Source organism: Colias philodice, chromosome 31 (genome assembly GCF_061535455.1).
Source record: "Colias philodice isolate Cphi_HAF_F1 chromosome 31, ilColPhil1 Martin Lab GWU primary, whole genome shotgun sequence".
NCBI classification, from domain to species: Eukaryota; Metazoa; Arthropoda; class Insecta; order Lepidoptera; family Pieridae; genus Colias; species Colias philodice.
In genome coordinates this window covers 1,924,016-1,987,990 of record NC_143116.1, presented here as the reverse complement: position 1 = coordinate 1,987,990, position 63,975 = coordinate 1,924,016, and the positions used below count along the sequence as shown (strand labels likewise).

The 63,975-nt window shown below is 34.2% G+C and overlaps 3 protein-coding genes across 5 annotated transcripts; 2 read left to right on the top strand and 1 right to left on the bottom strand.

Moving 5' to 3' along the window:
* Positions 1 to 10,756: 10,756 nt before the first annotated feature.
* On the bottom strand, positions 10,757 to 48,965 carry LOC149475082 (uncharacterized). 3 transcript variants are annotated; one of them, XM_089713826.1, is made up of 28 exons: positions 48,848 to 48,965; positions 43,394 to 43,485; positions 42,438 to 42,494; positions 37,628 to 37,774; positions 36,831 to 36,912; positions 36,267 to 36,388; positions 34,197 to 34,366; positions 33,660 to 33,766; positions 32,938 to 33,045; positions 32,458 to 32,530; positions 31,635 to 31,813; positions 30,775 to 30,854; positions 30,066 to 30,178; positions 27,700 to 27,848; positions 26,446 to 26,539; positions 25,818 to 25,924; positions 24,936 to 25,070; positions 23,883 to 23,986; positions 22,843 to 23,065; positions 21,507 to 21,592; positions 20,570 to 20,664; positions 19,100 to 19,238; positions 18,316 to 18,499; positions 17,709 to 17,835; positions 13,640 to 13,782; positions 13,045 to 13,131; positions 12,331 to 12,439; positions 10,757 to 11,666 (listed from the first exon to the last, which is right to left on the bottom strand). In XM_089713826.1, exons 2-28 carry the CDS (start codon positions 43,455 to 43,457, stop codon positions 11,526 to 11,528), a joined length of 3,225 nt encoding a protein of 1,074 aa, XP_089569952.1. In that variant the 5' UTR covers positions 43,458 to 43,485; positions 48,848 to 48,965; the 3' UTR covers positions 10,757 to 11,525. The 3 variants fall into 3 exon arrangements, with proteins under 3 accessions (XP_089569952.1, XP_089569953.1, XP_089569954.1); XM_089713827.1 differs by having other exon boundaries at positions 42,438 to 42,491; XM_089713828.1 differs by lacking the exons at positions 37,628 to 37,774; positions 42,438 to 42,494; positions 43,394 to 43,485; positions 48,848 to 48,965 and adding an exon at positions 37,385 to 37,437.
* Positions 48,966 to 51,543: 2,578 nt separating this feature from the next.
* On the top strand, positions 51,544 to 60,832 carry rept (RuvB-like helicase 2 rept). The gene is made up of 12 exons (XM_089713891.1): positions 51,544 to 51,667; positions 51,815 to 52,001; positions 52,632 to 52,748; positions 53,321 to 53,402; positions 53,985 to 54,147; positions 55,648 to 55,744; positions 56,007 to 56,138; positions 56,830 to 56,942; positions 58,138 to 58,358; positions 58,936 to 59,074; positions 59,860 to 59,971; positions 60,675 to 60,832. The coding sequence occupies exons 1-12, from the start codon at positions 51,662 to 51,664 to the stop codon at positions 60,704 to 60,706; spliced, it is 1,401 nt and encodes a 466-aa protein (XP_089570017.1). The 5' UTR covers positions 51,544 to 51,661; the 3' UTR covers positions 60,707 to 60,832.
* Positions 60,833 to 61,624: 792 nt separating this feature from the next.
* Positions 61,625 to 63,206, top strand: COX8 (Cytochrome c oxidase subunit 8). Its single transcript, XM_089713940.1, has 2 exons — positions 61,625 to 61,821; positions 63,058 to 63,206. The coding sequence occupies exons 1-2, from the start codon at positions 61,711 to 61,713 to the stop codon at positions 63,154 to 63,156; spliced, it is 210 nt and encodes a 69-aa protein (XP_089570066.1). The 5' UTR covers positions 61,625 to 61,710; the 3' UTR covers positions 63,157 to 63,206.
* Positions 63,207 to 63,975: the final 769 nt, after the last annotated feature.

Genomic DNA, 63,975 nt, shown 5'->3' with positions numbered 1-63,975 from the left:
AAGAACCTATTTTCAATCTAAATTTGAGATAATAGCAATGAGAGTAATACGAGAAGTAGAAAAAGTTGAGCAAATTAATAATTTCATTACGTATCTACCTATTGAAATGGAAAATTTAGTATGAAATGTCAAAATATACGAAATTATGAAAAACCCTTTTGATATTTATAATGATTTATTTATTTACGACATGCGCCAAACCATACATACATAAAACACTTATTTCTAAACTTATCACAATAATATAAACTTTCGTTGAAAATATAAATCTTCTAAGCTTGGAGTTGTATGTTTTGAGTACCAGTTATTTGGCAACTCTCTATCTCAAGGTGGGTTTATCTTCTGTTCTCCGGATATTGGATAGGGTTCTCTTTCATTTGCTTGCATATTTAACCTTTTGAACGCCAATGACATCTATAGATGTCATGCGCAATCGTGCCCTGTGCGCCAACGACACCTATACATGCCAAGAAACAGATCATAGATAAATACAAAATAAACATATTGTAGCGACGACAAGCCAATTTACGAGTTACCGAAATATTTCAAGTGTAGTACCTACTAAGAAAGTTCCCACCATAGGTTCACACGGTAACTCGTATATAAACAGTTCGTGCGCTATGCATGGACAGTTAAGGGCTTGTCGGGACGCGGGTTGGTCGCATTAGGTCGAATATTAATTACATACGAATATATATATGTAGTTAACGAAATATAACCTTTGCGTAGTTATTACATCTTTTATTACACCCGCACATAACAAGCCCCTACATTGGTGACTCCCGACGAAGAGTGAACATTATTATAGTGAATTGCATAGATATCGTTTGTTAACAATTAAAAATGAATCTGGCAGTTCCAGTTAGAGCAGTTTCGTCGGTACCGTTAAACCTCGAGCAGTTAGCACAACTAAAGCAGCGGGTAAACCAGCTGGAATGTGCAGGCTCGAGAGACAAATTGTTTAGCGGTCGAAGGTATGGAAATAGCAAGCATCGTTCCGCATCTCGAAATCGCGATCGTGCAGGGATATCAAAACAGAAAAATCCCAATTGGCTATGTTTTTTCCATTACCGCTATAAGCATAACGCCAGCAAGCGCATTCAACCTTGTGCGTGGCAGAAGCAGCAGGAGAGCCAATTAAAAAACTAGATACGGTACAGACAGAGGCGGATGTTTGTACCACCGTAAATAAACGCCTGTGTATAAAAGACAGGAAAAGTAATCTTAAGTTTTTAGTGGACACCGGCGCTAATGTTTCAGTTTTACCAGTGTCGAAAAATAACCGATCCGCGAGTGAGTGTACTGTGTAGTGATTATAAGCCATACGCGGCAAACGGTAGTGTAATTAAGACATTTGGTAGTAAGTTAATGACTTTATATATTAGTTTACGGCGACCGTATAAATGGTCATTATTTTTTATCGCCGAGGTAACTCAACTTATGTTTTTGTTTATAAAGTGCAGATTTTTTTAGCACCCTAGGGCCGATGCATCGCTCGCACTTATGACGGACGCATCGGATACTCATGTAGGTTATTTTTCTAAGAATCTATCTAAGATTGAACGCAAGTATAGTACGTATATAGGGAGTTATTAGCAATTTACTTGGCTATTCGTCATTTTCGGAATATGGTCGAAGGACGACAGTTAGCGGTGTATACGGATCACAAACCGTTAATTTATGCATTTTCTAAAGTAAATAGCGAGAAAGAGTTACCCAGACGTACACGACACTTGATATTCATTAGTGAGTTCACAACGGATTTGAAACACGTTAGTGGGCAAGATAATGTCGTTGCAGATTTGTTATCACGAGTCGCAACAATAAGTTGTCCCACTGTAATAGATTACGCGGAACTTGCTAAGGAACAACAACAAGATTCTTATATGTTACAATTATCTAATTCGAAAGACGCTAATAATAGGTCAAAGAAAATAATGTTACTTGAAAGCGGTACATTTATTTATTGTAATTTAGATAATGTTAAAATTAGACCCTATTTGACTGATAAATTTCGACGTATTGCCTTTGATAGTGTACATAATTTATGTCATCCCGGAATAAGGACTACACGCAAATTGATTCAAAATCGTTTTTATTGGCCAAATATGAATCGTCACGTTGGCCAATGGACTAAAACATGCATTGAATGTTAACGATCGAAAGTTAATCGACATACAGTGTAAGGTTTAGGATCGTTTCTGCAGTGCGATAGGTTTGAACACATTCATGTTGATTTAATTGGACCTTTACCCACTTCACCCGAAGGTTTTAGGACGTATTGCCTAACCATAGTGATAGGGGGACGCGATGGCCAGAATGTTTTCCTACGAGATATATAACTGCTGAAACGATTTCGCGTGTAATATATGAAGGATGGATCTCTCGTTTTGGTTGTCCGAAAAAGCTAACAAGCGATCAAGGACGCCAATTCGAAAGTCAATTATTTGCTACACTAATTAAGTTATTAGGTATTAATAAATTACGTACGGAACAACTTTACGATTACCAGGTGATTATTACGATAAACAATCGAGTTTAGAAATAGATAGCAGTCTTGAGTATTTAAGTAAATTACGAGACTCTATTAGGAAATATCAGTCAGTAGCTATTAGGCAGAATGAAAGACGGAACATATTTATTCACCCCGATTTGCAAAAGTGCGATTATGTTTTTGTAAGAAACGACGCAGTACGTAAGCCTTTACAACCAACATACGACGGTCCTTATCGTGTGTTGAGTCGAGAGGAAAAGGTATTTTACATTCAAATGACTGGCAGGAAAGTTAGAATATCTGTAGACCGTCTAAAACCTGCATATTATTTGAATGATGATAGTAATACGACATCTGGGGCAGATACTGAGGTTCCGTTACAAATTCCAAGTAGCGAATTGCCTAATACACATACCACGCGTAGTGGAAGAGCTATACGATTACCAGTACGATTTAGGTAATAGTATTGCATTTGTAATTGTTTCAGCTATTTTATATTTATTAGAATTACGATGATTATAAGTATTCATAAGACTGCATAGAAATGCATAATAAATACCTACTTAGTAATCAACACATCGTTCTTAATAAATAATAGCACTTATGAAATTTTGAAACGAGTTCATTATTAATTATCGTTTAACGTTTTAAGTATGGTAGGTACCTATTTCAAATTTATGTTTGTGTTGAGTTTTGATTGAAATGTTTACTACTTAGAAATTTAAGTACTTTTGATTTATGGCTTTTGAGTGTTTAGTAGTAGCCTTTGTAATATTAAACGATACAAGTGTAAAGAACGTATTGGGATTTGAAATGTTAATGTTACTAAGTGTTAGATGACGTGTAACAATTATCGCACGCCACTTAGAAGACCCAACCAAGTTTTTATAATAACATAAATAGTTTAACGAAATTAGGTGTTAACTTTTAACCACTTGTATACGTTATGATTGATTTATATTGTGAACATTTTTTATACTTTATATTGTAAACATTTTGTACCTAACCTTATATAGCGACACTTTATATACATCTGTTTATTGTTTAATTTTATTGTAAGATTTTTTTACTTGTATACCCTCTTTTTATTTTAAGGGGGGAATGATGTAGCGACGACAAGCCAATTTACGAGTTACCGAAATATTTCAAGTGTAGTACCTACTAAGAAAGTTCCCACCATAGGTTCACACGGTAACTCGTATATAAACAGTTCGTGCGCTATGCATGGACAGTTAAGGGCTTGTCGGGACGCGGGTTGGTCGCATTAGGTCGAATATTAATTACATACGAATATATATATGTAGTTAACGAAATATAACCTTTGCGTAGTTATTACATCTTTTATTACACCCGCACATAACAAGCCCCTACAATATTAAACCTTTACTTTTACGTGTTTTATTTATACAGTTTATGAACTGAATCCCCAGTTATTACATAATTGTACACAGTAAACAAAATTGCCAAGTAGTTATTCAAATATTTGATGACAAAAAATAACTTAATTAATGGCTAAAAAAGCATGTTCTCTCGCGCCAATGACATGTATACGTGCCTACTAGTGATGTAGTGTAATATTCAAGTAACTTCATTAAAATTTCAGCGAAATTACTCTAATTCGCTTAATTTTTGTAATAACTACAAAAAAAATATATAAGCTTAGTCACTGAGAAAAAAGGTAAATACTACATTCTTTGGTATAATACCATATTGTCTATATTGTGGATATTGTTGATTTGAATATTTTCCTTTTCGCCAATCATGCGCATCCCTAGCACAGTATCGATATGCAATCCCTTCTGCGCCATTGACATGAATAGATGTCGGACTGGTGACGTCGTAAGCGCGTACCGTGTTGTTAAGTGCGGAAAGTTGTAAAAATATTTTATCGAGTAGGTATCTACCAATATTATAATCGCAAAAATGGCAAGTGAAGAGTTTTATAGTACAGAAGAACTATTGCGCAGAAGAACTATCTAATCAGTGCCTTTATTAGAATATTCTTATGATACAAATTGTCGCTATGTCATATCAAAATATGGTAATTGACCTAAATAGGTACCTACATATAATTAGTATTTGTAATAACTCAAGTATTAAACTAAATGATTGGAAAATAAATATGTAGTTTTAATGCAATTCCCTTTATTTAAAGGTAATAGTTGTTTTGATATTTACAAATAAACACTCCACAATAATACCTATAGTTCATATAAACTTAATAAATAAACTCGATAAGTTATAATAATATCTATACAGCTACACATCCCTAATCAGAAGCGAGAGATTATAAAAAAAAGGATGGTTGCCCGCGCCATTGGCATGTATACATGCCAATGGGGCGTAACTGATAGAGAAAAGTGCTGTAACTTGCTGCAATTTTATATGTATTTTTGTATCTCAAAAGGTTGATTTTTTTTGTTGATAGTTGCTATAAATGTGGTCTTAAGTTTTTACAGTAGGAGATGAGGTTAAATAAATATTATTTTTGTGTTATAAGCTGTTTATTCAAATATTCAGACGTGAATTATTATGTTTATCGATAACATTTTGGACTCCCTACTATTTTCAAGGTTATCTCATTGAATTTGTGGCTTGGCGTGGAGGGCACGGCGATGCGTTTTTGCTCTGGCGGTCAAAAGGTTAATGATATTTTTAAATTATTTCAAATAAATATTTAAAAAATAAATAAACAGAACATCGTATGATGAAACTTCACAACAAATTCGACGAAGTCAAACGAGCGTCAAAATGACAGCACCAAGGTTTAACCGTAGACAATTTCAATGTTTTTCATAATTTTATGAATGAATTGCTACGTTGCCGCTCCGCGCCTATTGCATAGCGTGAGCATAGTTTTATCGACGTTATTCCAAAGGAGAATGGGCAAATTGGGCCTGAAACTTGGGCTAAGACCAATACACACGAAATATTGTTTTTGTGATAGATCATTACACATACCTTACGAAAAAAATAAAATAAAAAAATAAATCAACCGGGTTCTTGTACAGTCAAGGCAAAAAGTTTTATTTATTTGGCTATTATTTTGCGCACAATAACGGTGTTTTTAATTCGAGTGAAGTAAGTATAAATCTAAATGTCACTGGAGTGACTGAGTTTAACCACAAAAAACGTCTAACTACGTTAAATTATAATAAACACGGTATAGGTACCTGTTACAAAACATAATATTAGTGTATTTCGGTTATTAGAAGGCTTAAGATTAGTACGTATTTGTAAGTGAAAGTGAATTGGAGTAACATAAAGATATTGTCATTGTCTTATAACAGTTATTTATTGCAAAAAAATATTATACACAAAGAAATAAAACTTGATGTGACTGTACAAAAACCCGGTTGATTATTTTTTTATATTTATTTTTCCCGTTATGTATGTGTTATGATCTATTATAAAAACAATATCTCATGTGTATTGGTCCAACTCAAGGGTTCAGGCCCAACTTCCATAGTAAAATGCCCATTCTCCTTTATTTGTAAGAAATTATGACATCCTTATTCTTTATTTATTCTTATCATATCTATGCATTGCATAAGTTTTGAATAAGCAAGTTTTTATTTGTACGCTAGACAGGGTTTGTAAATAAACCAATTCTGATTGATCTGAATTTTTTACTATTCATTATATTGTATACTTGATGATAATCTACAAAATAATACCATACCGAGTTGTATGAATTTTCAGTTTCTTTTTTTCATACTTAAAATTAATTTACTTAATTTTACATAATTACTACGTGTGAAATGAAATATCTTCTTCCGAACTTGAAAGTAATTAAAAGCTTAAGAGGAGGCTCCCTAACATGATTTCTGGCACTGAGACCGGTTAGACCGCTACGGTGCTAGACGCTAACACAGCCTATACTTATTTAAGTTTCAAGTTAAGAGGAGGCTCCCTAAATTTTATGTGAATTTGCATTGATGTAAGGAAGGTATAAAATAAAACTCATATTGCTTTGAAAAACTTTATTATACAAAGGTAGATACAAAAACTTTTTACAGGTAGCAGTCTAAACAGGTAAGTACTGTTCTGTCTAGGTATTTTAACAAAAATCTTGATGATAATAAAAAAAACTGTAAAGCGATTTTACTAAAAATAGGAGAGTCAATTTCATGTAAAATGTCACTTCACGACATAGTATAGAACAAAGTCGCTTTCCGACAACGACGACATCTTTCCGCCGCCTGTGTGTCTTTGTGCTAGATCTGTAAAAATGCGCAACCGATTTTGATGCGGTTTTTTCAATAGATAGAGGGAAATATTTTAGTACATATATTTTTTAAGTTTTCTACAATGCGGGCGAAGGGGCGATGTCAGTGATAAGTAATAAAAGCCATAAAATGGCGCAAAATCAATCCTATTCTTAGTTGAATCGCTTTTTTAACATTATACTATAGATACTTAAACAGGGTGTAATCGTTAAGTGTGCACAGGCGATTATTCCGTAACTATTACAGATATCAAAAAACTTTATACTGATATCGAAAGTAGAGCGTTTAATGTAACATTTTTTTGGATATTTATCGTTTCAATTAAAAAAAAATATTATAGCCATTCTACTCATTAGGTTAAGTACTTTCGATATCAGTTTAAAGTTTTTTGATATCTGCAATAGTTACGGAATAATCGCCTGTGCACACTTAACGATTACTTACACCCTGTAGGTATATTAGTAGGTACATTCAAAATTTTCATTTTGTTAATACCTAGACAAGAAAAAGCTAGACTAAATAAAAAATGTAATGGACTGTCAAGATGAAAGTTTGATATGACACCTAAATCTACAATCAGTCCATTTCGCTTATTTTGATGAGATTTTTATATTGTGTAGATGTTATTTGTGTAAAAACAGAATATTTTTATTAAATACTGTATAGGTAATAATAAGATCGATATCGACTTGTTGAATTGAAGATTTTTCGAAACACCGAATTACTATATTTTGAAATAAATGACTTTTTAGGAGTAAAATAAGAGAAACTTTTTTTTAAATAAGTGTTATCTACTAGTAAAAAAAATCTTAAAGTTAGGGCAAAACAAATATTTAGAAATATTGGATTTTTATACATAAAAATTATTAACTTGAATTACCTATTAGAGTCATAAATTTCAAAACATATTACACACAACACCAAATTCCTAATTATATTTTTTATTCATATTTCTCAATTCAATATTTTTTACAAATTTTCCTACTGGCAATTACAAGTGGTCGGATTTAGAAAAAGGTACCTAGAAAATTCCTCTAAAAGTTTTCCCAATAAGTTCAATTTTATTATTAGAAAAATATATTTTTTCTACGAGATTTGGAAATCTTCAAGAGTTTAGGTATTTTAGATTTAATACCTAAATCATTTTTAGCTATATTTTCAACTTATTCTAAAATGGTGAAATACGAATGAACCGAAGAAACTATTTTTTGTAATACGATGTTATTTAAAATAAATAAAAATATGAACAATTTGACGGCATTATTGAAAATTAAAAACAACATGATAACAATTTCACATTTGTGTGTCAAATGTTAAATTGTTATATATTTTTATGTGAACTTTGCTTAATCGTATGTTGGTATTTATGAATGTTATCAAACATCTGTTTAATATGAACGGAATTTGGACTCCGAAACTTTTGTTTGACCATAAGTTGGACAATAACTAGGGTTAAAAATGAAGTCGGTTAAAAAGGTACGGTATATGATTTCATTGGACGAAATAAATGTCTACTAATAATATTATAGATTATACAGGAGCTTAAACTATGACTGAGATCTTTTATTGACCAAGTTCGTTTATTTTTAAAATTTTCCACGATTACTTAGAGCGTACAAATCGCCAACCAAATTTATCTTTTTTTTTTTTCATTATTTAAAGATTCATCCAATATTAAATATAGACAGAATCAAGTATATTAATTCCAAAAAATAAACTTACTTGGTCAATTTAAATTATATTCACATACATAATTTAAAGAATCGAAAGGAATACATGACTTAATAATAACTTATCAATAACTTATTAATAACTTAACGTATAAATATTTTCATGTGCGTCATTAAATCAGTGATATTTTACTTAGAAGCAGACTTCATATTTTTGGGGCATTTTTAAAGTAAAACATAGTACCTACTTTAAAAAAATGTGTGAGTGTACACACGTAAGAAGTGAAACTTCTTTATGACTGAACTTGAAAAAATGTTACACTAAATTTTTTTCCAACCTCGATAAAGAAGTTTCACTTCAATTATTTTAAGATTGCAACAAAATGTAATATAAAAATTTAAATTATTGACATGTGTATTAAGTCTGCATCAAGTAAATGTTATCTAACATAATATGGTTAGGGAGCCAGGTGCAAATTTGGTTAACTATTTCCTCTCAAGAGATAATTCGTCAGACGCATAAGAGTATAGTATTATAAAGCCTCGTGAACGTCAGCTGGCGCTCGGTTGGGGGGGTGAGCGGTTGTAGCCTCCCACGCACATAGGAAAAAAAATACATTCATTCATTCATTTCCTCTCAGCTAAAAAATTGTCAAATTGTAGCTAACCCAATATCTCAACGAAAAAAAATAGTCAGCTGGTTACAACATGGTGTATTATACGTCAGCTGGTGTCTCGAACATGAAAGTTAAATTTAAAGAAAAATTTATTTTCCGTTATTTCCTCTCAAACAAAAATTTACCTGATGATAGCTTATATGTAACTGTGGATAAATATATATGTCAGCTGGCTGTATCTTGGTGGAAAAACCGTCAGCTGATACGGGAGGCTACAACCGCTCTTCCCCCCAACCGAGCTCCAGCTGACGTTCACGAGGCTTCATAATACTATACTTTGATGCATTTTACTAATTACCGCTTGAGAGGAACTTGGTCATAAAATCTGCTGCTGGCTCCCGGACCAATATATTAAGTACATATTAATGGAGGAACCTATGATACTGAGTAATTTATTCCAATATAGGCATAATATATTTTCTTGTATTACACATTTGACATGATTTTCTGACAAGATTGACATATGTATAACTTATTTCATAGACTTTGTGGATGACATATTTTTTTTCTGTTATTTTTGACATAATATTTGTTTAATATTCGTTATGTTTGATGAATTTGTTAAGGCGCGGGTCAAACACGCGCGGCTTGGCGCGGGCGTGCCATAAGCGCACCTCTTGAATCTGTTTTGCACCACGTCCTTCTTATACATTTTGTATGAAAGAATTTTGGAAAGGCGACGAGACGGCACGCCACGGTTGTGCCAAGGTTGTGCCAAGGTTGCGCCTTTCCAAAATTATTTCATACAAAATGCCAATAGCGCACCCGATGCGCGCCGGCAGCGCGCCCGCCGCTTGTATATGTCCCGCGCCTTAGATGAAACAAAGGAATTGTTTTTTAATTTTTATTATCTTCTTCTTATATATAAAAATGAATCGCAAAATGTGTTGGTAAGCGCATAACTCGAGAACGGCTGAACCGATTTCGATAATTCTTTTTTTATTATATTCCTTGAAGTACGAGGATGGTTTTTATGTAGAGAAAATGTAAATATGTACCACGGGCGAAGCCGGGGCGGACCGCTAGTGAATGAATAAAAAATATCTTGTACCTACTGGTAATGTTCAAAATACTAATAATACTTGAAAATATCTGAAAAAAGATCTAATAATAGTAAATGCCAATATGACTTACAGATTTCCACTAAAAATTGATTACACCTTATATTTATTCTAAACATTTGCGCTACTACACACACACACGCACACATAATAAAAATTAAAATAATTTTGTACGTTCATTGGCTGGGTTTAAACTAATAAATTATGTTTAAAAAAACAATTACTGTCTTACCACAAAAAACTTTAGACAGGGTTTATCTTTAAGCGCGGGTTCTCTTTTATCTGGTTTTGTCGTATTTCACATAGACAACTGTTAAAGTGACAGATCCCTGGTTTAAAGTTAGACTGTGTTTTAATTGTTTTGTGGTAATACCAAATATACACTAAAACACACATTCTCTCTTCACACACACACAAGCAATAGACTAGATCTAAATCATAAGATTGAAGACGCAGATCCTTTAAATTAAGTAAAATATTAATATATGTAAATTTGATAATTTTAATTGTAAAAAATTGATTTGTTAATTTTAATTGTAAAAACAAAATTGTTATTTTAAAAAAAATATGTCAAATAATTACCTACAATAAATGACTAGTACCTAATTGTGTGAGTAAAAAAATTTTAATACTTTTTTTATTTTACATTGAATTCGTATCATTTTCACACACGAAAAATATTTAGGGTTGCCATCTGTGCTTTGTATTTTATTCAATAAAAACAACACCTTATAGTATAATAATTAGGAAAAATACATTCATTAATAACTTATAAATTAAATGTATGTTTTTCATTTTCCTAATTCACAATTCTTACCACTGAAAAAAAAACTGTTTAAAAAGAAGATGGCAACCCCATTCCACAGTTTGTACACACCAAAACATAATATATACCAAAATATTTATATGACTCGATTTTTCAATGCTTGGATAAAAGTTATCCGTCCAATAAAGTATTACACGATAATATTAAAATGTCACGTAAACTGTCAAAGACGGGCAATTAGAGTACGTTTTTAAAATGGTAGTTTTATACATTATTCGACGAATAAGTTTTAACCAAGCATTGAAAAATCAGCCCTTATTTTCAATCCCTGATTAAAACTTATCCGTTCAATAAAGTATTACACGATAATATTAAAATGTCACGTAAACTGTCAAAAACGGGCAGTATACGGAGGATAAGTTTTAATCAGGGATTGAAAAATCGGCCCTAAATTTAAAAAAACTTGATAGTTGTCAATGGACACTCGGATGGAACGAAGTTACTAAAATAACTTTCTTTGCAAAGAAATAAACTATAGCAAAGTGTCGTTACAACTTTTAATTCCGCCTAGACCCTTTTCGCAACGGATTATTTCGTTCCAAGCAACGGATTCCGAAATTCGTTCCAATTAATTGTTATTTTTTTCTTTCTTCATAGCTTGGAAATATCTTAACAAATCGGAATCGGCTTTTGCAACCCAAGCGGAGTTCAAAGCAATTGTATCCAATGCTATGTTTGCTCCTTTTTGATCGCCGAAGAGGTTTTTGAACTGAAATAAATAAACATAATAAGAAAAATAGTATTTTGAAAATAATAACTGAAAAAGAGCGTGTGTCAGAAATGAAACTTCTTTAGCAAGATTCAAAGATACCAAAATCATCCATAACGTATTGCTATTACGCGACCTTGAAATTTTACACTCAACTCGCATAAAGAAGTTTCATGTCAAAAATATATGGTTGACTGTATGATTTACTGTATGTCTATGAGTGAAATTATTTCATTTAAGCTGGTAAAATGCAAATTATAAATAAAGCAATTTTGCAGGGATATATTTTCTAAATCGGTCCATGAGTTTTTGAGTTAAAACGTAAAAAATAACAAAAAGCCTCCCCTCCTTTAATATTATTAAATATTATTTTAAAATCTTATCTAGCACTAAGCAAAGTTTTTTTATTCCATCACATATTTATTAACTTCTATACTGGTTAAAAATAATTATATATAAGTACATATCTTTATATATTTTGTAGACGGTCGGTTGACCAGTGACCACCCTTTTAATTGTTTTTTTTTTTCTTTTTTGGTTAAATCTTGTGTAGATACTCGTGCCTACCAGCTAGTTAGAGTCTCAAAAAGCACTTTTGCACTAGCGCCATCTGTTATTGTGTCTGTCTGTCTGTCTGTCTGTCTGTCTGTACCTACACACTTACCGTATAATAATCAGTGGGTTGGTACAAGCATCTCGCCGCAGCTGCTAGAGCTGAGGGTGGGAGTGGTTGGGAGTGTAACACTCGCCATACTCCTGCACTACCACGCCAACTGAAAGATATTTATAAGGATATTTATTTATATTTATATATTAATTTATTCATATTTATTTATTTTATAGTTATTAAAATTGATTTAAATTTGAGAAGGAAAGTATTAGAGCAAAAAAAATGATAAAAACGAGGTGGAAAGCATGAAAAACTATAATTTAAAACTATCCTCAAATATCATCATTAAATTCAAATTCAAACATTTATTGAATTCAAATCTATTGATCCATTAAAATGTAATAATCAAAATTGCAGCATTGAAAATTCCTAAAAATTATAATTGAAAACCAAACACGCGTTACGTTTAAACGAAAAATTTCTTTAAATATTTTATTTATGGTATAAGCACAGACTAATAATAATATACTACGGTACAAGGATTTTATTAAAAAAAAGCCGGGTTGCACTGGGGGAGTGCCGGCAGAAGTGAAAACTTGATTATTAACGTTGAGCATGTTTGATATTTTGGAATGGTATCCGTCTTACGCTTTTTCGATCAGGTCACGTGTCCTGACGCGAGTTTTACATTTTATACCCATTACAGAAAAAGTGCTCAACGCCGCTAAAGAAGTTTTCACTTCAACAAACAAACAAACAAAAACTCACCGACACAAGCCAGCACACAACGCAGTGACCCACTCGGGCCAATCGTGACCTTTTTGGGCTTCAGGCGACATCACCGTGTATGCGAACCTGAATATTATTTATATATATATTAATTTATTTTTATTTTAGATTAAAACACAAATAATAAAGACATAAAATATAAGCGATTTGATTTTGACTAATTATTCATTCAAAAAAACTTGCCACGCTTCACTTATTCATTCACTGCTTAAGAAACTATTAAATATTTAAACTATATTTTCTCCACACAGATTAAAAACTAACCCATCAAATTAATTATTTAATAGTCTGAACCTGATATTTTACCCATTTAAGCCCCAATACCTTATTACCCCTACTGGTATAATAATACCCAATTTTTGACCCGTCTCCCTTATATTTCGGCTATAAAACTAATCTAACCAATGAACATTGATATTTTACCACCCTTTACCCTATAATATAACATCCCCAACCCATTTTCCCTGTATCTTTAGCTATTTAACCGCCCTATTTTCTTTCCCTTTCTATCAAACCCCCTTAACGTTATCCCCCCTTCTTTTTTCCCCATTCCCCCCCCCCCCTTTCCCCTCACCTATATAACAGCCAATCATCTTCAGGAGCAGCCAAAGCAGCCAATAAGGCCCTTTTCCCATTTCCCCGTGTGTTCAACAAGGCCCGCCAACACGCGTTCCAAGCTGGTTCGCCGTGTTTACGAACGCCCGCTGTGAACGCGCCCTAAGGGAAATTTCAAATTCAGTGAAGGAAAATAATACAACAAATGATAAAAGAAAGAGGGAATTATCTTCATCACCGCGAGAAAATACACAAGCAAAAAAGCAAGTGTGGATACCATCACAAACTAACAGACGTAACGCCTTTGACGTCATGAGAGGAAGATCCAACTCTCTTTCTTCCTACACAACAGATAATAGGCAATAACAATTAGCTATCGGCAACCGGAAAACACAAAAACATAAAATTATTGATAACCGAATAATTAGAAACCACCAATCTCCTCCAAGCCGACTGGTCATCGTGGGGGAAAAAGACCGCGACCCTCTAAAAATAAAAAATATCAGTAAAAATAAATATAACGATATATACATAGCAACTTTAAACTGCCGATCATTAGGGACCACCGAGAAATTGAAAGAATTAGAACTAGCATTGGATGAAATAAAATGGGACATTATTGGTATTAGTGAAGTAAGAAGATTTGGAGAAAAAATAGAAGACCATGGAAATTACATACTACACCACATTGGGGAGACGCCCGGATTATATGGAGTCGGATTTATAGTTAAAAAGAGTTTTGCCAAAAACATTAAAGAACTAAGGGGTATTTCAGAACGAATAGCAATTCTCAACATTCTATTACCCGTAGATGGTGAGGAAGAACAAGAATGGACTATAATCCAGGCGTATTCGCCTATTGAATCAAATAAGAAAGAAGATATAGTAAAAATAGAAAAATTTTACGAAGACCTACAATTAACTACTTCATATGCATCAAAAAACATGATAATTATGGGTGACTTTAATGGACAGATTGGTAAACAAAAATGTGGAGAAGAATATAACATAGGATGTCATGCATTTGGCAATAGAAGTAAAAACGGCTCACGACTAGTTTCATTTGCCATTGAAAATAAGCTAAGCATCCTAAACAGTTTTTACAAAAAGAAACCATCAAAGAAATGGACATGGATCTCTCCCAATGGCCGATATAAAAACGAGATCGACTATATTATGTCTAACAATATAAAAGTTTTTGAAGATTTGTCTATTTTAAACAACTTCAATTTTAACTCAGACCATAGAATTGTTAGAGCAAAACTATCAGGAAAACGTGCTAAAAGAGCACGAAAATATCACTACAGCGTGAAAGGCATTGAATGCACCGGTAGCAAAGATTTACTTCTGAAAAACCTTGAAATATCCCTGCAAAATGGTGGTAAAGAAAGAATGTCGACTCAAGAAAAATACATCAGATTGATCAAACAACTAAAAACAGAAACTATGAAAGTAAACATAACTAGTAAGAAAGTGATATCATTTAAAACTAAGGAATTATTACAAGAACGGAAAGAACTGATACAACAAGGAAGAACTTACAAAAACAATGGCCATAAGATAGCAGAATTAAGTAAAAAGATTAGTGAACAACTTAGAAAAGAACGGAAAATGAAAAGGTCAACAACATTGAGAACATACATAGAAAAAACAGGAGGAATAAAGAAGGCGCTGCAAGAAATGAATCACAAAAAGGACTGGATTCCAAATATGAAAAATAAAAACAATGCAAAGACCACTAAAAGACTAGAAATACTAGGTATCGCTACGGAATATTATCAAAATTTATACAAAAGCAATATAAAGGAACAAAGAATAAAGGTATATAACTCAGAAAACCAAGAGGAGATTAAACCAATTCTGAAGGAAGAAACAATAAAATCTATCGAAACACAAAAAGTAGATAAGGCACCTGGATCAGACTTAATCACAAATGAAATACTAAAAACTACATTACCAGTGTTAGCACCAATACTTACAGATTTATTCAATGAAATCCTCGAAACGGAAATCATTCCGGAGGACTGGACCAAATCGACAATCATACTGTTACATAAGAAGGGAGACAAAGGTGATATAAAAAACTACAGACCGATCAGCTTAATGTCAAATATTTATAAAATATTTTCTAAAATAATATTAAACAGAATTACCAATACACTAGATGAAAACCAACCTAAGGAACAAGCTGGTTTCCGAAGTAAATTCTCAACCTTAGATCACATACATACTCTACGACAAGTTTTACAGAAATATAGAGAATATAACAAAACATATTACATTGGATTCGTTGATTTTAACAAAGCGTTCGATACCTTGGAACATGAATTTATATGGGACGCTCTAAAGAAACAAGGGATACAAGCAAAATACATAAGAATAATTAAAAACGTATACACAGCGAGCACAGCACAAATTAAACTTGAATCTACTGGCAACGAATTTCCTATTCAAAGAGGTGTACGCCAAGGAGATCCTATATCACCGAAGTTATTTTCAGCAGTGCTGGAGATGATTTTCAGAAATCTTGACTGGACCGAAAATGGCCTCAATATAAATGGAGAAAATCTCAACCACCTGCGCTTCGCGGACGATCTAGTTTTATTATCAGAAGATGCAGGAACTCTGGGTGTAATGATGCAGCAACTATCGGATGAAAGTGCTAAGGCAGGACTGACAATGAACTTAACTAAGACAAAAATTATGACGAATTCTCAACGAACAGTAACAAACGAACTAATAACAGTAAACAATGAACAAATAGAATTTGTAAATGAATATATATTATTTGGGCCAACTTATATCGACAGTGGATTGCATGAATAAAGAAATAGAACGAAGAATTAATAATACTTGGAAACGGTTTTGGTCTCTACGGGAAGTAATGAAGAATAAAGATATACCTATGAAAGGAAAAAAGAAAGTGTACGAAATATGCATTATGCCATGCTTACTATACGGGTGCCAGACATGGGCGTTAACAGATTTACAGGAAAATAAATTAAAAGTCTGCCAAAATTCAATGGAACGGAGTATTCTGGGTATAAAACTAAAAGATAGAGTGAAATTAGAAGAAATTAAAAATAAAACTAAATTTAAACATGCACTCACAACTTACAGACAGCTGAAATGGCGTTGGACAGGACATATGTTTAGAGAAAGTAGAGAGAAATGGACTAAGTTAGTAACGGAATGGTATCCAAGAGATAACAAAAGGAATAGAGGTAGACAAAGCAAAAGATGGGAAGATGAATTTAAGAAAATAGCCGGTCCTGTATGGACCCGCTTAGCAAAAGATAGAAATATATGGAAATCTTTAGAGGAGGCCTTTGTCGACAGACAAGCTGTTCCTTATAAACATCCTGTTGCCGATAATATAAATAAAAATTAGAATAAGTAGAATTAACTTAGTTTTTAAGAAATTGGCATGTAATAATTTTAAGAAAAGTAACAGCAATAAAGGCTATTTTATTTATTTATTTTATTTATCCCGGAAATCCCACGGGAACGGGATCTATGCGGGTTTTCCTTTGAAAACGCGGGCTAAGCCACGGGCGGAAATCTAGTCACAAATAAGTTACAAAGTACACAGAACAGAAATATATCAAAATTCAATAAAAATCACGAATGTCATAATGAAGAAAATTCAAATTTATAAATAAAATTCAAGTGCAACAACTTGAGTAGCGTTGTATGCGAGATACAATTTGTAACTGGTTTGTAATCGTAATTACTGATTAGTTCAGTCATTTTTGAGTAGCTCCATGAGCGACGGGCCTCAGAATTCCAGTTCATGATCAAAATAATTTATTACCAACTAGCGGTCCGCCCCGGCTTCGCCCTTGGTACATGTTTACGTTTTCTCTACATAAGAACCATCCTCGTACTTCAGGGAATATAATAAAAAAAATATTAACGAAATCGGTTCAGCCGTTTCCGAGTTTTGCGCTTACCAACACATTTAGCGATTTAGTTTTCACTATATGTTATGATTTTAATATATTTGAAACTATGCAAAATCATTATTTTATTAAGGAATTCAAATTACATTATAAACATATTTTTTTTTTCGTATAAAACATGCTTACCTCCTGATAAATCTCCGGAATGCTCTCATTATTGTACATCCACGCATCGAATAGTTCCAAGGCTTGATTCGTAACATTTTCGTTGCCCCAAACCACACCAGCAGTTAGTAACGCACCGCTGAGCCAGCTGTGAATGAATGAATAATCGAATGAATGAACGAATGAATAGAGAAAGAAAAAAGTTGTTTGTTCCAAAACATACTTTTCTATTATCCATTGATAACGTCACACGTTTATGAAAAAAAAAAAACGTTTAAAAGTCTTAACTCACAGTTTTTGGTTACTAAGTTCTGTGACTATGTGTATGTATCTGTTCATATAGTGTCACAGATGGGTAAAAGCTGGAATTTCTGACTAACAAATCTATACTCACACTTTTATCGAATCAAAACTCACACTTTTAACGAATCAAAACTCACACTTTTAACGAATCAAAACTCACACTTTTAACGAACCTTGACTCACACTTTTAACGAACCTTGACTCACACTTTTAACGAATCAAAACTCACACTTTTAGACGCTAAACTCGCAATTTCCACATGATTATATATGATCAGGGCTCACAGAAAACTGAAAATATCCCCCAAACTCACACTTATACTCACAGTTTATCCTCACTCAGCGCCTGTATCTCATCATTGGTATATAATGTGACAGCAGGTGGTAGAGAACTCAGCATCTGGTGCAAGTATGGCGCGGACGCTGATACCATGAGCAGTTCCCTCCACCAGGATAAGTGGTGGACCACCACCCGCCATACCGCCCAGTATTGTTCTGTTTCTAGACGGGCTGGAATGTGGAATTGGAAATTAACTTTAACAAAGCTATACGCCAATAAAAAGGAATACCAATAATAAGACAATTAATGTGTTTATATTTGGAATGCTGGTAAAAGTGACTGCAAAAGTAATTTAACGGAACAAAATTGACTTGTTGAATAAAATGTACCAAATAAGTAATATGTATGAGAAAAAATGTGTGCGTGTACTTTTGTATACACGTAAGAAGTGAAACTTTTTTATGACGTTATTTTTCAAAAAATTATTAACTATATGCAACTTTACAGAAATACGTCCAATCACGCGTGGTAGGGATAAGAAAAAGATGGCGCGTAACGGAAAAATGTCACGCGTAACGAAAAAATGTTACACTAAATTTTTTTCCAACTCCGATAAAGAAGTTTCACTTCAAAAATAAAATAAAACGAAAGTTGAGTTTACCAGCAGCAGCAGTAGCACGGCTAGCGGGCAGTCGCCGAGCACGCCGATGAGCACAACACTCTCTTTGTGTGTCTATCTGTTTGCGCATATGTGCCTACTTTTCCGTATTTTTTTGTTTGTTTGTGTGTGTGTGTGTCTGTTTTGTATTCGTCGGTGTGTGTATATATACCAGCAGCAGCAGCAGCACGGCTAGCGGGCAGTCTCCGAGCACGTGTGAGCACAAACGCGTCGTCCAACATGAGAGCTCGTTCCGCGGCGGAGCCCGACTCGTAGAGTAGGGCTGCGCGGTGAGCGGCTGATTCTGCTGACTGGAGTTTTTTATTATGTCACTTTATTTGGATAAAAATGTAAACTATACAATTTTATCTTAAGCGCGTCACACACGGTGAAGATACTATAATATTTTATGTTAAGATTCTCTAATATAAAATATTACAGTATCTTAAGGAATCCGGTATCAGCGTTCTGACCATCATTTTTCTTTTTGTCATTGCGTACTAAGACCCCTGTAGAACCGCCATCCTGTTACAAATGACCCGAAACACGTCTGACACAAAATTTCGGGTCATTTGTAACAGGATGGCGGTTCTACAGGGGACATATCAAACATATCAAACCGCAATCGCGCGGTTTCACCATAAGTCCGCACAAACTTCGAAAATAGTTTTAAATTACGTAAAAACTAAAAAGTTTATTTTCTAAAATATAGTTAAAAAACGACATTCATTTGCTAAACGGGAAACGACGGATTTCCTAAGCCTCTCCAAGTCTTGCGAGTTATGCATAATTTTGTGTGAACTTTGTAAGAAACACAAGAATCTTTGTAAAAAATAAAATAGAACAATTACAAAAATTACCAAGACTTGTAAACACTTTTGAATGAAATTTTATTAAAAACTAGCGGTCCGCCCCGGCTTCGCCCGTGGTACATATTTACGTTTTCTCTACATAAAAACCATCCTCGTACTTCAAGGAATATAATAAAAAAAGAATTATCGAAATCGGTTCAGCCGTTCTCGAGTTATGCGCTTACCAACACATTTTGCGATTCATTTTTATATATAAGAAGAAGACTAGCTGTGCCGCGCGGTTCCACCCGCATTACTCCGCTCCTGTTGGTCTTAGCATGATGATATATAGCCTATATTACTCGTGGATAATGTAGCTTTCGAATGGTGAAAGAATTTTTAAAATCGGTCCAGTAGTTTATGAGCCTATTCATTACAATCAAACAAACAAAGTTTTCCTCTTTATAATATTAGTGTATACTAGCAAACCCGGCGAACTCCGTTTCGCCACCAGAGACACCTTTTCTTTGCTATAACCTCACGGAGCCCGAGTCCTTTCCAACGAATGCAAAACCGTGGAAATCGGTTCGTGCGTTCTGGAGTTATAGCGTCAGGATGGAAAACCCGACTTATTTTTATATAATACTAGCGGTCCGCCCCGGCTTCGCCCGTGGTACATATTTACGTTTTCTCTACATAAAAACCATCCTCGTACTTCAAGGAATATAATAAAAAAAGAATTATCGAAATCGGTTCAGCCGTTCTCGAGTTATGCGCTTACCAACACATTTTGCGATTCATTTTTATATATAAGAAGATGTAGTAGATAATTTATAAAAAAGAAAACAAACCTCGCCAGGCAAATCCTGTGGAGCGACACGATACAACCCTCTCGCTCCCACGTTGTATCTCACCCATTTGTGCATACCCAAATCCGGTATGACCACTGAAAAACAAAAAAATATTGTTATAATAAGTGGTTCAATCTATCCATAGATAATATTTTTTTTATTAAGTAACTAGCTTACCGCCCGCGGCTTCGCCCGCTTTGTCTAAAACCTAATAAATTATACAGGGTGTCCCGCTTTCGGTATACTAAGCGCGAAGGGACTTGTAGTTTTGCATACACTGATCACATAAAAAATACTTAAATAACAAAATTACGCGAAAAATTGTTTGCTAAATTTTTCCTTAAAATCCATGTATTCGTCTCTAGCTTCGCGCAGCCGGCATATACCGCTTCGCTAATGTGAGTATTTTGTCTATGAAAACATAATCTTAAACGATAGCTCACATGCGGGTGGCAAAGTTGGGCAGTTTGCTTGTTGGGGGTGTACACATGGAATTTTAAGAATTCCTCTATTTAAAAAAAAAATGCGTCTGGAATTTTATAATTATTTTTTACGTACTCAGCGTATGCAAAACTACAAGTCCCTTTGCGCTTAGTATACCGAAAGTGGGACACCCTGTATACTAAAACCTTCCTCTTGAATCACTCTATCTATTAAAAAAACCGCATCAAAATCCGTTGCGTAGTTTTAAAGATTTAAGCATACAAAGGGACATAGGGACAGAGAAAGCGACTTTGTTTTATACTATGTAGTGATAGTGATGATAGACAAGTTAAAAAAATTGTTAACAAAAAATCAGGTTATGTTTTAATTTATTATTTATTATTTTGAATGATGGAACAAATGAATGAATGAAGGAACGAAAAGAATGACCGAATCAATTAATTAACGATTGATTGAACGAACGAATGAATGAATAAATGAATCTTATACTCACTCTCAGTATCATTCATCCATACTAAATAAGTGACGTTTTCCATCCATCTTGACGTTTGAACCTTTGTATCGTTGACTATGTCGTACCTGAAATAGATTTATTATCTATACTAATATTATAAAGAGGAAAGGTTTGTATGTATGTAAGTATGTATGTATGTATGGTTTTCACGCATAAACTACTGCACCGATTTTGATGAAATTTGGCACAGATAATCTTTATACCCTGAGAAAGAACATAGGCTACCTTTTATTGCGAAATATGTATCACGGGCGAAGCCGGGGCGGACCGCTAGTTGTGTTATAAATGCGAAAATGTGTTTGTTTGTCTGACCGGTTGGCTTGGTTAGTAGTGGCCCTGCCTTCTAAGCCAGAGGTCGTGGCAGGTCGTGGGTTCGATTCCCACCCGGGGCAAATATTTGTGTGATGAACATAGATGTTTGCTCTGTGTCTGGGCGTTAGTTATCTATATAAGTATTTATTAAAAAAAATTATACATATATGTATATTTATCAGCCATCTGGTTTCTGGTTTTTCTGGATATTTATTTATTTATGTGTGGAGGTAGTTGGAAGGCTAGAAAGTCATATAGGTCACATTTTATCGAAAAAAAATCTCATAACCATGAAGACAGACTAAGAATCACATTCACACACACAGACAGATCGAAAATATCTCCATGTCCCATTCAATATTTTGGTATTTGATTCACACCGATAGACCGATAGACCGTTACACAAAAAAACGGTAGAACAGAATGACATACACATAGAAAAACAGAATACATCTTTTACCACGTCCCATTTTGCAAGTTCTCAGTGCCATTCTTCCCCAACTTAGTGATGTTATCAGCGTCACTATCCCACTCTTCTACGGGCCCCACGCTGAAGGTAAGTGGTATGACCCATTTGGGCCCTCTTACCATATATCTATAGATCTTTAAATTTGAACGACAGACTGGCCATCAGAAACACACACACACAAAAAGACACAGAATGACAGACACAGTATGTCGTACACACAGAAAATACAACAGACACACAGAGTATGACAGATGCACATAAATACAGACGATCAGAATGACATATACAAAGAAAGTCACGACACACAAATTATTTCCTACCATATACCACACACTATAATACAAACTGGATGTGCCCCGCGGTTTCACCCGCATTGCTCTGCTCCTGTTGGTCTTAGCGTGATGATATATAGCCCATAGCCTTCCTCGATAAATGGGCTATCTAACACCGAAAGAATTAAAATCGGACCTGTAGTTCCTGAGATTAGCGCGTTCAAACAAACTCTTCAGCTTTATATTAGTATAGATTACTTACCAAGTCCCATTTTGCAAGTTCTCAGTGCCATTCTTCCCCAACTTAGTGATGTTATCAGCGTCACTATCCCACTCTTCTACGGGCCCCACGCTGAAGGTAAGTGGTATGACCCATTTGGGGCCCGGTGGTGGTTTCGTCCCCACAGTGGGGCGTCGGGTTGTGGTTGTTGTTGATGTTGTTGTTGTCGCGTTTATGTCCTCTTCTAGTATTTCCGTGAAGTTCTCTGAATTGAAATATAGAATAAAATGTAAAATTGCCATATATTTGCATCAAAGTAGAGAAAAAAGCAAAGATTGTGCTGTTGAATCTTCTAGAAGTAACTTTTTTTTCTTTCAATTAAAGTAACATAATATAATGCTGAAAAATTTATACCATTTATTGAAAATCTAAATGCCATCTGTGAAGAAAGAAATAGCTGGAGAGCCAGTGAACCCTGGGACTAACGGTCTCCCTGTAAGGCTAGAAATTTGTATACTTACGATTTATGGCATTCTAAGAGCAATATCCATGACCTGGCAGGCGTCAGCCCTGCACGTCATCAGCCCCTTTATTTTTTAAACTGTTAAAAAAATTGGTTTTCTAAACTTGTTTCTGTAAATTTGAAAATTTAATAGGATAAAGTTTATTTATTGTACATCTTAAAAAAAAATTTACAGGCGATTACAATAAGCAGAAGTATATGACAGATCAATTAGAAAACGCACAGTTGATGGGGTACAATAAATAAACTTTATCCTATTAAATTTTCAAATTTACAGAAACAAGTTTAGAAAACCAATTTTTTTAACAGTTTAAAAAATAAAGGGGCTGATGACGTGCAGGGCTGACGCCTGCCAGGTCATGGATATTGCTCTTAGAATGCCATAAATCGTAAGTATACAAATTTCTAGCCTTACAGGGAGACCGTTAGTCCCAGGGTTCACTGGCTCTTGGACCAAAACTAAAAATGTGCAAAATTTTCATCAAAAACTGCCTTGCAAAGTATTTCTAATTACAAAAATTTCATCTACCCTCATTTTTTCCTATTTTTTATTACTCACCAGGCTCATAAAATAGTTCTTCCAACTCCGCTCGTAAATTGATAGTTAGTAGGTGATTTAACATCGGCAGCTCGGGATTTGGCGGTTCTGCTGACATCACGAACCTGAAGTGATGAGATTTTTGTTCAGGTGTAGGTCGTTTTTTACACTACATATATTATGTGCATGAGTTATTTACAAGAACAGAGGAATAGAATTGTTTATAAAGTATGGTTTTTGAAGTTTCTTTAGGCGCGTTGAGAGTATCTATAATTTCAAGGTCACGTCGTGGCAATACCGGCATTGCAGTAAGGCGACTATTTTATTGTTTGTAAATAAATGTGTGTCTATGTCTATTTTGGTATCTTAGAATTTGCCAAAAAAGTTCCACTTCACACACGCTCTTTTTTCTTCTACATTGTTTTTGTGAAGTTCACCATCGATACCTAGTCTAATTTTGCTATTCTGTGATCTAATATCAGTCGTATCCTATTTTGTCCTACTAATGTTATAAATGCGAAACTTTGTGAGGATGGATGTGTGTGTATGTTTGTTACTCTTTAAATACTTCTGAACCGATTACAATGAAATTTAGCACACATATAGAGGGTAACTTGGATTAACACATAGGATAGGTTTTATCCCGAAAATCCCACGGGAACGGGAACTATGCGGATTTTCATTGAAAACGCGGGCGAAGCCGCGGGCGGAGAGCTAGTGATATAGGTGATTAATACCTCTCCTGCCGCACTTCCACGTGTCTAGGTTAGGTTAGGTTAGATTTCCCCACGTGAAAAAAAAAGGTTAGGTTAGGTTAGTACATGTGCGTGTGTCTGTGTATGTGCGTGCGTGTGCGTATGTGCGTGCATGCGTACGTGTGTGTGTGTGTATATAAATAGCGCTACCTCTCCGTACCGTACGGCTACGTGCCTAGGTTAGGTTAGGTTAGTATAATTGTAAGTAGTGTATTTGTATAGAATTATAGTGTTAGTCAGTACCGCATTGGGTTTATCTTGTAAAGGTTATTGATTTATGTAATAATAAATAAATAATTGTGTGTGTGTGTGTGTGTACCTCTCCTGCCGCACGGCCACGTGTCGGTTGCTGGGCGCGGCGCTGAGCAGCGGGTATCCCGCTCGCTCGCACCACCCGTCCCACGCGTGCGAGGGGGACGCGCCGCCCTCTTGTGTCAGCGCTCGCCACAGGTCGCTATACGGACATAATATATAAAGAGTTTAGTAGTTCTAAATTTAAAACATATAAAAAAGACGGGTTGCACTGGGGGAGTGCCGGCAGAAGTGAAAACTTGATTATTAACTTGATTATTAACGATTATTAACATGCTCAATGTTTGATATCCATCCGTCTTACGCTTTTTCGATGGTCACGTGTCCTGACGCGAGTTTAAGATTTTATACCCAACGACGATAAAGAAGTTTTCACTTCAAAAAATTCACTCTCATCATTTTTCTCCATCGCGCCAAAAGAAGTATAACTTCAAAATGTCAAAAATTCTTCCCCTATCCCTTTCACACCTAACTTGGCAAGTTGTGAAAGGGATAAAAAAACATACAGGCGTCATTCAAGGTCATATTGTCTTGTTACAAGTTAATGTTCATACTGAAATCTCCAGTCTATTAGATATTTATTTATTTATTTATTTATATGATTTTCCAACAAAGGATAGTCTATATTATTTTACATAGCTTACAATTAAATACAATATGGTCTACTGCACCTTCAATAACAGGAAAATACAACATTACATTAGGTTAAATACAATATGTCAATTTACTGAAAATAAAATATAATTTAAACTAATTTTTTTATATAATAATAATTTTACATTTTAATATAATAATATTTTGAACGTCAAAGTGCTTAAATAAGTATGTTATTCCAATTAAATTCATATAAGCTTCGTGCTAGAAACTTCCCCCCCCTCCCCCCACTTACCGAGCATCAGCGCTGGCAGTGCGATGATCCCGCAACAACCGCGCTAGAGCAGCCCGCCCGGCTGCTTCACCGGCTGCTTCTATCGCCATACTTACTATTGCTGCTCCCTGTGTTTAAAGTTTTTGAAGTGAAAACTTCTTTAGCGGCGTTGGGTATAAAATCTTAAACTCGCGTCAGGAGTCAGGACTCAGGACACGTGGCCTGATCGAAAAAGCGTATTTGAATTGATCGAAAAAGCGTATTGAATGAATTCTTTGAAAGCAGGGCCACTACCAACTAAGCCAACCGGTCAGTCATTTGGTAGTTTCATGCGTTGATAACTTATTTTAACACTTCTTTTCATACATTATAATCTTTAGTCGGCTATCTCTAAATAAATAAATAAACTCAAAAATCATAACATTAGAACGATTTGTAGCGAGTTGAAAAAAGGCGAACAAACATACACACTTTCGAATTTATCAGTTAGTAAGGCAAGGATATTGTAACTGGCAACAGTTACAATTATGAAAAATGTACGAATTAATGCCCAATAATGAATGACCTTGCAGCATTTAAAATAACATATTTCTCACTAAAATTAAAAACTTATAATATAAATAACTTAATTAAGTTTTCAGCTACATACCTTATGTAAAGATAATTCGTCTGTAGCGCCTTCTATATCCGCTCTTTCAAGTCTCGGGGAAGCTACTGCACGAACTGATGTGCTCGAATCTAAACTGTTTAAATAATGGGCGATTTTTCAATCCTTGCTTAAAATTTATCCGTCCAATAAAGTATTACACGAACATTTTAAAATGTCACCTGTAAACTGTCTTAAACGGACAATTAGGATACATTTTTGAAATGGTAGTTTAATACGTTATTCGATGAATAAGTTTTAGCCAAGGATTGAAAAATCAGCCCTAAGTAAATAATAATATTAATGAGACTATGATATTAATAAAAGTAGTATAAGTTTGTAAGTATGTGTGGATATATAAATGTATGGGTTGTTAAAAATATTGGAATATTTTGTTTAATTTGAACAATATAATAGTTAACGTGATGTCAATTTTTTTTGTGAATTAGAGAGTTTAATTGCAAAAATTGTTCTAATTCCAAAAATGCTGGAATTGTTTGTGTAATTGCAACAAAATGATATGATGTCCATATTGGAACGTATTGTTGTTGGAACGAAATAATTTGATGTATTGAAATAATTTGATGTAAAATGTTGGAAAGTTTAGTTTCGTTGGAAATAGATAGCGTGTTATGAAATGTTGGAATGTATTGTTGCTGGAACGAAATAATTTGATGTTAAATGTTGGAATGTTAAGTTTCGTTGGAAATAGATAGCGTGTTATGAAATGTTGGAATGTCTTGTTTGATCGGAATAAGATGATTTGATGTAAAATGTTGGAATGTTTAGTTTCGTTGAAAATAGATAGCATGTTATGAAATGTTGGAATGTATTGTTGCTGGAATGAAATAATTTGATGTTAAATGTTGGAATGTTAAGTTTCGTTGAAAATAGATAGCATGTTATGAAATGTTGGAATGTATTGTTTCTGGAACGAAATAATTTGATGTGAAATGTTGAAATGGTTTACTTAATTTAAAGCTAGTAGTGCGGTATAAAATGTTGGAATGTTATGTTTAATTGTAACGTGATGATTAGATGTGAAATATTGGATTTTTTTTTTTTGTTGTTTTGGAAGCATATAAATTTAATTTTGCCAATAATAACTCAGGCCCCGGAATCACAGACACAATAGAAAATCTATTGTGTTGTGGACCGATCGGGCCGTTCGGGGCTCAATGGGGTAATGTTGCATAATTTGAAACTTCTATGTATATATTATGTGTTGTGAGTATGTATGTATGTATATCTACTCACGCTAACGCCGGCAGCACGTGGTCCAACAATAAAGCATCATCCCGTCTCTCAGTGGGTCCCAAAGGTGCCCGCTCTTGAAGCACCGCCGTTAGAGCTTCCAGCAGCCACTGGGCGGACCACCAGCGGGGGGATACTAGCCCACCGAACCACTACAAGTGTATACATAAAAAATAAAATTTACTTAGATATAAATCCTACTAATATTATCCATACTAATCCATACTAATATTATAAATGCGAAAGTAACTCTATCTGTCTGTCTGTTACTCAATCACGCCTTAAATACTGAACCAATTTGCATGAAATTTGGTATAGAGATATTTTGATATCCGAGAAAGGACATAGGCTACTTTTTATCCCGGGAAATAGGATAGGTTTTATCCCGGAAATCCCATGGGAACGGGAACTATGCGGGATTTTCTTTGACTGCGCGGGCGAAGCTGCGGGTAGAAAGCTAGTAAAAAATAAAATTTACTTATATATAAGTGAAGTCCCATGTCCCCAAGTGGGGTAAGGGGCAGATCTTAGAGTATATATTACAGTAGTATAGAGCGAGTGTATTGCACAAATTGCTTTGTGCACATCGTAGGCAGATGAGCTATAGATAATATATAGATGTGTGTGTGACAAATAGGGATGGGTAGGTATCAATTGCGTGCCGAGCTATCGATAAGTTATGTAAATAAATATGTATCTTTTGTAAATTTTATGTTCAATATGTTATTTAAGGAGAAATGTATGAATAAAGTATAAATATGTCATTTTAAATTTGTTTGCCAAGAGAATAAAGTGTTTATTCCATTTGAATATTTCTTATATTCATTTTAAGTACTTAAAAAAAATATGTTTATGAATATCAGCAAAACGAGTTCGATATTAAAGTTAATAAAATAAAAATTCGGGTTTGGTGCTATTTCTTTAATAATAAATGAAACAATAAAAATAATGTTTTAAAAATGTTAGTTAAATAAAAATAAGAAATAATTAGTAATTTAAAATGATAATATAATAAATCATATAAATAATTTTTTTATTTAATTTTATCCATTCTACTATAAAATGTTCAAAATCAATTTAGCGGTTCAGAAAATATATCGTAACATTACATACTTTACATTTACACTATAATACATTTGCATTCATAATATTAGAAAGTCTATCATACAAAATACACCACAAATTTATTTATAATACATTTTTAAAAGAGTTTTAATTTTAAAGTTAAATAAATAATTTGTTAAAATATAGTTCTTCTAGTAAACTTTATATCGAGTACAGCGTTGGTCAGGTCCATCACTAAGCCTGATCACGTGGCGGCAGTGAGGTGCGCGAGCGAGCCTGCGCGTGTCCGCCTCCCACCTCCCCTTCACCCCCGCGATGCTAGATTTATTTTCATAAAAATAAGTATAACAATCGACTTACTGATGAAATGTGATACTGGATTTCAATTTTGTGTATTTTCTAGTATCGTTTTTGCAAGATATAACTGCACATTTCACCATGTTTATTCCTAGAAATGAATAAAAATCCAGAGCAACGCACTTCGTCAGCACTCAACCACGACTACGAGCGCGCGCGGCGGGAACGTCGTGTTTTTCCCACCTGTGCCTACTGTTCCCACTTGGTTGTTCGCGCTCTATAGATATCTATACTCTAAGGGGCAGATGCATTATACATCTGTTTCGCTGATCGATTTTCTTTAGAGACAAGTAGGTGATCAGCCTTCTGTGTCCTGTCAGACCGAGACATTGTTTTTCTTCGTCTCCACCGGGAATCGAACCCAGGACCCCTCGGTGTTACGCTCACGCGTCAACCACTGTACCGAGGAGGCGGTCACTTATATATAAATCCTACTAATATTATAAATGCGAAAGTTTGTGAGGATCGATGTGTTATTTGTTGTGATATTTGTTATTCTCTCGATTACAATGAAATTTAGCACACATATAGAGGGTAACTTGGATTAACACATAGGATAGGTTTTATCCTGGAAATCCCACGGGAACGGGAACTATGCGGGTTTTTCTTTGAAAACGCGGGCGGCAAGCTGGTAATACCATAATAATAAGGGTCAAGTTTTTTTTTATCATGTGTTTTGACCCGTTTTTTAACGAAAATGTAAAAACTTATAAATTCGGAAAAATTCTTTTGTTTTCTTTTCTTACGTCTTAATAATATTATCTCCACATCATGCTTTAAAAGAGCAACTATGGAGTTTCTTGCCGATTCTTCTCCATAGATACTGCTTTCCGAATCGGTGGTAAATGTTAAAAATACTTATGTAATGACGATTCGAAAGTGCTACTAAATAGTAGTCTAATTGAATAAATGAATGTTTAAGTTTGAGTTTGAGTTTGAGTCCATACCTGTTGAGCCAACAGCCTGGCGATAGTCTTGGTGTCGCTAAGTGTGACCGGCGACAGAGTGATGAGTCCCCAGCCTTCAGAGTATGGGCTGTTACTTTCTATTACTACTATATCTGAAAATGAATACTAATATTATAAAGCTGAATAGTTTGTTTGTTTGAACGCACTTATCTCAGGAACTACTCGGTGTTGGATTTATCGAGGAAGGCTATATGTCATCACGCTAAGACGAACAGGAGTGGAGCAATGCGGGTGAAACCGCGGGGCACAGCTAGTAATACATAATTTGTTTCTTGTATTTGTTATAAGCCAGAGTTGATACAGGGAAAATAAGTGTCACTGGAATAATGTAGCTTTCTACTGTGGTAAGAATTTCTTAAATCGATAAAGTAGATTTGAATATTAATACAAAGAAAAAAATCAAATCAAAATCAAATTAATGCAAATTAACATAAAATTTAGGGAGCCTCCCTTAATAAGCTTGAGTATTAATTATTAATTATTAATTATGTATTATTGGTGCTATATATAATTTAGCTTTTTAATGGTGAAAAAAGTTAAAACAAAAATCCAATCAATTCCCAGTGAAAGATATTATGACAAACACATAAATTTTAAATGAAGAAAGAAAAAGGCTTATTACAAAATGCTACAAAAAAATTCAGTTACAAAAATAATGCTAGATTGAGTGTACATAAGGCTAACTTACCGAACTTAGGTAGAGGGTACGATGTATTCAGCTCATAGGCATACAACTGAATTGTTTTTTGCACCCATTCTAGAAGTGGGCTGGAAATAAAATTATTTATTTAATAACTTTTTATAAAACTTACTACATAATATTTTAAACGTGAAAATTGATAAGGACGCGAGCTCGAATCCCACCTCACGATCACTTTTTTATCACGGTTTCACTTGCTTCACCTGTATGTTTGTATGTAATCGACTCATTCACACTCGATTTTGATCCACATTAAACGGACAGATTTAATTCAAACTTGATACACTTATCAAGGATCGGTGACAATACAATAATTTCATGAGCTTTAGCGTGTTTTTTTGAAGTGAAACTTCTTTATCGGGGTTGGACAAAAATTTAGTGTAACATTTTTGCGTTACGCCGTACGCGTGACATTTTTGCGTTACGCCGTACGCGTGACATTTTTGCGTTACGCCGTACGCGTGACATTTTTGCGTTACGCCGTACGCGTGACATTTTTGCGTTACGCCGTACGCGTGACATTTTTGCGTTACGCCACACTCGTGACATTTTTAAGGTCATAAAGAAGTTTCACTTCTTACGTGTGTACTCTAGTACACGCATACATTTTTATTTTTTTTAATAATGTTATTGTAAGAAATTACACGCGAGGCCGGGTTAAATATTAGTTTGAATAGATAGGCACGATTCGTACGAATGCGCCACGAGTCAAAGGAAAGCGGCCTTTTATAGCATTCGACAGTTAAGCATGTTCGGACAGGAAACAGTAACAACTAAATTGACAAAACTATTCATCCACAAAAATATTAAATCAAAAGTTACGAATAATATAAAGATTTTTAACTCACCCTCCCTCATCCAGCACGCCCTGCCTATCGCTATACAAGCTAATCTCCGGGGTTTCCTCAACATCAGGCTCAGGCGTAGCCACAGTAGCAACTTGTATAGCGCGTCGTTGTAACCGACACACGGTGAGAGCAATCATGTGTGGAGACATGGGAGGGGTTGTCGCGAATTCGTCTTGTAACTATGGAAAAACAACAAAATATGCAAAAAAAAATTGGTTGTTTGTAAAGTAGGTTTACGATCGAGATGTTTACGTGATAACGTGTTATTGGTGGCAGCGCTCGAGATGAGACGGGAGATCGGTCCGTCTCTCTCTCGTTATACCTGCGATCGCGCTCGTGAGGTTTTGGTGTGACACAAGTTTCTGAACATGTCACCCGACTAAAACGATTTTAAAAACGTTATCACGTTAACATCTATCACGAATTCTCCCTGTAATAGGAAAAGGGGGAAAACGCAAAAAAAATATTTTTCGAAAAAATTGCTTTTTTGTATTCACGGTTTGTAGAACTAGAGTGTAAAGTTATATGATATTCTGTAGGTATATGTATATTATGTAGTTTTTATGTATGTATAGCGCGACCGACGTTGTAACCGACACGCAATAATATGTTTCTAATTAAAAATTGAAATTTTTTTTTCGAAACTATTGCATTTTGCTTGTCATATGCTTGAAAGTAGTCCCGGTTTGTAGAGACTAACTATAATTATATGTAGTGCGTTATAATAGTAACTATATGTATGTAAGAAGTTGAAGAATGTAAAGAGATATGATATTTTGTCGTGTTAGGTAATATTCGCAGATTACAATGACAATATACTTACAAGTCGATGTCCCAAATAGAATCCTGCTTCTTCTGTAGCAACTATTGGCATATTTGTTAGAGAAACGTGAAATCTGAAAAATATAATAACAAAATACAATATTTATAAGCATTTTTTACACATAGTTATTTAAAATGACATTTCCTTTCACTTTTAAAAATCGATTATTTCATGCGTTATTCTGGTACACACAGATTAAAGCTACATCACCGCCAAGTATCATCCAAATCCGTCCAGTAGTTTTTTCGTGAAAGAGTAACAAACATACATTTAACAGAAACTTTAGTATTTACGCTTATTTTACCTGTATGTTTGTATGTAACCGCCTCTTTCAGACTCGATTTTGATTTTAAACAGACAGATTTAATTCAAACTTTGTACACTTATCAAGGATCGGTGACAATACAATAATTTCGTGAATTTGGCGTATTTTTTTCGTTTTTCTACACTTAATATTATTTTAACAAATAAATAACTTACCTATCCCTAACTATAGTTAGTTTAAAAGTAGCTCGTAAATACGGTTCATCAAAACATGGGAACACGGAACGAGCGTGTGTCAGCCAGAGACGTGATATCGCACAACGACTGGAAACAAATAAATATTAATTATTTATTGAATATTGAATGAAACACAAACAATTTTTAATGCATATTGAATGATAACAAAAAATCTGTAAAATGAATAAATTTTTGCAAAATATAATAAACTAGCTTTCCACCCGCAGCTTCGCCTGCGCAGGCAAAGAAAAACCCGCATGGGAACTATGCGGGTTTTCCGTGGGATTTCCGGGATAAAACCTATCCTATTTCCCGGGGTAAAAAGTAGCCTATGTCCTTTCTCGGGTATCAAAATATCTCTATACCAAATTTCATGCTAATTGGTTCAGTAGTTAAGGCGTGATTGAGTAACAGACAGACAGACAGAGTTACTTTCGCATTTATAATATTAGTATCCAGGATTATTAATATTTTTTTTTACTATTAAAAATAATGATAATATGGAAAACCAAAATATTATTTAAAAGAGGTCAGTAAATAGAATTATAGAAATCTCATTTTTTTATTTACTGTAACATAAAAAATAAAAAATCAATTAATCTTTATAATATTTAAATTGCGTCCAGTTATTTCTATTAAAAAAGATATTATATCTTATTATTAAAAAACTTTGAATATATACATATACAAAAAATACTTACTGTCTTTGTGTACCGGTCAAGAAGAAACCACGTAGTTTTTCACTCCTATCCAATTTTGTAATAAACCGAAGACTCAGAGTGTAATTATATTTTCTGCGTAATTTATCCTGAAAATTAATCATTTTCATAATATTATAATTAAATTAATAAGTCATACCTCATAACTCGTGTTAAATTGTATCGTTTAAAATAATAAGTCATATTCAATTCATTTTTAAACTCATATTTTTAAGTTATATAACTCATGTCACATGACTCATATTGTGTAACTCGTGGTATTGCACTAATTTCTTAAAATTTGTTTTGTTTTGTATCATATCCTACACATTTTCAAAGAATTTAGTACACATAAAAGGTAATTTACACATTTTCAAAGAATTTAGTAAAAGAAAAGGAAACTTTCAAATAAAAATAAACATCAAAATCGTTCCACCCAGTCGAAAGCTCTCGGGTAACAAATACATAAAATATACAGTCAAATCCTGAACCCTCCTTTTGTTCAAGTCGGTTGAAAATAATCTATCACTTAAACCTTACCTTAAACTCAATATAAGTCTGTTCAGCCGGCGGAAAGTCCAAGGCCTTAACAATCTTAGGGCCAATCGTCCCTGACTTAAATAGGGCCCTTTCAGTCACATTCATGTCCCTTATATTTAGTACTACGAATGTCGTGTCGCGATCCACTTTGAAATCTATTGATACTTCCCCTGAAATTACATTTAAATTTAATTTTAAAGCATAAAAAATGACTTTTTCCCACATCCTAAATGATAATTGGTAATTTGTATATTCTTAAAAAAATCATTCAAATTCGATGCAATTTAAAAACAGAAGAATGGTTACGCTAATTGTCGTGATCACGGTGTTAAAATGGTGATCACGTTCACGGATCATTGTCAAGGTGACTATACAGGGTATCCCACCGTCGGTAAACTAAACTCAAAGGAGATTATAGTTTTGCATACGCTGAGTACGTTAAAAATGCTTATAAAATTCTAGACGCATTTTTTTTAAATAGATGAATTCTTAAAACTATGTGTACACCACAGATCACAGAAACTAAAGGGAGATATGGTTAGGGGGCGGGGCCGGTGTCGCAGCAATATGCCCAAAAAAAGAACAAACTGTAGCGGTGCTGTATACGTACGTCTAGGACATGCACCCGGGTTTACCCGGTTCCGAAAAACCCGGGTAAACCCGGGTTTTTTGATGATCTTGAGAACCGGGTCTGAATAGTATGAAACCCGGTTCTCCCGGTTCCGACCAAATTATTAAAATATAAAGTATTATTTATATTTTGCTGCATTATTTTAACAAATTTATTGTATCTGGCAACGTCAGACTCACGTGCATCGCGATTTTTCGTGCCACGCCTCAAGCGTGGCTCTGATTGGTTGTCTAACCTTAGATGCTATGAGTTTCCTACGTTTGTATTACCAAAAAAAAATTAGGCTTCGAAAATGACAAAAATTAGGCTACAGAAATATTTTTATTAGATTTGTCGTGAATTTGAAAACCTGTTGATTTTACTGTTTCATATAATGATCCAGTCATGTTTTTGGTATCAAGCTGAAATTTATATCGAAAACTCAAGTCTTCGGTCCCTTTTATGTGAAAAAGTCAAACTCACAAGCCAACGCATCAAAAGATACAGCTGAAAATTTTCGCAAATTTCGACATTCGCATGGGACTCAAAACCTACAGCTGGGTACTATTCATGAACACAGAGCCTTTAAATTTGGTAAAAGTAACGTCTTATAACACAGATAAAGGAAAAATTGTTAGAAACATAAATTTTAAAGTTAAAACATTATAAAAAATATTTTTCGGAGCCCTCGGAGCGCGAGTCCGACTCGCACTTGGCCGGTTTTTTGCTTTACAGTTTGCAGTTCATGAATAAGGTTTATATGTGATATTATGATAACAAGGTACTTTTATAAGACTGATAAATAAAGAGAAGTATTGAAATTATGTTTCTTTATTAGTTTAATAAAATAAGACACAAGCTGCGTAAAATAAAAGGCCCATCAGGTACTTTTACAGTTACTTTTGTTTAATTTCGTATTTTTTTCCGAGGTATTATAAAAGAACCGGGTAACCCGGTTCTACCCGGTTCTGAGCTCGATTTGGAACCGGGTTTCAGAAACTTGGAACCGGACTCGGTTCTGCATGCCCTACGTACGTCACTTACAATCTAGTGTGCGAACGAATAGTCGCTCTCATATTTTTGTGTGATGACACGCACACAACGCGAAGTATTGTTTTGATTTTGTTTACTGCAGTTGTGTGCGTAAATTTTTTATGAGACACGGTTTCGTACTCAGCGCAAGCGATTGGCATCTCTCTAGATCTCTATGGTGTACACTGTACACCTTTAACAGGCAACCCGCACGTGAGCTATAGTTTAAGATTATGTTTTCATAGACAAAATTCTTGCATTAGCGAAGTGGTAATAGCCGGCCGCGGCTGGGCGAAGCTAGAGAAGAAAATAAATAACTATCTATTAAAGAAAATCGCATCAAAATCCGATACTTAGTTTTAAAGATTTAAGCATACATAGGGACAGAGAAAGCGACTTTGTTTTATACTACGTAGTGATTAAATTACCTCTCATTTCGCCAGTAGTTAAGTTAGGGTGTAACCATAGGCTATAATGCTTCGGTATAATGAATGTTGGTAATCTAGCACCTCTCCATGGAAATACCATACCATTTGTCGCTATGCGTTCTCTGGAAGAGAAACATACATTTTCCGATTTTTAATAACGTGTTGCAGGTTTGACATTTATCGATATATGTACAAAGCTTAATATCTATATACAGGGTGTAATCGTTAAGTGTGCACAGGCGATTATTCCGTAACTATTGCAGATATCAAAAAAACTTTAAACTGATATCGATCGTACCTAATGAGTTAAATGGCAATAATAACTCTTTTAAATAAAACGAGAAATATCCAAAAATGTTACCTTAAACACCGTACGTTGTTTGTTTCCCAAAGATGAATAAATAAATAAATTAACGATTACACCCTGTATACAGTATGATGATAATTCAGTGTATTAAAGAATACATTTTAAATGCTATTGAAATGGTAAAGTTGATTTTGAGTATGAGTTAGAGTATTAATTTGTGTTTGAGTTTCAGTTTAGGTTAGAGTTTGAGTACTCACTTGTTAGCAACAGTGGAATTTTCATCCGCCTCTGTAGGTGTTTGTCCAGGAAGAAGAACGTTTTCACTCGAACATGGACATTCTGTATATGGGAATACAGTTCAAAATCATTACTAAACTATAACTAAAATTATTATTACTAATTTCATTTAATTATTCTTCATGCAACATTTTTCTACATACATATCTTATTATTATCTTTTAACGTTCTTAATAGTTATTTACGTAAAAGAAGGAATAAAAACAACGGGATTCATTCCCAGTAAAGTATGCCTAAAAATATCCGTTGTAGTTTTACAGCATTTCAATACTTAAAAATATTAAAAAAATTATAAAAAAAATGTCTGCAAAATAACAGAAAAACATGTGCAGTTATTATCCCGCCTAATCAATTTTTTATCATCACTACATTTTTTGTAGGGCCCCATGTCCCTGAGAGCCCCATATCTCAACTCACCAGCTTACATAACATAGCAGAGATCACTCAGTTCTGCCAGATTTTCCAACCTTTATGTACGGCCTTATGACCGCTAGGGTCTTAAGTCCCAACTTACCAGCCTGCGGTGTAGCATACACCACTAGTAACGCCGTAGCGAACATAGCAGAGAAAACTCCCGTCTCACTAGACAGAAGACCCTACGGCCCCTAGTAAGGGCCTTAAGTCCCAGCTTACCGGCTTGCGGTGTAGCGTACACAACTAGCAGTGCCGTAGCAAACACGAATTACACGTGCCCTGCCAGTTTTACCAACCTTTATGTAGGGCCCTATGGCCGATAGGGCCATTAGTCTCAACTCACCAGCCTGCGGTGTAGCATACACGACTAGTAACGCCGTAGCGAACATAGCAGAGAATACTAGTCCCGCAAGACAGAGGGCCCTGCGCTGTGAGCACACAGCCACTGGTGTGTCGCCCAGCTCCCGGGCCTCCCGGGCCTTGTCTGTGTCTGTAAAGATAGAAAATACGTAAAATAGTTATAGTGTTAAATCTTTTTTGAAGTGAAAATTTCTTTAGCGGCGTTGAGCACTTTTTCTGTAATGGGTATAAAATCTTAAACTCGCGTCAGGACACGTGACCTGATCGAAAAAGCGTAAGACGGATGGAGAGAACTCAACGTTAATAATCAAGTTTTCACTTCTGCCGGCACTCCCGGAGTGCAACCCGTCTTTTTTTTTGACGTGATTTGACTTGTACAATGTCTTAATATCTGTCAAATATATTAATACAATTATTTGCCATGGCCTTACAGGGCCATGTTGTAGATGTTGTAGACTCGATATTGTATTTTGTAACAAGCAATGAATAAAAATAAACAATAAAGACATATTAGATAAGCAAAAGTTAGACTTGATAATACATAAAATGTAAAAGATGTTTCAACTATCAAGCTTTTATGACTTGTATAATATACAAAGTGTTTTTTAAACTTCAATTCTTCTTTGTTTCTTTCTGATTTCTGACCATGCAATGTACATACTGTGTTTTAAAGTAAACATAAATTGACAAAGTTAGATATAATTTTAAAAAAATATTAAATTTACTAGCCGCGCCGCGCGGGTTCGGGTCATAGCGTGATGATATAATATAGCCCTATAGCCTTTCTCGATAAATGGGCTATCTAAAACCGAAAGAATTTTTCAAATCGGACCAGTAGTTCCCGAGATTAGCGCGTTCAAACAAACAAACAAATAAACTATTCAGCTTTATAATATTAGTATAGATTAGTATAGATAAATTAAGATAGATTAAATTCACTGACAACTGTATGAACAAAATAATTACCAGTATTTTTATCGAAAATATTATATCCTCTCTATTCTTTTCTATATTCACAGATACAAAAAGAATTAACAGGAATTACCAACTGCATAATAACACTTGCAACTGCTCTGCTCAAAGCGTGCTGAGTTTAAGTACATAATTCACACTTGATTCTCACTTAAACTTAAGTGCGAGACACTGGAACTTAAGTCAAAGGATTGTACTTACTTGACACTTACACTTTTGTGTGCTTCACTTCAAAGAATGAAATATACATACTTATATTATGTGCATGTGTTTGTATGTCTGTCATAATATGGTAAAGTATAATTTGTTGTGTAAGTTATACCCTTTTTTTTAAGTGGGGAAATCTTGCATTGATACCCACGGCCTCCGGGGGAGGGGCCATGGGTTATGTCGGATTCCTACCGACCAAAACCCCACTGTGTTCCGTCAAGCCGCATCAACGAGAGGGCCACGGGTATTGGTAGAATTCGTCCGTGACTGTGTAATCTATATTCTATACCTAACTGCGCTATGTTTTTCGTGTTAGTGTTTGTATACAGCTTTCCGCTCGCGACTTCGCCCGCTGTTTTAACGAAATTTCCAGAAGTTTTACCGATCAAAAAAATAGCCTATGTCACTCAAGCGCGGATCCAGGGGGGGGGTCACGGGGTCATGACCCCCCCCTGGGCTAGGTCCACGACCTAAGTGGACCACTAATTTAATATTAACTTTTTTAAATTAACAAATTAATACTGTTCAATATGATGTTTTTATTGAATTTTGAGACATAAAAAGTAATATAGAACAATGAAATTCATTACAAACGGTAACGGAAGAGAATATAACAAAAATTATAGAAAAAATTTATTATGGTCGACCTGTGGTCGTAATTTAAGGACAAATAACAGGTTTTTCGATTAAAAAAAAAACCATAACTGCGGAATAAGGTGTAATGGTAAAGTTGTATGTAATTAATTTTTTTTCTACAACTTTTGCTGTTACATTTTTCACACAAAACCTCAAATATCGAAATATCCCAGTTCGTGGATAAGACATATAATAGCAATTTTTTTTTTCAAATGAACACTATAAAATACAGTCAAATTACAACAAAAAATCGGCCAAGTGCGCGTCGGACTCGCGCACCGAGGACTCCGAGCAAACATATTTTTTCATTATGTTGTATCTTACAATTTTGTTTAAAGGATTTTTTTCTTTATCTGTGCTTGTAACTTGTAACTAAGTGCTTAAGTCGTTGCTTTTAACCAAATTTCAAGACTGTGTTCACGGGAAGTACCTTGTAGGTTTTGATTGATGATTCCCTTGCAAGTAGTTGCGAATTACAGAATATGCGGTTCTAATTGCTTTTTCTTCAGATTGCGTTGACATAGAATTTGAATTAAATAACAGATTTAAGTTATTATAGACCTGAGTTCTGATGTGAATATCAATTAAATACATGTAGACGTTCATGAGTAAAGGGATTGTAAGTTTAAAATTATTTAAAAATATATTTTTATTTAATTTAATTAAATAATTAGGGTTTTCGCAGTTATTACTACATCTGTGCTATAACACGATACTTTTTACTCAATTTCAAGACTGTGTTTACGGGACAGGGTACTCCCTGCAGGTATTGATTCCCTTGCTAATGGCGAAATCCTACGGTCCCTTGATGCTGTGAAAAATTCAAATGGTTTAGCCAACGCAATCAAAAGATTGCTGTAATTGCTGAAATTTTTCGACACTCCCTAAGAAATCAAAACCTACAGGGTAGTTCGCGAGTACACAGAGTCATGAAATTTAGTACAATCAAACGTCTTATAACGCAGACTAGCTTACCGCCCGCGGCTTCGCCCGCTTTCTCTAAAACCTTATAAATTATATACTATTCCTCTTGAATCACTCTATCTTTAAAAAAACTGCATCGAAATTCGTTGCGTAGTTTTAAAGATTTAATCATACATAGGGACATAGGCACAGAGACAACGACTTTGTTTACTAATTGCGAAAAGCATGAATTTTTCCTTAGATTATATCATTATAATATAAAAAAATATTAAAAAAAAAAATTAACTTACAACCCTGTTACTCATGAACGCTGACGTGTATTAAGTTGATATTCATACCAAAAACTCAAGTCTAAAATACCTTTACGCTTTAATAAAATCAAACTTCTATGTCAACAAATCAGAAGATACAGCCGTAAATGCCGAAATGCCGAAAATGCCGATTTCGCAAATTTCGACATTCGCAAGGGAATCAAAACTCAATACCTACAGGGTACTTCCCGTAAACTCAGAATCTTGAAATCTGGTACAAAGCAACATCTTATAGTACAGATACAGGAATAATTGCAAAAAATATATATTTTTCAAGTTTGTCTGCCTGTGAAGACCCTTTTTCTCAGGAACGCGTTGAGGTATCAATCTGAAATTCATACCGAATACTCAAATCTACGGTTCCTTATAGCTGTGAAAAAATCAAACTTATAAGCCAACGCAATCAAAAGATACAGCCATTTATGCCGTAAATTATCGCAAATTTCGACATTATCGCAAGGGAATCAAAATCTATAGGTATTGTACTACTTCCTGTGAACACAGAGTTCTGAAATTTGGTTAAAAGCAATGTCAGCACAGATGGAGGAAAAATTGCTAAAACATACATTTCATGTTTAATATCAACATTCGCAAGTGTTGCCAGGAATCAAAACCTACAGGGTACTCCCGTGAACACAGAATCTTGATATTTAATCTTTATTTAATAGAAACTTACGTCTTACAGCACAGATAAAGGAAAAATCGCAAAAAGCATAAATTTAATATTAAAACATATAAAAATGTTTGTACGGAACTCTTGGTTCGCCAATCCGACTCGCACTTGACCATTTTTTTTAAATCTACGTATCAATTAAATTACCAAAATATAGCTTTTGAAAATTGACCACGTCTATGTGACCCCCCCCTGGCACTAAAGCTGGATCCGCCCTTGATGTCACTCTTCAGATTCACTATCTCCTGACATACAAATCGTATCCTAAGTCGAAATCTAGGAACTCAAAAACAATCTTTTTCGACCCATTTGTTCGTGAGATTTTCGCGTGCTAACAAACATACTCTTCAACTTTATTTGTATAGAATAGAACTAATTCTAATGCCATAAAAACTCAAATCAACATTTCCTAACGTAAGCTTTTCCTTTGTTAAGGGTTAATAGAGATATAGAAATTATGTCAAGAGCTCTAAGAGCCCTTGAGACGTGAGCCTAGTGTGTTCACTGCCTAAATGTATCGATATAAAAATATTAATAATAATATATAAAAATTTAAAATATTGTTATAATCATTATTTATATTATACTAGCTGTGCCCTGCGGTTTTACCCGCAGTGCTATACTCCTGTTGGTCGTAGCATGATGATATATATAGCCAATAATAGCCTTCCCCGATAAATAGGCTATCTAACACCGAAACAATTTTTCAAATCGGACCAGTAGTTTCTGAGATTTTATTCCATCACTCTACGACCAACATGAGCGGAGCCACAGGGGTAAAACCACGCGGAGCAGCAGCTAGTACATTATTATTTATTATAAACCTGGTGTAGGTATTATATGTTACACATACGGACTGTTCTGTTTAAAATTTACTTCTGATGACTGATGTATAGGTTACATAAAGTTGATTTAAAGACGATTTAAAACCTTTTTAGCAATTATAATATCATTTTTAAGTTTTATACACTTGCAACAAAAGCATATTCAAAAATTACGATTTTATGTATACTTTTCTTTAACTCCCAATAAAACTATAATTTAATAAAATAATGTAAGTAACTTACCCGCTAAAAAAGCTACATCGTCAAGATCTTGGTCCACCATGTTTCTCCAGGCCGCTGCTGTAACCATAGCAACGTGTTAACAATATGTACCAACAATAATTCTTCTATCTATGTGTATTGTTACGTCCTTACAAAACAACTGAACAAATTATGATGAAACTTCATGTATTGCAATCATTTCTGGATATTTTACATACATAATGCTATATCAAGTTATCATCTATCATTTTATCCAAATTCATCCATTAAATATAAAGATTACTGATTTTAATAACACTAAGAGCGTATCCGCACTATGCGGGTAGCAGCATTGCGGGTAGCCGTCCGGCTGACCGCAAGCACAATTATGTACGTAATATTCATTTCTATGCGCACTGTGCGGTCTGCGGTAGCCGCATAGCAGTGCGCATAGAAATGAATATTACGTACATAATTGTGCTTGCGGTCAGCCGGACGGCTACCCGCAATGTGGCTACCCGCATAGTGCGTATACGCTCTTATAATATAAAACTAGCACACGATAATTCATCTTCCGGTTTGTTCCGTCTACTTTCATGAAAAGAAACCCATGTAATAGAATATTAACGAAAATACATTTTTTGAACTACGAACTTTCCAAAAGCGTTTTCAAATTATTATAATAAAAAAGTTGTGTGGTTTTATGAGACCACGGTAAAAGTGAAACTTGGGCACAAAATTATCGTATTTGTACGATAATGACTCCGAACACTGCTTTATACCTACTCGGCAGCCGACCGTCACGCGACATGCGCTACACAGACCAAAAAGTTTGAGACGATGTAATAAAAGTTTCACTTTAAATACTAAAATTAAGTAAATTTAAGTTACCTATCAATTAAGATTTATAAGTTTTCACTACTATCAACAGTCCCTAAGACCGCTATGCAAATCTCTACTTTTTTATGAATATGTGGGTAGTAATAAATTTTGCTTACCTTTAGCTGACCCGTTCCTATCGGCCTTATATTTTCCGATTGGTTCCATTTGTATACCGTCCATTTCAGGCCCACGGCATAACGAAAAATACCTGAAACAATATCAAAGAAAGGCAAATAAAATAAACTTATTTATATAGAATTAGCTTACCGCCCGCGGCTTCGCCCGCTTTGTCTAAAACCTAATAAATTATGTACTAAAACCTTCCTCTTGAATCACTCTATCTATCAAAACCGCATCAAAATCCGTTGCGTAGTTTTAAAGATTTAAGCATACAAAGGGACACAGGGACATAGGGACAGAGAAAGCGACTTTGTTTTATACTATTTATATAGAATATACACTTATTTGTACAGAAATATAAAAAGTAATATCGTGTTACTATGTGGGTACAACTATACTCAAAATTTGTCCGTAGCAAAACTCTGCCTGTAATGCAGGCGTAGGCAGAGTTTTCTAAAGCGCGATACAATTATGGACTTTAAAGTTTGGTCATCACTACATCACTACATAGTATAAAACGAAGTCGCTTTTTCTGTCCCTATATCCCTGTATATGCTTAAATGCTACACAATGGATTTTGATGCGGTTTTTTTTAATAGATACAATGGTTCTCGAGGAATGTTTTTGTATATAGATTATTAGGTTTTGGACAAAGCGGGCGAAGCCGCAGGCGGAAAGCTAGTTTAAATTAATAATTTGAAAACATTACGTATACATATTATACATAATTTAATACCATAAACATTAATAACATTACAAATGTTAGGTAAACAAGCTTATAATTCTGGTCAAATATGTCGAAAAAATAAATTGTTGTTTATCGTCCTGTACACAATTATAAACAATTAATTGGAATGTGAAATTGGCTACATTTTGTCATCAAAAGAAATAGGGGAGGAAAATTAGTCGCGATAATAAGAGAAAAGCCGCAGGCGTAAGCTAATAACAATGATGACAAGGGGACAGAACAAATTAATATCTCTTTACAGTATGAAATTATTATTTAATACAAACAATGTTACAATAATTTATTTTATGTTTCGAAATCGTGTTTTATAAATCAAAGAAAATCTACGAATGAAATACACATTTTTTTACAGTTTTTGCAAATGCCTCTTTTAAACATTGTAAAATAGAGGTGTATAAAATACATATGTACATACTCGGATATGAAAACGATGGTGATTTTTTAGAAACTGTCTGTATTTGGTATAAAGACACTCCCTTCCCGAGGGATGGAAAATAATACCACATAATGCAGTGTTTTCTTTTTTTCAGGCACCTAAAGGGTAAACCTAAGTTAGGCATCTTATACACTGGTATAATAAAATTTGTTCATACGATACCTACTTACTAATATTATAAACGTATGTATGTCTGAGTGGCTGAAATACACTTCCGATTTGGATGAAATTTGAAATCAAATCAATCCAGGAGATTCGGATACAATTCATGTCAAACAAACATAAAATCAATTATTTTCTCTATACAATAAAAAGTGTAGAAGTTTTGCGAAGTTTTAACGATTTTCTTTCAATAATTATGACGATTATTATAATGAAGCTGTTTAAAACTTTTTTTGTTTTTATATTACTAGCATACCGCCCGCGGCTTCGCCCGCTTTGTCTAAAACCTAATAAATAATATACTAAAACCTTCCTCTTGAATCACTCTATCTATTAAAAAAAACCGCATCAAAACCGTTGCGTAGTTTTAAAGATTTAAGCATACAAAGAGACATAGGGACATAGGCGACTTTGTTTTATACTATGTAGTGATAATATACTCGTATAATTATATTCATACTGAAAAACAATGTTGCAAATTTCTCTATCACACAATATAACTTTAAATAAGTATCATTATGTAGTGGGAACACTATGGGTACATGAACTATGACCCCTTATACACTTATACATCTTCCCTTCCACACAGTGTACATTAACCCTAAACCGCACCATTACGAACTTGAAAAGCGCAATGCTGTGTACACTGAGCACTATAATCGAGTCATGAGTCATTGCACTCTTGGTCCGTGCACCCTCGCCCTTGCCTCTTATGAAAAAAGAAAAAAAACTAATGACGCGCAGTTACGGCGGGAAATTTTTTGACAAGATGTTTTTTTTTAGATCTTGTGGGAGGGCTGGGGATGTTCGATTTTCATGATTCACAGATTACCAATTAAAGGGCCGATGTCACAAGATGTTTTTAAAGATCTCGTTCGAAGAGGGGGTTTTCAATTTTTAAATTTGTCGCACATCGTATAGATTATTATATTATGGGCTATTTCCTCACTTTTTGGATGCTGTTTGATCTTCCATAGATTACTAAGTAATAGTGCGTGCTGTTTAGCTAGCACGTAAAATGACAATTTCATAGAAATGAAAAAGTATCTTAAAAAAGCGTCAAACAGACTATCAAGATTATCTATGATGGAAAAAGGCCATTAAATTATTTTCTACAGAATAAGATGAATCTTTTTTTAGTTTTCTTTGATAAAAATCGATTTCTAAAGAAACTTTAGAAACACGAAATAATCAAAACGCAATACCTATGTAGGTATTTTGTATGTATAACTTTTATATGAATAAAAGTAAACAAAAACAACCAGCTTCTAACCAAAAATAATTAAATTTCACGAAAATTATATTCTGCGCTTCACGTGACAGGACTGGACTAACTACGATTTAATTAAAAACAAATCACTGCAATTTCCCGCCCATTTTAAACCGGATGTTCGAAGTCGTCTGTCATAACATTATTTCCTGTCTGAGTTTCCTGTCAACCTTTTCAGAAGGCAACGAATTTTAAATTTACTGTCAAATGAAAATTTATGAAAAACTAGCGGACGCTGCTCTGCTCCGTTGCCCATTTTTCGTGTTTTCTTTACATTATAATAATAATAATTGTGACTTATCAAAAACACTAGATATATAAATATTATACGGAAAGCATTTTGTAGAAAAGATATCTGTAAAATCTATTTCAACATTGTTGGGATTGGAATGTTTCAATTCAACTCAAACTCAAACTTAACTCAAACATTTATTTATTCAACTAGCGGTCCGCCCCGGCTTCGCCCGTGGTACATATGAAAAATAGATGTTGGCCGATTCTCAGACTTACCCGATATGCACAGAAAATTTCATGAGAATCGGTCCACCCGTTTCGGAGGAGTATGCAGACTAACATTGTGACACGAGAATTTTATATATAAGAAAGATTAGACTTCTTCTAGATGCACTTTTGAATCGTTATTACATATTTTTAACGTTTTGGAATTTGGAAAGCAGTATCTATGGAGAAGAACCGGCAAGAAGCTCCCTATTTTCTCTTTTAATGTTTAGTTAGGGAAGGGAATTTGGGAAAACATTTAAATGCAGTTTTATTTTGAATAACAAAAGAAATGTTTTGTCAGCAAGATTTTCTATGTCCAGTATTTTAAGTAGGAGGTCCTATTGAGTACTCAATAGATGTACAATTCATATTAGACCGTAAATTAATATAGGACGAAGGTTCTAAAGTATTTTCCCTCCAGGGCCTATAGAAAATTTTTGCCGTGTTTGTGTATCATCACGCGAAATCCAATAAGAGCGGTGCAATGCGGGTAAAACCGCGGGGCAAACCTTGTAATAAATTAGATAGATCGATTGACATTATTATTTATAGGATAACATAGTCTTCCATTAGCGATCGTAGAATATTTGGTCAGAATAGGTAATCCATATTAATATTATAAATACAAAAGTCTGTCTGTCTGTTACTCAATCACGCCAATTTGCATGAAATTTGGATTTGGAATATTTTGATACCCGAGAAAGGACATAGGATAGGTTTTATCCCGGAAATCCCATAGGAACGGGAACTATGCGGGTTTTTCTTTGACTGCGCGGGCGATGCCGCGGGTGGAAAGCTAGTTATTAATAATTTGAGTGACCATGTCATTGCCATATAAGCTTAAATATATAATCTTCTATACACCTACCTAATAAAAATCAATCGCTAAATCTGTTGGTAAGCACAAAACTCAAGAACGGCTGAACCCACAGGCTGAACCGATTTCGATAATTCTTTTTATATAATACTAGCGACCCGCCCCGGCTTCGCACGGGTAATGATCTAAGCACGGGTGCAATCACAGACATGTATAATGTATATACTATAATATTATGTCTGTGGGTGCAATGGCGGCCGGCCGCCGGCCGGTACCGCCGCAAACGCTACGTCCCGCAATTTTTAAATCTGTAATATCTTCGAAAATATTCACTTAAATCATACGGTGTAAAGGGCCATATTAAATGAACAATGTATTCAAGGTATTTAATTCGTTAAGGATTAATGCTGTATTGGTTAAAATCGCTTCGAAAATTAACCATTATTTGTCGTAAAAAGTAAATGACAAAAAAAGTTATTGTGGGTTATCCATAAGAGATAGACATATACCATCGCGGACTTTTCTGTAGAACTTTTCAATGTGTACAATACTTAGTACATTATTTTGATAAAACTCGTAGGGTTCAGCATGCGTTTGCAATGTAAGCGGAAAAAATGTAATTATTTACGACATCACATTAGAAACCTCAAAAATAACAGCACTTCTCCACTATTTAATGGATGTTATTATACATATAAACCTTCCTCTTGAATCACTCTATCTATTAAAAAAAACCGCATCAAAATCCGTTGCGTAGTTTCAAAGATTTAAGCGTACAAAGGGACATAGGGACATAGGGACAGGGAAAGCGACTTTGTTTTATACTATGTACCTAGTGATGATAGTGATTCCTTGAAAAACGATGATGGTTCTTATTGAGAGAAAACGTAAACATGTAACACTAGCGAAGCTGAGGCAGACCGAAGCTTTTAAATTGCAAGACTGCATTTGTAAAGACGTATTAGATCCATACTTGGATATTTTATTCTCGACATGAACACATGGGTGATGGGCAATGGGCATATGAATTATATGAAAAGTATGAAATTATCAATAGGTATGTACAATATCCGCATATTAGATTCTCTTCCCTACAGACAGACATACAGAAATACGGCATACAAATATTTTCATTTTATGACTTCTTTATCAATCGTTTTTACGTTCTTATTTTGAACAACTAAAAATGCAACTCCCGGAAAACTCTCGAGCCGTCCACGCCGTGTCTATTTTTCGCTAAGATTATTCGTAATTATTTGTAGGTATATATTAGTTATTACCTATTTTTCGTACTGAACTTAAAAAATCAAACCAATCCACAGTGTAAATAAATATAGCGCATGCTTTATACACCTTTCACATAATAAATGCGATACAGAATTCTAAAATACCTATACAATTTTAATTAATAATAGCAACAATAGGTACCGCTTGCATTGCGCCATAAATAACATTTTCCCAAAATTAATATCGACGCAGTTACAAATAAAAGGTTATATTATTAAAACCAACTTACCGATTCAATCGATACAATCACAAAACAATTGTCCAAACACTATTTTTACACAAAATACGCACAAAACACAATATTTTTTTCAAATAACACCAAAGATAACAATTTTCGCAAGCATTCGCGTCGAACCATCAGCTTGATATGGAAAAATCGATTTTGCGCGGGAAAGAGAGCTTTCGGAGTGGGAAAGGGATGGTCTTATGGGAAAAGCGTCGAGTGGGCAAGTGAGGTGCGATGTTTTGGTTTACTTGTAGGTGTATTGAACTCTCGAAATATAAGGGTTGTTTTGGAATTACCATTGGTTTCATTTTTTTTAATATTTGTCTTTATACTACTTATAAACAAACATTACTATTAGTAATGTTTGTTTTTATTGACCCACCACAGCTTTTATATTTATCTCATTGAGAATATTTTAATTTTTTAATTTAACTTTGCGTGAGCTTACTATTAGTCGTTTTCGTACTAACTACTAAAATCTTCGAATTTCGATAAATTCATAAAAATATAATCCTTTTTGAATAAGTGTGGTTTTGTAGGTTCTTATTAAGTACTCGTAAGTTCTTATTATTCGTTGATTGAATTGTTTTTAATATTCCATGATAATTTAACTATGTACTATGTTAAAATTAAATTTAAATATTATGATAAGTAATTTAAACTTTCTACTATTTATAAAATCTCTAAGTTAATGTCTAGAAATTGGAATGGGAAATAAAAAAAATACGTGTCGCACTCAAGGACTGCCGCGGTAAAGCTATTGCATAGCATCGCATCGCTGTGCCGGTTGGAGTGGGGGGTGTTAGGTTTTTTTCGTTACAGAATTTTTACATTCGGTCGCCCGCTCAAAGTCTGGATAAAAGCTATGCAATAGCCTAAAAACCAGTAAGTATTCAATCGAATAAGTTTTGAATATTGATAGACGATAGATAGAACTTACAAATCAAGCAACAAGTCGATTAAATTAAAATCGAGTTACCATAGTACGTGATATGTTTTCACAACTCTAGTGGTTAGAAAAACTAGTGCAGTGGGAACGTAGGGGATACCTAACGGTATAAACGCCTGTTATATCTCTAGCAAGTAGGTTTTATGCGACCTATTTCGCAATGAAAACGTGTCACATGTTTTTAATTTGAGTGTTGTGTGACATTTCAATGAGTGATCTGGGATTGGTGATATGCCGCCACTATGCCGCGCTTTTTTTGAAAATAGAAAATGAAAAGTTTTTAATTTTTAATATTGTTTTCAACTTGTTTTCAATGTTCTTTTTTTTTAAATTTGATTAACATAGGCCGTCGTCGTTTAAATTTTTAAATTACTTAACAAGCTTTTGCGCCTCGGCTTCGTTTGCGTTCATTGGCCCTCAGGCCTCAGGATGATAATCCTATCCATCCATACTAATATTATAAATGCGAAAGTAACTCTGTCTGTCTGTCTGTTACTCAATCACGCCTTAACTACTGAACCAATTTGCATGAAATTTGGTATGGAGATATTTTGATACCCGAGAAAGGACATAGGCTACCTTTTATTGCGAAATATGTACCACGGGCGAAGCCGGGGCGGACCTCTAGTATCCTATACTTCCTACTCCTACTACTATCCTATCCTACTTATATTGTAAATGCGAAGTTCATGAGCATATATTCGTCATATTTCAAAGACCGTGGACGGACTCGATACATAATTGGACGAAATCGGCTCGATAGAAAATAATTGCAAATAGATTGGTCTTAAAATCATCATTAAACGATTCTATGTCTTTATTTTTTTGACGTACGGGTCTGCAATTTAAAACACGAAGTCAACATATTCATACCTGAAACTCTAACGAGTCATATTTCGCATATGACCCACACTTTTCCTTAAATCACATATGTATTTTCTTATTATTTAATTCTTCTACGACCTGGCCCCGCCCAGCAAGAAGCTTATATCTAATACACTGGAAATTTCAGTATATATGAACATTACTTGGCTAAGCCTTTTCATACAAAAACACTGCAAGAAATCAATCAATTTTAAAAATAATATAGATTGACGCGAATAAGTTTTTTTGTGGTTCCGCGGATCATGGTAAGCTGGCGCTAGGGATCCGCCTGTCCGCCGCCTGTTCTTTCCTTAACATGTCATATAAGTTAGAAAGAGGAAGGTTATTAGACCGTTTTATAAAGCGAACGCAAAACCCACGACTGTTGATCGACCGGGAGCCGGTCGCAACGCACAAGCCCCTGAATGTGGATCGACCGGCTCCCGGTCGTTCAGCACTTGAGTGGCTAGAAACGACTTGTAATTTCTCTATTTTCTGATATTTTATCACAAACACCATAAGAATGGATGCCAGTGTGTTTACAGTACAGTACTCTAATTACCTTTAATAGCTCGTTTAAATATTGATTTGTATCATTTTATTGGGTATTCGCTGTAGGTACATTTATTGATTCTATGGAGAGTAGAAATTGATTGTTCATCAGTCATCACATAACAGTAAATTATTTAAATTGACCTAGAGCTAAAGTAAAAAAAACACAACAAAGTATTGATCAGAAATTAGACTTGATCTAAATAAATTTACTATTACAAATTTTTAAAGAATATAAAAAATTCGATAACAAAAAAAAAAAATTCACTTGAATTTTTTTGAAAAATGCATACATTAACATAGTCTGTGTAGTCTGTGGCAGCAAATAGCAACACCAAGCAAAACGTCAGTCATCAGATTTGTAATTTGTTTTGCGCCGGATACAAACGTTGTGTTTGTAATTCATAATAACTGTGTAATTCTTGTTTATCATCGAACGAATACATTAAAAAATGGCTGTAAGTATTACATACAATTTATTATATTATAACACCGTTAACAACATGTAGTTATTTGTATAAAAACTGCTTAACGTGAATATAACCTCAAATGTTGAACTCTTATACCTAAAATACCATGTTTTTAATACTTTTTACGGATTTTAGTCACTAGCAGCGGCGCAAGTACAAGAAGTGCGATCCATAACGCGAATAGAGAGGATCGGAGCTCATTCCCATATTAGAGGGTTAGGTTTGGACGATGCCCTGGAGCCTAGAGCGGTATCTCAGGGCATGGTGGGCCAGAAGATGGCTAGAAAGGCTGCTGGCGTCATTTTGCAGATGATTCGAGAAGGTATGTATTGAATAAACATGTTTGGTTGCTATGGAAACAACAAATTTCTTGTGATGTTGATAACATGTATTGCCCCTGCGTCCTGCGACTAATTTAAATAAACATTAACACCAGCATGACATTAAAAAAGGCTCTCACATATTATTCCTAAATCAATATCAAAAACAATGAACACAAACAAATATAGAACAAATACATAGTATAAAAATTTGTAGGTATGTACAAATAAAAACTTTGTTTGTGTAACTTTAAAAATAAGCATGGATGTAATTTATAGAGAAATATTTGTATAAAAATCATGGTTTTATCTACACTCTACTGTTAAGATACTCAAACAAAATTATAAGTAAGAAATGCTAAAAAACATTAATAATAAATTATGTATTGTATCTCTATGTATATATAAATTATTATAAATAGTGTTGTGCACCATCGACCTCAAAATATGACGTAATTCTCCTGATCCTTGACCCAAGGTTGCCTGGAAGAGATCGCTGTATTAAAGGCCGCCTTTTTGTACGTTTTCTATTGTCTGTGTTTTTTGTTACTATTTTGTTTCTGGTGCAATTATTTGTAGTATTAGTATTCATTCATTCATTCATACATTAATATCGCAATATCTATTTTCAGGTAAAATTGCAGGCAGAGCGGTGCTCCTAGCCGGTCAACCGGGCACAGGTAAAACAGCCATCGCCATGGGGCTCGCACAGGCGTTGGGACCAGATACACCATTTACAAGCATGGCAGGTTTGTTGTTACTTTTTAAGTTATTAATTTGAATTTTATTTTATGCAATTCAGTATATTATATAGACTAGATAGATTTCTCATGTATATTTTTCGAAAATTGTATCAGTTACAACCCTTAGATATTGCTCTTAGATCTATACATATACATATAATAAATCTGTAGAAGGGTCAAGTCTGGACATTGAATATATTGAAAAAATAGATAGCAGGGGGGGGGGGGTGTTACTGGATCGATACCAAACCCAAATATGAGATTAAAAAAATGTTTGTATGTTCAGGCATCACATGAAAACTAACAGTTCGATTTCGATGAAACTTGGTATAATTATACCTTATTATCCTGGGCATAAAATGGGATACTTTTTATCCTGGAAAAATATGTAGAAAAAGTCGTGGGCGGAAGCTAGTATATAAATAAAACAAACACCATTATATCATGGAGCCAAATAAATGTTTCTTTCTTTCTTTCTTTCTTTCTTTCATTAAAATTTGTTCAATAACTACTACTACTACTATAATATTTCTTTAATTCAAAGGATGGAGTATTAAGTTTTCTTATTCTTTCCACAGGTTCTGAAATCTACTCTTTGGAGATGAGCAAAACGGAAGCATTGACACAGGCTATAAGGAAATCTATTGGAATAAGAATTAAGTATGTATTTGTTATTTTTGAAAAAACCAAAGTAGACTATCTGCCTAATAAATAAAACTTGTTATATTAAGGGACGATTTTTCAATGCTTGGATAAAACTTATTCGTCGAATAATGTATAAAACTACCATTTTAAAAACGTTTACTAATTGCCTGTATTTGACATTTTACGTGACATTTTAATATTATTGTGTAATACTTTATTGGACGGATAAGCACACAGGACAGCTAGTAAATAAATAATATAAGAAAAAAAAACACGCGAGGCCGGGTTAAATATTAGTTTGAATGTAATAAGAATGTACTGCGATTCTACACAGCTACCTAATTGATGTAGGTAGTTGATAAAAAATCGCAGCAAGTCAACGACTATTAGCAAAGTGAGGGTAGTTGGGTCGAACGTCGTATAAACAACGTCCGAACGTACAAATACGTACGATTCGTACGAATGCGCCACGAATCAAAGGAACGTGGCATTTTATAGTTTTCGACAGCTAGCATGTTTTGACAGGAAATAGTGACAACTATTCATCCTAAAATATTAAATCAAAAGTTACATCTAAAAATGAATTAATAATTTCAGGGAAGAATCGGAGATCATAGAGGGTGAGGTAGTTGAAGTGGTGATAGAAAGAGCAGCGGGGGGTGGTGGGGCTCGATCTGGGAGATTGACGTTGAAAACAACAGATATGGAAACTAATTATGATATGGGGAGCAAGATGATCGACTCGCTTATGAAGGAAAAGGTAAAATAGTTTTTGTCAAGAAAATTTTATAGGAAAATAATAGGAATTAATTTTTATAAATAGAGATTGAATCCTATTTATTTATTTATCTATTTACTAGCGGTCCGCCCCGGCTTCGCCCGTGGTACATATGAAAAATAGATGTTGGCCGATTCTCAGACTTACCCGATATGCACAGAAAATTTCATGAGAATCGGTCCACCCGTTTCGGAGGAGTATGCAGACTAACATTGTGACACGAGAATTTTATATATAAGATATACACTTTATTGCACACACAAAGTTTGACAAAATCAGGATATTATACTAAGCAATTGGCGGCTTTATTGCTTAACAGCAATTTCTTCCAAGCAAGTCCTACTATACTATAATATTATAAATGCGATATATGTTTGTTTGTTGCTCCTTCACGCAAAAAACTGCTGAACTGATCATCATGAAATTTGGCACACACGTAGAGGGTAAGTTGGATTAACACATAGGATAGTTTTTATCCTAAACATCCCATGGGAAAGGGAACTATGCAGGTTTTCCTTTGCTAAGCTTACGCGGGCGAAGAGTATAATTTGTATACATATTAATATTTAAGTATAATTCTAATGTTCTGCCAATTTTTACTATTTTTTGTGTATATTATACCGGGTGTGATCGTTAAGTGTGCACAAGCGATTATTCCGTAACTATTGCAGATATCAAAAAACTTTAAACTGATATAAAAAGTACTATACCTAATGAGTAAAATGACAATAATAACTTTGTAAAAATAAAACGAGAAATATCCAAAAAATTTACATCAAATGCTCCCGTACATTTAGTATGAAATATGACTATTCCAAACATTTAGTATGAAAGGTTTTGCTTTTTTATTTGATTTTATACTTTAATTTATTTTGCAAATGTTAATGAAAGTTCATTTAGAAACTGTAAATAGAGCTTGATGAGGAAAAAATGGTTTTCCAAATTGAGGATGTCATTTCGAATATTTGCTTTGAATAAGTTTGAATACAAAATGTATGGGAGCGTTTAATGTAACATTTTTGTATATTTCTCGTTTTATTTTAAAAGTTATTATTGTCATTTTACTCATGAGGTATAGTACTTTCAATATCAGTTTAAAGTTTTTTGATATCCGTAATAGTTTCGGAATAATTGCCTGTGCACACTTAACGATTACACCCTGTATAGATATGCCCCACCATCTTCTTTACCCACGAGTCCTTTCTAAATATTCATAGTTGTCTAAAATGTTTTAACCTTATCACTTACAGACATACATTCACGCGTATAACATAAATATCACTACATGGTATAAAACAAAGTCGCTTTCTCTGTCCCTATGTCCCTTTGTATGCTTAAATCTTTAAAACTACGCAACGGATTTTGATGCGGTTTTTTTGAATAGATAGAGTGATTCAAGAGGAAGGTTTTAGTATATAATTTATTATGTTTTAGACAAAGCGGGCGGAAAGCTAGTTTTAATTAAAACTTTAAATATTATAGGTACAAGCCGGTGACGTCATCACTATAGATAAAGCGACTGGAAAAATTAACAAGTTGGGCAGAAGTTTCGCTAGAGCGAGAGACTATGATGCTACAGGTATGTTATAACTTACTTATGAAGTGAAACTTCTTTAGGCGCGTTGAGAGTAAAATTTCAAGGTCGCGTCATGGCAACACCGTCACGTCATGGAGTAAGGCGACGATTTGGGTATCTTTGAATCTTGCCAAAGAAGTTTCACTACTGACACGTGTTCTCGGCACGTACGCTCTTTTTTTAGTCTTGTTACATAGGGACATAGGGACAGAGAAAGCGACTTAGTTTTATACTATGTAGTGATATATTTTATAATTATTTTCAGGTCAGCAAGCCCGTTTCGTGCAATGCCCGGAGGGTGAACTGCAGAAACGCAAGGAAGTAGTACACACAGTCACACTACATGAAGTAGATGTGATTAACTCTAGGACACACGGCTTTTTGGCTTTGTTCTCGGGTGAGTATTTATTTATTTTTTACTAGCTTCCGCCCGCGGCTTCGCCCGCGTTTTCAAAGAAAAACCCATTCCCGTAGGATTTCCGGGATAAAACCTATCCTATGCCCTTTCTCGGGTATCAAAATATCTCTATACCAAATTTCATGCAAATTGGTTCAGTAGTTAAGGCGTGATTGAGTAACAGACAGACAGAGTTACTTTCGCATTTATAATATTAGTATGGACTAGCTTCTTTATATATTTATTTATTACTAGTTTTGATAAAAGGTAGCCTATGTTCTTTCTCAGGGTCTAAAGATTGTCTGTGCCAAATTTTATCAAAACCGGTTGAGAGGTTTAAGCGGGAAAGCGTAACAGACAGACAGAGTTACTTTCGCATTTGTAATATTAGTAGGGATTATTTAGTTATATACGCGTAAATAAGTTTTTGTTAATATTTGTAAAAAAAATAGAATAAATTACTGCTTATAATATTAGCTTTGAGTGAAATTTGTATTTAAAATAAAGACATTGTTGCGTTTGATAAATTTGAAAATCATTGTATTTTTCATCGATATCCTCAATATTCGAAGCCATTTTTTTACGTTAGGTAAAAAGATTAATTAATTGATAACCTCGTTTTTCAACATACCCTCATATTTCAACATTTTCTATGTTAATTTTACAAGATTTTCCCTATTTTTGCCCACAGGTGACACCGGTGAGATAAAATCGGAAATTCGCGAACAGATAAACAGTAAAGTGGCCGAGTGGAGGGAGGAGGGCAAAGCTGAGATGATACCAGGCGTGTTGTTTGTTGATGAGGTTAGTAAATAAAAAGAATTAGTAGTAAATTACTTTTTTATTGAAGTGAAAACTTCTTTAGCGGCGTTGAGCACTTTTTCTGTAATGGGTAGAAAATCTTAAACTCGCGTCAGGACACGTGACCTTATCGAAAAAGCGTAAGACGGATGGATATCAAACATGCTCAACGTTAATAATCAAGTTTTCACTTCTGCCGGCACTCCCCCAGTGCAACCCGTCCTTTTTTATCACTTGCGTTCCGCCCGCGGCTTCGCCCACTAAAACCTAATAAATGATATACTAACCTTCCCCTTGAATCACGCTATCTATTAAAAAAAAAACCGCATCAAAATCCGTTGCGTAGTTTTAAAGATTTAAGTATACAAAGGTACAGAGAAAGTGACTTTGTTTTATACTATGTAGTGATCATGTTAGAAATACGTACTATTAATACCAAACAAAACAAACGAAAACAGGAATATTGGCCAAAAAGACTTCCTGTCAGCGAAAGAAAAACTCCTCAAAATTTCATTGATCATATACATATTATGTACTAGCGGTCCGCCCCGGCTTCGCCCGCGTTTTCAAAGAAAAACCCGTTCCCGTAGGATTTCCGGGATAAAACCTATTCTATGTCCTTTTTCGGGTATCAAAATATCTCTATACCAAATTTCATGCAAATTGGTTCAGTAATTAAGGCGTGATTGAGTAACAGACAGACAGACAGAGTTACTATTAATATTATAGTATGGAATTTAACACATAGGAACAACTGTCTATACTAACATCTATACTTGTATAAGAATATTACAATACTGAAGAAGATGGAATAGCTGCAAGATTCAATTTTATTTTTTGTTAAATTTTCAGCATTAATTATCTCGAAAAGCCCGTTGATTCAGTTGTTCTTGTGCTATAAGTGTTCTTCCTTTTCCTGTATTTTACACTAGATTTCCGCCCGCGGCTTCGCCCGCGATTTCAAAGGAAAACCCGCATAGTTCCCGTTCCCGTGGGATTTCCGGGATAAAAACTATCCTATATGTTAACCCTCTATATGTGTGCTAAATTTCATTGTAATCGGTTCCGTAGTTTTTACGTGAAAGAGTAACAAACATCCATACAAACTTTCGCCTTTATAATATTAATAGGATATCTTTATTCATTAAAGTTAATAATAATATCTTAATTATTAATAATATATTTTTTATAATTCCAGGCGCACATGCTAGACATCGAATGTTTTTCATTCCTCAACCGAGCGCTAGAATCGGAAAGTGCCCCCGTTGTTATAATGGCAACTAATAGGGGCATAACTCGCATCAGGGGCACAAATTATAAGAGCCCGCACGGAATACCTTTGGACTTGTTGGACAGAATGATCATTGTGCCCACTGCGCCCTATTCGCATGGCGAGCTGCGGGAGATACTTAATATTAGGTGAGTTTGATGGGAAATGGGAAAAAATTGGGGGAAAATAGCTTGTTTCTAGATGTTAGGGAAGAATTTGGGCCAAAAATGGCGTATTTCTAGACAATTTGGTAGGATTTGGGCCAAAAAGTTGCTAAATTGGATTATAACAGTGACGAAACTGACTAAATCATAGACAAACACTATACCACAGACTAAAAACACAGATTAAATAACATAATATAGATTATAAAGAATAAGTTACATACATACACAATTGTAGATAAAAAAACGTGTTTAAAAATTAAAGCTATTTAATATTATTATTTTTATTTTATTTTTTGTCCATTTTTACCTATTTATATCATGTACTGTATAACATATGTATATATTAATTTATTGTATTCTTTTATTATTTCTACCCTATTCTAAAAATATGTTTTTATTTTTGGTGGTTCCCCGTGGTTGCCTGGCAGAGATCACTGCATAGTGATAAGGCCGCCCTTTGTGCTTTTTTTTAATCTTATTTTTGTAACCTTTATGTATATTTTGTTTCTTGCACAATAAAGTGTTAAATAATAAATAAATAAATAAATCTTTGTCGTAGATGCGAAGAAGAAGACTGTCAAATGTCAGCGGACGCACTCACAGTACTAACACGTGTAGCGACCGAAACGTCGCTGCGTTACGCTATACAACTTATCACCACGGCTTCGCTCGTTGCCAAGAGGAGGAAGGCCGCTGAGGTAAGGGAAATATGGATAAACACTAGGGATTTATAAAGAAGTACGAATTAAAAAGGAAGTTGGGGGGAGGTGGTAAATTATATATTTATTTATTTATTTAGAGTTTAGGGGTGAAATCATGGTAGATTGTTAAGGGTGGGTATGTAAAAGTACTAATTTAATGGGGATGCGATAAAATGTAACCAAAAGGAGGGGGAGTCCTATTACCTATATTACAAGTTGTTTAACTCAACTCAAACTCAAACATTTATTTATTCAATTAGACTTCTTTTAGAAGCACTTTCGCATCGTTTTTAACATTTACCACCGATTCGGAAAGCAGTTGAGCAGCTGATGTGCTCTTTTCTAGGGGGAGGTTGGTGGGAAGTAGAAAAACATTATTTTCAGGCAAAACTAAAGGTCAAAAAGAAGGATAGGTGTCACTGTATGTTGAAAACGCAATACATACAAATGAAATGGTTTAAAAAATATATATATATTTTGTTGTAATTTTCATTTTGTTTTCTCTTCCAAAATTTTGTATATTCATACATCTATTTCCTCGTTTATCATTCATTATTCATTCTAATTAATAGATTAATTATTTGTAAAACTGACATGATTTAAAAGAGCAACTATGGAGTTTCTTGCCGGTTCTTCTCCGTAGCTTTCCGAATCAGTGGTAAATGTTAAAAATATGTAATGACGTTTCAAAAGTCCTTCTATAAGAAGTCTAATTGAATAAATAAATGTTTGAGTTTGAGTATTATGAATGAATAATAATTAATTAATTCATTCATTCACAGGTCAGTATGGAAGACGTGAAGAAGGTGTATTCCCTATTCCTGGACGAGCACAGATCTGAACAATTTCTGAAGGAGTATCAAGACGAGTTTATGTTCAACGATGGGTCGGGAGGTTGGTTATTTTAATACTAGCATACCGCCCGCGGCTTCTCCCGCGTTGTCTAAAACCTAATAAATTATATACTAAAACCTTCCTCTTGAATCACTCTATCTATTTAAAAAAAACCGCATCAAAATCCGTTGCGTAGTTTTAAAGATTTAAGCATACAAAGGGACATAGGGACAGAGAAAGCGACTTTGTTTTATACTATGTAGTGATTATAGGTATTATTATAGGAAATAGTTTTTTTTTTGTATGTGGGGAATAAAATGGAAACATGTTTTTAGATATTACTAGCTGTGCCCTGCGGTTTTACCCGCATTGCTCCGCTTCTGTTGGTCTTAGCGAGATGATATATAGCCTATAGCCTCCCTCGATAAATGGGCTATCTAACACCGAAATAATTTTTCAAATCGGCCCAGTAGTTCCTGAGATTAGCGCGTTCGAACAAACAAACAAACTCTTCAGCTTTATAATAGTAGTATAGATTATAGGAAATAGTTTTTTTTTTATATATAGGGAATAAAATGTTAACAATATGTAACTTTAAACTAAAAAATGCTAACTATAAATTAAAATATAATCTATCTCTGTACCAAATTTCATACATATCGGATCAGCCGTTTTCACATGATAGAATTAGAAGAAAACATTTATCCATACTCGATTTTGTTATTATCTAAGTAATGATTAAGTAATAAATTTTTTTTTTCAGATGGTCCACAGTCAATGGAAGTGTCACAGTAATATGTTGCCAGTATGAAAATGAGTTGAGCACAGAATGTTTGAGTTTTTGCAGAGGACAATATTTTTAAGTTACTATAAGTACGAATAAGCTTTACGTTATTTTAATGATTAAAATTTTTAGAAAATATTTTAGTGTTTTATTTTTTTGTATTTATAAGTTTGATTGTGAATAATAATTCCTATAAACCTAATAAGGTTAAAATAACAATAATTATAAATAACCATTATATTCTCAAATACTTGAATTGATAACGCCTATCGCCCGCTTCGTCAAAAATGTATTAAATTATACAGGGTGTCCCACTGTTGGTATACTAAGCTCAAAGGAGGTTATAGTTTTGCATACGCTGAGTACGCAAAAAAATATTTAAAAATTCCAGGCGCATTTTTTTTTTTCAAATAGATGAATTCTTAAAACTCTATGTGTATACCCATAAAAATCAACCCGCCCAACTTTGCCACCCGCACGTGAGCTATCGTTTAAGATTATGTTTTTATAGACAAAATGCTCACATAAGAAAAGCGGTATATGCCGGCTGCGCGAAGCTAGAGAAGAAAACATGAATTTTCAGGAAAAATTTAGCAAAAAATTTTTGACGTAATTTTGTTGTTTGAGTATTTTTAACGTAATCAGTGTATGCAAAACTACAAGTCCCTTCGCGCTTAGTATACCAATTGTGGGACACCCTGTATACTAAGACCTCCGTCGAGAATCACTATCTATTTTAAAACAAACCGCATCAAAATTCGTTGCGTAGTTTTAAAGGTTTAAACATACATGGAGACAGCGAAAGCGACTTTGTTTTATACTATGTAGTAATAAAATTGAAGTGTATAATTTTTTAAACTAGCAATAATTTAAACCATACGAAAAGCCTTTGCTCCAACCAATGTCAAATAAAAAAAAACTAAACTTGACAGTGACATTTACGTTCTAAAAAAATTATTGTTCGATTTTTACTACGACTGTTTTGCTGCACTGCGTTAATCCACAAAAATACAAAATGATCGCTATCAGGAGCCTGTTGAAGACCCCCCAAGTCGCTAAAAATGCCGTGCAAGTAAGGAACATGAGCGGTATCGCCATTCCTGCCAGAAACAAGGTTTCAAAGGGAGTAAGTATTGATTATTTAAATCCATGATTAGATGATATAACTCATGTTTATGTACAGTTTTTGTGTGTTTTCCTGATATTACTCATATAAGCTTTGTAAATAATAACTCTTAAATACTAAAATTGCGTTAAAAATAATTACGTAATTTTTTTGTTAGAGGTTATGTTTCGACACCTTAATTTCATATCTAATGATAAGACCTATAATTTCAATCTTTTTTGGATATAAATTTCATTGAAAATGGTGATAAAATGTATGTAAAGCTACATCTACTAAGTATAATGTTGTATAATAAAATTATTAATAAATATTAAAACAAAGAATTTACTTAATGTTGTTTTTATAACGTGTAGTCATTTGCAATTTGTAGGTATGATATTGTTGGTTTACTAATTAGTTCATTGAGGAAAACTTATGCAGAAACTGCTGGTTGTTACAAAATGTTAGTCAGGTAATAAGTCATAATCTTTGAATAATATACCAGTTTCTAATTATTAAAGAATTAACGAAATTTGTTAACTTTTGATTTCTGTCTGCAACCACTACTGTATACTCTTCAAAACATGCAGGGTAAATAACATAACTTTTCAAAAAAAAAATATTTTAAACTAGCTTTCCACCCGCGGCAAGCCCGCGCAGTCAAAGAAAAACCCGCATACTTCCCGTTCCCGTGGGATTTCCGGGATAAAACCTATCTTATGTCCTTTCTCGGGTATCAAAATATCTCTATACCAAATTTCATGCAAATTGGTTCAGTAGTTAAGGCGTGATTGAGTAACAGATAGACAGACAGAGTTACTTTCGCATTTATAATATTAAGTATGGATTGTTGAGCTAGATGTCTCTGAATAACTGTCTATCAAAGTGTGAATATATTCCTAAAATGGAATTTTCCAGGTAATCCAGTCGAAACCTAAGCCTGCAGTTTGTAAATAATAAATAAGGATAAAAAGCATTTTATATCCTCATTGTCAAACTATTATTGACATTGTCCTCATTGAAATAATATTCAAAATCAAATAACAATAATGTATTCCTGAGAAGCATCGAAGCGTCACATGCGAAAATTTTTAATGAGTTAAAATGCTCTGTGCTGTGCTCTGCCATATCAATGCCCGCCCTAAATCTCTCCTTATGATAAATTCTCTATTTACGAATTATTTTATATTATTTATTCTATAATTACGAATATTGTGCACTTTTTTCATTTCTCTAAAACTAAAACTATTTTTCCAGGAACTAATCACCCTCTCTTTGGGCATGGTGATCGGCTGGCTTTCCATCCCTGCCTGGGTGCTCGTCAACATGAAGCATTACCGTGGAGCCGCTGAATAAATAATTCAATGTATTGTAGAATTGGTTTAAGTAAAATTTATTTATAGCGACTTTTGTGTTTCATTTTCTATCCTACTAGCGGTCCGCCTCGGCGTCGCCCGTCGGTCTAAAGATTGTCTGTGCCAAATTTCATCAAAATCGGTCCAGTAGTTTATGTGTGAAAACCATACATACATAATTACAAACCTTTCCTCTTTATAATATTAGTATAGAAAGTATAGATATATGAGACAGTTTCATGAGTTAGGTACAACTCAAAAGATACCTAATTTATTTTATTTGCTAAAAAATGTATGTATCATGTTTTTAGCAAATAAATATTAGCTATTTTATTTTATTTTCATCATTTTACTAGCTGCGCCCCGCGGTTTTACCCGCAGTACTCCGCTCCGGTTTTAGCGTAATGATATATAGTCTCTCCTCGATAAATGGGCTATCTAACGCCGAAAGAATTTTATAAATCGGACCAGTAGTTCCTGAGATTAGCGCGTTCAAACAACAAACAAACAAACTCTTCAGATTTATGATACATATTAGTATAGATTTGAGACACAGTGTCAGACTTGTCAAGTCACTACTAGAAAGATAATTTATTTAATTAAATTTTTACAGAAGTATCCAAAAATATATCAAATTCAGGTATTCCATTGAAAAGTTACGATTTGGGGTTGCATTTTTTAGAGGACGCAATTTTATTTTTTTGATGTGTAGGGGGGTTCAGTGTGAAGCTATCACCAAGTTTGTGGGGTCGCCACCCATGTCCCACGGCCGCCATCTTGAAAATAGCGGTTGATATGGTTTTTACGATATATCTCTTTA

What these genes read in the sequence shown, in the direction of transcription:
- LOC149475082 (XM_089713826.1), bottom strand. Translation starts at nt 43,457, where the DNA reads ATGGACGGTATACAAATGGAACCAATCGGAAAATATAAGGCCGATAGG. An exon ending in AATTCCACTGTTGCTAACAA is followed by an intron (nt 36,389 to 36,830) that starts GTGAGTACTCAA and finishes TTTCTCTTCCAG; the next exon opens with AGAACGCATAGCGACAAATG. An exon ending in GATGATTGGCTGTTATATAG is followed by an intron (nt 13,132 to 13,639) that starts GTGAGGGGAAAG and finishes AATAATATTCAG; the next exon opens with GTTCGCATACACGGTGATGT.
- rept (XM_089713891.1), top strand. An exon ending in ACTCGCTTATGAAGGAAAAG is followed by an intron (nt 54,148 to 55,647) that starts GTAAAATAGTTT and finishes TAAATATTATAG; the next exon opens with GTACAAGCCGGTGACGTCAT. An exon ending in CGGGAGATACTTAATATTAG is followed by an intron (nt 58,359 to 58,935) that starts GTGAGTTTGATG and finishes TCTTTGTCGTAG; the next exon opens with ATGCGAAGAAGAAGACTGTC.
- COX8 (XM_089713940.1), top strand. Translation starts at nt 61,711, where the DNA reads ATGATCGCTATCAGGAGCCTGTTGAAGACCCCCCAAGTCGCTAAAAAT. An exon ending in GAAACAAGGTTTCAAAGGGA is followed by an intron (nt 61,822 to 63,057) that starts GTAAGTATTGAT and finishes CTATTTTTCCAG; the next exon opens with GAACTAATCACCCTCTCTTT.